At 43.8% G+C, this 72,089-nt stretch overlaps 1 protein-coding gene across 1 annotated transcript; it reads right to left on the reverse strand.

Annotated features, from left to right (window-relative positions):
- Positions 1–5,365: 5,365 nt before the first annotated feature.
- LOC134406634 (EF-hand calcium-binding domain-containing protein 3-like) lies at positions 5,366–52,772 on the reverse strand. Its single transcript, XM_063138152.1, has 7 exons — positions 52,415–52,772; positions 39,643–39,714; positions 27,274–27,391; positions 23,440–23,645; positions 21,374–21,552; positions 21,109–21,213; positions 5,366–6,068 (listed from the first exon to the last, which is right to left on the reverse strand). Exons 1-7 carry the CDS (start codon positions 52,770–52,772, stop codon positions 5,775–5,777), a joined length of 1,332 nt encoding a protein of 443 aa, XP_062994222.1. The 3' UTR covers positions 5,366–5,774.
- Between the last annotated feature and the right edge of the window lie 19,317 nt (positions 52,773–72,089).

The raw sequence follows: 72,089 nt of genomic DNA on the forward strand, positions 1-72,089 counted from the left end.
AGGCTGTAGTAAGAGGAATCTGTATTAGGGGTGTGCACGGACCCCCCGCTCCGCTTCACTTGCAGATCCTCGATTTTCAGAGCGGGCCGCTTCGCCCCGCCCCCGCTCCGCTCCACTCGGAGCTCCGGATCCGGATCGGAGCTCCATTTCCCCCCCCATAGGCTTGCATTGAAAGCTAAAAAAGTAAACAACTTTTTTTCTGTTCAAGTTAGAAACCTCACGTTTGGCACCATGACACCTCATGGGGGTATACACATGCACACCAAGTTTCAAGGGAATCCCATCATCCCCTGATTTTTTGGGAATTTTTGAAAATCGGGCACCCCATTCACACCCCTTTCGATAGCTCCGTCAATTTGCACGTTAGAAACCTCAAACTCACCACCATGATAGCTTATCCACGTGTCCACATGGACGAGAAAGTTTCAAGGCAATCCCATCATCCCCTGATTTTTGGAGAATTTTTGAAAATCGGGCACCCCATTCACACCCCTTTCGATAGCTCCGTCAATTTGCACGTTAGAAACCTCAAACTCGCCACCATGAAAGCTTATCCAGGGATACATATGCACACTGAGACTCAAGGCAGTCCCATCATCCCCTGATTTTTGGGGAATTTATGAAAATCCAACACCCCTTTCCATAGCTCCATCAATTTTGCACGTTAAAAAAACCCCTCAAACTCACCACCATGAAAGCTTATCCAGGGATACATACGCATGCCGAGACTCAAGGCAGTCCCATCATCCCCTGTTTTTTGGCGGGGCTTAAACCTGCAAAATTTGGAACTTCCAAAACTCCAAGTGAGCGCAGGAAGGACTTCTCCCCTGAGTCAAAGCCACACACACACAACATCCCTGCGAGGTGGGCAGGGGAGGAGGGAGGGAAGGCAGGCAGGCATGCAGCTGGCATTTCTGGGGGCATAAGGAAGCCAGTAATGCATATAAAATGGAATAAATAAACAAATAAATAAACAAAGGAGGGGTGGAATTAAAAGCAGCAGTGTTGCTGAATAAACAGCAAGAAGAACTTTAAAAAAAAAGGTTATATCTGTCTTTTACCAGCAATAGGGGGACGTGCCCGGGGGAGAGGGAAGCAGCTGCCAGTTCAGCTCAAGAAAGCCATTGCTTCACCACGAGAGCTCTAAGAAGTAAACGCTCACTTTAACTCATAATAGGCATCGCTCCACCACTAAGAAGTAAACGCTCACTTCGACTCATGATAGGCATTGCTCCACCATTTTACTCTCTTTGGAAGGCTCTGATGGCCTTCCAGTACAGGAGAGAGTGGGGGCACGTCCACGATGAGATGCCCTAGGGGAGCTCATCCCCTTGCACCACATCTTTTCAGTTGTTCCCCAAAGTTAGGGTGGGTAGCAGTGCTGTGTTTCTATCTCTTATTCTTGGCTTAGTATATGATTTCAGGTTGTGTTTGTGCATTTGGTGGGGCTACTGTGTTAAAAAACACTGGGAAAAGTCCGTTCAGATTAAGAAAGAGAAGTTTCCCAGAATCCCAAGTTACCCATTTTGCCTATGCCCTCCTCTAACTTTGGGATCATGTGATCATGACCGGGAGCTGACTCTGCCCCTCAGCCCTTTGAAAAAGGTATTTTTCCTGGTGATTTTTTAAAAAATTCTAGCGCGCAACCCGCACGACGCAGAGAGGTGAGAGTAGTCTCAAAATGACCCCCATCCACGACTCTCTGTGCACAAGAATTTTCAGAACGATAGCTTAAAAATCAACCCAGTTATCCCCGATTGTTTTCCTCAATGCAATCCTATGGGCGAAAACCACCGTTTGACCCGCGCTGTCCGTTTGTTGACCCGATTTTTAAAAAATTCTAGCACGCGACCCGCACGATGCAGAGAGGTGAGAGTAGTCTCAAAATGACCCCCATCCACGACTCTCTGTGCACAAGAATTTTCAGAACAATAGCTTAAAAATCAACCCAGTTATCCCCGATTGTTTTCCGCAATGCAATCCTATGGGTGAAATGTTTCAAGATGGTGATCGGAGCACTCCGCCTGAACTAGGAGCTCTGAAAAATGGCCACTTCTCTTCGCCTTGCTTCTAGGGGTCCGCGGTCCGCTTCTACTCCGCCTCTGGGTAAGGCGGAGCAGGCCAATCCGCTACTGCTTCTCCACTCCTAATCGGAGCGGAGCACATGCCTAATCTGTATTAGAGAAATGTGTAACTTAAAAAGACAACAGCATGCAGAGCAGGAGAAGTTAGAAATAGAAATTAGGAGTTTGGAGGAAGAATATTGGCAGGGTAAAAATAAATATAAATTAATAGAAATACAAGCTAAGAAGAAACAATTAGAAAATTTAAATTTAGAGGAGGTTCAAAAAAATTTAATGTACATGAAAAGGGAGTATTTTGAAAACAGCAATAAGAGTTCTAGATTGCTTGCCAGACTCACACAAAAGGAAAAAGCGAGAAACGGGATAGGAGCATTGAAGGATAATCAAGGGAATTATTGTCATACAATGAAGGATAAAATTAAAAAAATTCAGAAATTTTATCAGGAATTATATAAGGGTAAAGAAATTCAAAAAAAGAAGTTGGAGGACTATATAGAAAGGTATATAAAGAAGGGAATAAAAATAGTACATAAAGAGCAAATGGAGAAGGTAATAACTCAAAGAGAAGTTGAAGATGTAATTGATAATGTGAAAGTGGGTAAATCACCGGGAGCAGATGGTTTAGGATCAGAATACTATAAGGTTTTTAAGGAGTTTTTAGTTCCGAAATTATTGAAACTGTACAATGCTATATTACAAGGAGAGAAGATACCAGAATCATGGGAACACTCATTGATAATATTAATTCCAAAAACAGACAAAGATTTGACTACCCCTGATTCATATAGACCTATTTCATTAATAAATCAAGATGCTAAAAAAAATTCATCTATTTTGGCGAAATGGTTAAATAAATTTATATCAGAATATATAGGAGAAGATCAATGTGGATTTGTGGCAGGGAGACAGATGCATAGTTTAGTGGGAAGAGTTTTAAATGTAATACACGCGATAAAAAAATCTAAGATCAAGGCAGGAATTTTGGCATTGGATATTTTTAAGGCTTTTGATTGTGTGAGCTGGCAGGCATTAAAGATTATTTTAGATAAAATGGGATTTGGAAATAAATTTAAAACTATAATAGAACAGTTATATTCCCAAAATACAGCTGTAGTGGTGGTAAACGATGGACTCACTGATAAGATACGACTAGCCAGAGGTACAAGACAAGGATGTCTGCTCTCACCGGTCCTGTTTGTAATGGTTATGGAAGTATTGGCGAACGCAATAAGAGATGATGGAGAGATAGAAGGAATTGGAGATGTAAGGAAAATAAAATTGAATATGTTTGCGGATGACACCCTATTGATATTAAGAATCCAATAAGAAAAATAGATAGAATTAAACAACAATTGAGAGAATTTGAAGAAGTTACAGGATTAAGAATAAATTGGTCCAAATCAGAGATGATTTTGTTTAATTACACTAAGAAGGAAGAAAAGGAATGGGAACGTAAGGGAATAGAAATGAGAGTTAAGGAACAGATTAGATATTTGGGAATTAAAATTACAAAAAATTTAGATAATTTAGAAAAGGATAACTTAACGAGGTTAAAAAAAGAGGTATTAGAAAAATTGGAAAAATATAAAAGACTAAATTTATCCTGGTTTGGAAGAACAGCATTAATAAAAATGAAGATTTTAGCAAAGATTAATTTTGTGTTTAGGATGTTACCAATAAAAATTTCAGAAGTTGAGATAAAAAGTTGGCAAAATATTATTAACAAATATTGTAACGGAGATAAGAAAGCGAGGGTAAATAAGAATAAATGGTATTTAAGCCAAAAAAAGGGAGGATTGGGTCTCCCAAATATAAAATTATACTATGTAGCAAACAGGTTAAGACATATTGTAGAAGCAATTATAGGAGTAGGAGATTTAGATTGGATGAAGGATAAAATTACTTGTAATGTAGACATGAGTTTGGAAAATGTTTTTTTTAAGGAAGGAGGGAGAAAGGTGGGTTGAAAGTATAGATAATACTTTCTGAAAGTATAGATAATACTATACTGAAAGTATAGATAATCCTGAGGTCTCAATGGGAAATTTGGAGTAAAGTTAAAGGGAAGCTGCTTCCGAGCAACTCTCCCTTGTCACCGGTAATAATGTTAAAGAATTTCCCAGAGGAACTGAAGGGTAGATTAAGTAAAATATTAAAAGAGAAAAATAAAATGAAATTAAAGGATTGGTTAAGAGATATAAATACAAGAGAAGATATGGAAGAGCTGTTAAAGGAGAAAAAATTATCTTGGTTAGAGTATAGGCAATTAGAACAGTGGAATAAAAAGTGGATTAAAGAAAATAGAGTTTGTAGAGAAATGACGAAGTTTGAGGAGTTAATAGTTAAAAAGGAAAAATGTAAAGGAGGAAGTTTAGTCTTAAAAGGGTTAATGAGCGAAATATATAAAATATTGTTAGAAAAAGGGCTAATGGATAGTTCAGGAAAAATGGTATGGGAGACAGATTTGAAGGTACAAATAGGGCGACAGAGCTGGGAGGGACTGTGGAAACAAAGAGTGTTGAGAAGTATGTCAGTGAGAATAAAAGAGAATTACTTAAAAATTTTGTGGAGGTGGTACCTAACCCCGATTAGATTGAATAAGATAAATAATCAGCATTCAGCAAATTGTTGGAGAGGTTGTGGGGAAAAAGGAACGTATTTACATATGTGGTGGGAATGCAAATATGTACAAAGATTATGGAAGATGGTGTTTTTTGAAATTGAAGAAATAGTGGGAATGAAAATAGAACAAACACCAAAAATTGCATTACTGTCACTATTTGAAGATTTAAAATGTGGAAAAGAAATTAAAGAATTGATATCGAGTTTGCTGACTGCAGCACGATTGATGGTAGCTAGGAACTGGAAGCTTCAGGGGAAATATTCTATTGAAGAATGGTATAGAGAAGTTTGGGATATAGCTATTAATGATAAATTGACTTGTAATATTAAGTGGAGGAAAGGTATAACTAAAATAAATGAGTTTGAAGGAATTTGGAAACAGTTCCTAATATTTGTGATTTCTAAGGGAAGTGGGAAACCGCCAGCGGAAGAAAGCATGAGATTTTGGAATCAGGAATAGATCCCGAGGTGGGGGGTGCACTTATATGTTAAGAATGATTATATTGTATGATAGGATAGGTTATAGTTAATATTTACTCAATATATATGTATTCAACATTTATTCAAAATGTATGTAGTATGTTGTGTTGTTTCTTTTTTGTAAGATGTTTTAATTTGTGGTAAATAAGATTTTAAAAAAAAAGAAAAGAAAAGTCTGGGTTCTCTTTGTCATAGAAGAAAACATTAGTGGGGGTACATGTGGAAACCCCAACATTTTAAATTCAGTTTATGTATCTTGAGTGTTAGAAGGGACAATATGGGGAATAGAAAGTTGTCAAATGCAAAAGAGAATATTTTGATTCTATTCACAAAATAGTTTTTGACATTCAAAATCAATCATTTCCCCTCCCTCAATGAAGTGACACTCAAAACAGGGGAAACTCAAAGTTGACAAAGAGACTTGCCTTTTCTACTGCAATTTTACACTGTATTAGCCTGCGTACAAAGGTGAAACCTTGTACTTCCTATTGCAGAAAGTATGATCTGGATACCAGCCCAAGACTGTTCAATGAACGCCCCCATATGAAAAGGAAGATGCCATCTCATGGGCAGCAGCAACATCTGGGGTTAATTTTTACTTTGTTTCTGCCTTCCAACTGCATTGATCTGCTTATCTGCAGGAGTGGATGATCGGCAAATGCTGTGATAGAATTTGTTATCATACTCCTGGAGTTCTCGGGGTGTCAAGAGTTCCTGGCAGATATTCCATGACCAGGAGTATGTGGAGAAGGTCTGGTAGAAGCTGGGGTTCCCTGTCTCTAGTCCAATCTCTCCACCGCGCACTCTCCGCCACAGCTTCAGTGACTTATTGCGCTCCCGGACTGCAATTGCCCTCCGGTAGGAATCTGTTGCTTTCTTCACCTGAGGAGAGAGACAGAGGCAATCAAAGAGATTTTTTTGCCTGGCACCTAAATGATAGTAAAGAAGAGGCCAACTGGGCTACCTTGGAGGGGCTATTCTAGTTGTACTACAAATGCATAGGTGTGCACATGGGGTGTAACCAGGCACACCCTAATATCTTGGGGGGGTGTCCACTTTCCCATCCCCCCACTGCTTCCATCGATGATAGATATAGGTGATAGGTTGTTTCAATATAGGTGATAGGACTTCTTAGCCCAGTCCCTTGATAGCAGTTTAGCTGCAGTGTTTTGAGCTCACTGCAATTTCTGAACTGTTTTCAATGGTAATCCCACATAAAGTACATTGCAATAATTCAATCTATAAGTTTATTTATTTATTTTTATTTATTTATCTATTTGATAAATAAGATAATGGTGCTCAAGGCACCTAACAATCATAGGAAATAAAATTTTAAAATAAAAGCTTAGTTAAAACAACAATAAAACAAAGATAGTAAAAACTGTAAAAGCACAACAATAACAGAATAGAAATAGTACCTAAACCAAGGGGCGGGGAGGAGGGAGATTTCACCAGCATAGTAGCGCTGCAGGCAAAAGGATACATGAGCTGAAAGAGCGCAACAACACACAGACATGAAAGTGCCCAGCTCTGGACTCGCTAAGGAAATGGAGGGGGAAAGCTTGGATGAAAACTGGATTAAAAAAGCAGGTGTGATGGAGCTCTGAATCAGAGCAACAAGCAGACACAGATGCCACGCTGGAGCTTGTCACGTTAATTAAGAGGGAATTAGCTCAAGATTGGGCTAAAGCATTACTATCCCTAAGAGAAGATTTAACCACTTTGAACAAAACAATAGCAGAGACCTCTCAAAGTGCAAATGAAGCCCTGGAACAGAGCTTAAAAAACAAAACTTCCCTTAAAATGTTAAAATGAGCCCAGGCTCACTTCAGGCTTCAACTTGAGGACATGCAGGATTGTGATCGACGTCTTAACATGCGTTTAAGAGGACTTAAAGAAAGCTTTGGTGAGAATTGTAATGAAATTTTAATAAAAGTCTTTAGTAAGTGATGGAATTCTACTAGAAGACAGTACAAGCTGGAATGTAACTGTATGCGCTAAAATGTAACTTATGAGCTGGAATGTAAATTGATAAGCCTCTGTCTGTGAAACTGTTCTGTATGTGAACCCTGTGGGAAACATTTAAAGTGCTGTACAAGCTTTTGGCTGAGAAGTAGAAAGCTGCTAGCGCACGCATGGAAGTAACTTAGCCTCATCGGTGTAAACTAAAACCAGATTTGTTAAAATCACAGAATGATCAATGATGACAGCAGCTTGGTGGGAGTCTCTTCTCCTGGCATGACAAAGAGGCTCTGCTGCAGCATGTGTTTCTGTCTTACTGATAAGAAATAAAGGCTTATTGGGCAAGAAAGCAACCTGAGTTGTGTTTGATGTTCTGAAATTTCACAACAGATCAATTTACTTAACACTTTTATCACTTGGATAAATTCTTTACTCCCTGAAATTAACCTCCAACCTGAGGTGATAGAAAGAATACATAGAGCGATCCGTCCAAAGCCAAAGCAAGGGGAACCTCTTAGAGATATCATAATGCGCTTTAACAACTATAATATCAAAATGACCTTATGCTTAGACTTAGAGCTCTTGATAAAATTGAATATGATGAAACCCCTGTGGCAATCTACCAGAGAAGGAGGGATTCTGGACCATATACTACAGCCTTACGAAATGTAACATAGCATACAGATAGGGCTTTTCTTTCAAATTGCTCATAACTTATAATGGAGTTACCAAATCCATAGCCACCCATCTTGAGCCTAAGAAACTATGTGCTCAACTTGATATTCACTAGGAACTTGAGAAGTCAGCCCAGGAGGAAGAACAGGAATCTGGAGAAGAAGAAACAGATCAAGACACTGCTGGCTGGCAAACTAGGCAGAAAAAGAGAGGGAAAATGAAAACCAAAAAGACTTCAGGGAAAAGGAGAAATCCACAGGATGGTTCCTACTTTGCTTGAATACTATTATCTGGATTTTGGCTCAGCTATTGCAAGCATACTGCTTTTTCTTCCATTTCAATTCTCTGGGACGGGGTGTGTGTGGGATGAGCATGATTATTCATATTACTCACCTCGTCATCAGGTCTATTTGAAACTGGACTATGTTCTGGTCTCAGAGGAGTGGACATCTTTAGTCCATTCCCCTGAAATCAGGAGATTAGGAGTCTCAGATCATGCCTTAGTCCGGGCATCCCTACATTGTGAGCCTTCACAAGAGGCTTAGTTTGGAGACCAGACCCTTGATTGGCTCAAAACAAGCTAACATAAGACAAAATGAAAAAAAGAAACCCCAGAATTTCTTGCAATTAACGACACTGGAGCAATAATCTGGGAAACTTTAAAAGTTTCAAACTACTAGGGCCCTATTAATCACTGAATGGAGAAGAATTAAAAAAGAGAAAGAGAATCAACGACTATCCATGATAAAAGAGATCCATAAGCTTGAAACCAAACATAAAACCACACTGAACAAACGTGTTTATCACAAATTGCTTTGGAAATGTTCAGAATTGAATTCATTGGAGATACCTAAAATTATAAATTCATTGCAATATTTAAAACAGCATTATTTTGAATTCGGTAACAAAAATTCCAAACTTCTCGCCCACCTATTAAGAAAATGCCAAGCCAAAAAGACAAGCTGCTCCTTAAAAACTGGCAATGGCAACAAAACATTTGATAAAGATGGAACAATGCATGAATTTGCTAACTTCTAAAAACAACACACACTCCAGAATGCTCTAATAAGGATAATATAGCTCAATTTCTGAACAAAATAAACTTCCCAAAATTCCTACAAGCACATAAACAATACTTAAATGAGCCATTTACAGAGGAGGAAATACAAAATGGAATCAAACATTTAAAATTCTTGAAATCACCCAGACCAGACAGATTTACAGGGATTTTTTTTACAAAATGTTCTCTGATTAAATATCACCCATTTTACTAAAACTATTCCTGGATGTTCAGAACAATGGCCAGATACTAGTATCTTAGAAATCCACAAACGTTGTAGTAATACTTAAACCGTTCAAAGATACTGAGTCTGTGGACTCATACTGTCCTAACTTGTTAATCAGTGTTGACGCAAAACTCTTCACCAGTTTACTGGCACACAGACTTTCAATTGTTGCACCTCCTTATGTTGAGCATGATCAAACAGGATTTCTTTGACAGCACTCAATTCCTTCCCTATCTGTCATATTTTGGACACAATTTACTGGGGACATCAACACTCAGGCCTGACAGCAATAATACAAAAGCATTTGACTGCCTTAATTGGAAGTTGCAGTTTGCTACACTAGACAAATTTGATCTGGGCGGACCTATGGAATCATAGAATAGCAGAGTTGGAAGGGGCCTACAAGGCAATCGAGTCCAACCCCCTGCTCAATGCAGGAATCCACCCTACAGCATACTTGAGAGATGGTTGTCCAGCTGCCTCTTGAAGGCCTCTAGTGTGGGAGAGCCCACAACCTCCCTAGGTAACTGATTCCATTGTTGTACTGCTCTAACAGTCAGGAAGTTCTTCCTGATGTCCAGCTGGAATCTGGCTTCCTTTAACTTGAGCCCGTTATTCCGTGCCCTGCACTCTGGGAGGATCAAGAAGAGATCCTGGCCCTCCTCTGTGTGACAACCTTTTAAGTATTTGAAGAGTGCTCTCATGTCTCCCCTCCATCTTCTCTTCTCCAGGCTAAACATACCCAGTTCTTTCAGTCTCTCTTCATAGGGCTTTGTTTCCAGACCCCTGATCATCCTGGCTGCCCTCCTCTGAACACGCTCCAGCTTGTCTGCGTCCTTCTTGAATTGTGGAGCCCAGAACTGGACGCAATACTCTAGATGAGGCCTAACCAGGGCCGAATAGAGAGGAACCAGTACCTCACGTGATTTGGAAGCTATACTTCTATTAATGCAGCCCAAAATAGCATTTGCCTTTCTTGCAGCCATATCGCACTGTTGGCTCATATTCAGCTTGCGATCTACAACAATTCCAAGATCTTTCTCGTTTGTAGTATTGCTGAGCCAAGTGCCCCCCATCTTGTAACTGTGCCTTTCGTTTCTATTTCCCAAATGTAGAACTTGGCATTTATCCCTATTAAATTTCATCCTGCTGTTTCAGCCCAGCACTCCAGCCTATCAAGATCACTTTGAAGTTTGTTTCTGTCTTCCAGGGTATTAGCTATCCCACCCAATTTTGTGTCATCTGCAAATTTGATCAGCGTTCCCTGCACCTCCTCGTCCAAATCATTAATAAAAATGTTGAAGAGCACTGGGCCCAGGACTGAGCCCTGCAGTACCCCACTCGTTGCCTCTACCCAGTTTGAGAAGGTTCCATTGATAAGTACTCTTTGAGTCCGATTCTGTAGCCAATTGTGAATCCACCTAATAGTTGTTCCATCTAGCCCACTTTTAGCTAGTTTGTTAATCAGAATGTCATGTGGTACTTTGTCAAAAGCTTTGCTGAAGTCAAGATATATGACGTCCACAGCGTTCCCACGGTCCACAAGGGAGGTTACCTTATCAAAAAATGAGATCAAATTTGTCTGACAGGACTTGTTCTTGACAAATCCATGTTGGCTTCTAGTGATCACCGCATTGATTTCAAGGTGTTTACAGATTGACTTCTTTATAATCTGCTCCAGAATTTTCCCAGGGATGGATGTCAGACTGACTGGTCTGTAGTTCCCAGGTTCCTCCTTTTTGCCCTTTTTGAAGATAGGGACAATGTTAGCCCTCCTCCAGTCGTCCAGCACCTCACCTGTCTTCCATGATTTTGCAAAGATAATAGACAAAGGTTCTGAGAGTTCATCACTAGCTCCTTCATTACTCTAAGATGCAGTTCATCGGGCCCTGGAGATTTGAACTCCTTCAAGGAAATTAGGTGTTCTTTGACCATTTGTTTATCAATCTCAAACTGTAATCCTGCCCCCTCAACTTCTGCTTCACTTTTTTCCAGACCCGCTTTTGGGAGAAGACTGAGGCAAAGTAGGAATTGAGCACTTCAGCCTTTTCTTTGTCATCTGTTATCAATTTGCCATCCTCATTAAGCAGTTGAACCACCATTTCTTTCCTCTGTTTTTTACTACTCACATATCTGAAGAAAGCCTTTTTATTGCTTTTAGCATCCCTTGCTAATCTCAGCTCATTCTGAGCTTTAGCCTTCCTGACGCCATTTTGGCACTTCTGCGCCACTTGTCTGTACTCTTCTTTTGTAGCCTGGCCTTCCTTCCACTTCCTATATTCTGCACTCCTTTTCTCATTAAGCTCATTTGCCATGGGACCTTACTTATCATAGTTCTAAGTTTATTAAAATCAGCTTTGCTAAAATCCAGAGTACGTGTATGGCTACACTCAACTTTTGTCTCCTTCGTAATCAAGAATTCAAGTATGATGTGGTCACTTTCCCCCAGAGTTCCCGTAACTGCCACTTTATCCACTAAGTCATCCCTATTGGTCAATATCAAGTCAAGGATTGCCGATCCTCTAGTTCCTTCCTTGGCTTTCCTCCCCTCAGCATACTCCACTTCTGCTTCAGCTGGCTGTTGCTCTTCAATCCCGTGTGCTTCTTGTTGCTGTTGCAGTTCCACCGTTCGGTCTAAGAACTCCTCGTCTTCTCTTATTCTTTGGAGGGTGGACACTCGCCACTCAAGTCCTCTCACTTTTTCTTCCAAAAGTGCCACCAGCTTGCACTTGTTGCAGGTATATGCCATGTTGAGCTCAGGCAGAAACATGAACATTGCACACCCTTTGCAGGTCACCACCTTGAGGGGCTCCTTTCCATCCATATTGTCTATTTCTGCTTTGTTTCTTCCTTTCTGTTTATAGTGGAATTGCCTTTACTTTGTCCTATCCTCTCTGAAGGTACACAACTATATGAGTATGTCTTAAGGGAAAATAAGATTTTTTGGTTGTTGTTGTTGTTTTGGTTTTGTGGGTGGGTGGGTTTCTCTTTATGTTTTTCTTTGTTTTTTCCCCCTCATTTTTTTCTTAGAGGCCTCCCCCTTGGCCTCCCCTGCTGAACTCCCCCTGTCAAACTCCTGTTTGCTCTTCCTGTTTGCTCATCCTGTTCGCTCGCTCCCTGGGAACTGGCTTACTTTTGTAGCTTCTACTTGATCTGGGCCAGCTGCTCTTCCCTGCTTCTGCTCAGCTCCAAGTCAGGAAACAGACTGAGGTCACTGGGAGGCCAACAACAATCAACAGCAATCAGGCCACTGATTGCTGAGTACAAAGTACAATCAGCAATCAGGCCACACCCCCTTCAGGCCCTGCAGCAACTCTCCACACCAACCCTCTTCACTCAGCACTCAGGAGAACATGGCAAGCACACGGCCTCTTTGAATTGGCAGCTTCTTGGATTTCCTTGAGGCTTCTCTTGTTCCCCTTTCCTTGGTCTCCTCTTCCCCCACACTCCCCCTGTCAAACTCCTGTTTGCTCTTCCTGTTAGCTCTCTCTCTGTTCGCTCTCTCTCTGGGAACTGGCTTACTTTTGTAGCTTCTACTTGATCTGGGCCAGCTGCTCTTCCCTGCTTCTGCTCAGCTCCAAGTCAGGAAACATTCATTGGCCTTCTAATAAGGCTTTATTAGGGAGGCTCAGCTAGAGTCTTGGGCAGGATCTACACTACTGCTTTAGAGTGCTTTATAACAGTAGTGACAACTGTTGGGGCCCAGGACACACATCATATACAGTTTTCAAAAAGTTTTCAAAGTGCTTTAAAGCGCTTTAAAGCAGTAATGTAGATCCCCCCTTGGTGAATGGTATGTGCTCAACTTCCTTTGCCATTGGCTGAGGCACAAAGCAGTGTTGCCCTTTGTCTACCCTGCTTTTTGCCCTGGCCATGGAACCTCTGGCCATAGCTTTAAGAACAGATCCCGATATCCAGGGGTTGATGGCAAATAACAGCAGCCATCTTGTAAACATGTTTGCAGATGACATAGCCCTAATGTTGTATTTCCCAGACTCATCCATCCCAGTGGTCATGAAGCAATTACAAGACTATGGAGAGGTTTCAGGGTTTTTCGTGAATTATAGTAAGTCTGAGCTCATCACCTGAATGACAACTGAAATGGCAGAAGCAAACATTAAACTTTGTAGCTCACATTTCGGTTATTTGGGAGTGATCATCCCAAAAAACCTGACCAAACTGGAAAAGCTTAACTTCACACCACTTATTGCAGAAATAGTTCAGAAACTTAAATCCTGGACTAAGCTCATATTGTCTTGGCTGGGCTGTGTCATGGCAGTTAAAATGATGCTACTACCATGCCTCCTTTATTTGTTTCAGGTTATTCCCATAACTATTGCTGAATCAAAACTTAAACAATGGCAAACGTTGCTGCAGAAATTCATTCATTTAAGCAAGAAACCCCGTTTACCGCAAAATACTTTGTACAGACCTATCGCACAGGGAGGCATGGCAGTACCAATGCATGATGCTAATAGTTCAAGGCTTTGAAAAAGTAACGTGGCTAAATATGGAATACGAAGGGAACCATGCAGCCTTATGTGGCCTACCTTTCCAATACCTAAGAAACAGCCAGGATCCAACAATTTCATTGATTGATTGATTGATTGATTGCATTTATATATCACCCCATAGCTTCAGATCTCATAATATGGAAACAGTGGGCTAGCAAGCTATGCCCCCCCTCCCCGTTTCACCATTAACACCCCTACTTTTCCATCCATCCTTCTGTAATAAAGATAATTACATACTTTTGGGAGCTGGGAAACGAAGGGGTTATACTGGATCAGAGACTTTTATAAAGCCCCCAAATCACTTACTGGTCTAGAACTCCAGACACAATTAGAAGGTTTAGATTACAACTGGATTACCATTCATCAAGGTATTCATCTCAAAGAGCAACCAAATTCGTACATTAACCATTTTTGAAAATATAATCTTTACTTGTAATCCACTGAGTAAGGGGCTAAATTCCCAGATTACAAAATTATAATTTCTGCCTCATTGACACCCTTAAACTCACTCAAAGCCCAATGGGAAAAAGATCTAGATGAGGAAATTGATGAAACTCTGTGGAATAAAATTTGGGACAAAACACCCTTTAAACAACTTCTGCACGAATCTGAGAGAATGCCCTGGAGGTTATCCACTGATGGTACATGTATCCACAACTTCTCGGTAAAATTAACACAATTTCAGTATCTTGCTGGAGGAATTGTGGTAGCAACATTGGTTCTTACTTCCACATGTGGTGGGATTGCCCATTCGTCTCTGTATTCTGGGAAGAAATCTTTCATGAGGCTGAACTCATCACTAACCAAACTAGTCTACGCAATCCTAAAATTGCCCTCCTATCAATATATGATGGGGCAGCACTAGAGAGCTTCGGCTATGGGGGCAGTATATAAATGTAATAAATAAATAAATAATAGATCTTACCCCAAAGGGCCTCATAACTCACCTGATGACAGCGGCAAGACTCACCATAGCCAAATGCTGGAGATCCCTGGATGGAGATTTATTTGAAATCTGGCTGGCAAAGCTTTGGGACTTAGCTCTTATGGACAAATTAACAAATGAAACCCGAAACTGAAGAAGCAACACAACTGCCACCACTTTTTATAAAACTTGGTTTAATTTTATTTCTTACATGGTTACTAAGGAACATGGATATCAACCTCCAGCCACACATGGTGATCTTTGGAACACTACTTTTATTTAATTGGTGGAAGACCCTTCCCCCTTTTGTTACTTTAAACCTTATTTTGACCTTGCTATCCATATTATTTAGTGGTACTCTCATGGGGTGGGTGGAGAGGGAACTGTTGTTTATTTGTATTGTTTGACCTAAAATAATAAAATATAATTAAAAAAAGAAAAGAAATCCAGGACCCCTTTGTTCCACAGCCTGGGAGCAGCCACTGAGAAGGCCTTCTCTCATGTTGCCACCAAATATGCCTCTGAAGGCAGTGGTATCAAGAGAAAAGATCTTAAAACTAGGACAGCCTTGTATGAGAGAAGGTGGTCTTTGAGGTAACCAAGCTGTATAGGGCTTTTAGGTCATGGCCAGCACTTTGTGCCTAGAAACTGAATAAGCAAATGAATAATAGGAGTGTCCAAGGCATTCCTCACATATATCTCCGTAACCTTTAGAATAAACCTGTAGGATAGGCCAGTAACAAACAGCCTCCATCCATGTATATTGTGAAACTTAATAACCAGAGATTGTTTAGTTATAGGTGAGAGTTTTAAATGGAACACTGAAGCATTGACTGTTCAGCCATCACATTAAGTCAGGAATTCTGGGTTAACAGCAGCAGGACAAGCCCTCTCACCCCGAGATGGGAGAAGAGATGTTGTTGCTCCTGCTCCCACCCCAAAATCCCCCAGCTGCAGTCTCAGCAACCTTCCAGTAACCCACTCCAGGGAAATGACAGTGGGGAGCCCTCCTGGGAGGGAGTACACAATTTGCCATTCCACTGCCTGAGGCAGGGGATTCACCTCACCTTACAGAAGAGCCAGCCCTATGGCTTAATAGACCATGATGTGAAAGAATAATCAGTGCACACAGCCTGGTCATTCCTCCCTTCACATGAGTCGGTAAACAAACCAGGAAGAGTGTAAACCTCACTTACAAATCCTGGCTTGTTTGAGTGTACAACCCATAACCCTGGGTTCAGGCAAAATGCAAAGCTGAGAAGAGCTGAGGCTGCAGGGGCCTGTTCTCTGTAGTCTCTTCCCCCACCTGTTGAACATCTGCTGAACAGGTGCTACGCCGTCCTTACAAGTAAAGCTTCCAGTATGCCAGAGGCAGTGCCTCAGCGCGCGCCTCAGCGACACGCTGAGTGCGTACTTGGCACCGCACAGAGAAGCCACCTTACTGTTTGTACCTGTTTGGAGATCACCAGCCAATCAGCAACCAGCAGCAATTTGCAAAAACCGTTTTATCAATGTTTAATATGTGCCTGGGGAGCTCTGGGGGATATGGGGATGCCCGCATAACTGTGGTCACAGGTAGGGGGAGGTATGGGCTGGGGGAGGAACAGGCCAGATGAGGAGAAGAGGGGCTAGATTCCTCACAGCTATCCCCTCTTCTGGTTCTTCCCCCAACCGGATAGTTCCTGGTGGCCTTATCAGCTTACTCTTGGGTCTGGTGCTGCTGCTGCTGCTGAATGCCAGGTCAGTCCAAAACAAAATCTCCCTCATCCATGATCTGATTGTGGATGAGGGGGCTGACCTGGTATGTATCACTGAGACCTGGGTGGGTGAACTAGGGGCAGGGTACTCTCACTCAGCTCTGCCCTCGTGGGTACTCGGTGCAGCACCAGCACAGACTCGAGGGCCGGGGAGGGGGCGTTGCAGTGGTCTATAGAAATAAAATCTCCCTCTCTAGGCTTCCTGTTCATTCGAGTGCTGGTCTTGAGTGTTTGCATTTTGTGTTGGGTACCCGAGACAGATACGGGATTCTGCTGGTGTACCATCCACCCCGCTACCCTACAGTCTCCCTGCCTGAGCTGACGGAGGTTGTCTCAGACCTGGTGTTGAGGATTCCCAGGATGGTGGTTCTGGGGGATCTCAACTTCCATGCCGAGGCCGCTGTATCCAGAGCAGCTCAGGACTTCATGCCCGCCATGACAACCATGGGGCTGTCTCAACATGTCCCAACGCATGTAAAAGGACAAACGCTTGATCTGGTTTTCTTGACTGGACAGGAGGATGGTGATCTGAAAGAGGGGAATTAACATCCACTCCCTTGTCATGGTCGGATCACTTCCTACTGAGGTTTAGACTCTCGGCAGCCTTTCCCCTCTGCAAGGGTGGGGGCCTATTAATGGTCTGCTCCTGGAAGCTAATGGACTCCGATGGATTTCAAAGGGCTCTGGGGGATTTTCCTGCTGATATGGCCGGTGCTCCTGTCAAAGCCCAGGTTGCTCTGTGGAATGCAGAGATGACTTGGGCGGTTGACACGATCGCACCCAAGCACCCTCTCCCTCTGAGCAGAGCCCGGCCAGTTCCTTGGTATACACCTGAGCTGAAGGCAATGAAGCAAGAGGGGAGACGATTAGAATGCAGGTGGAGGAAAACTGGTGCTGAGTCTTACTGAACACAGGTTAGAGCTCATTATCGAGCCTATTCTGTGACAGTGAGAGTGGCAGAGAAACAGTTCTTTTCCACCAGCGTTGCATCTTCTCAGTGTCGTCCAGCAGAGCTTTTCCAGGTGGTTTGTGGCCTGTTACACTCTGGGCCAGGGCGTGAGATGGTTGAACCCTTGGTAGCACGCTGTGACGAGATTGCATGGCACTTTGAAGATAAAGTCGCTCAGATTCTTCTTGAGTTGGACACCACGCTTAATGCAGTTCCACTAATAGAGGCGTTCAGAGCGCCATCTGGGCCAGTTTTATTGGATGAGTTTAAGTTATTGAGGCCTGAGGATGTGGACAAGGTGCTTGCCCAAGTCCGGTCGACCACCTGTGTGCTTGACCCTTGCCCTTCATGGCTCATTACATCAAATAAGGAGGGGATCACCAGCTGGGTCCAGGAGGTTGTAAATGCCTCCTTGAAAGAGAGAGTGGTGCCAAGCTATGTTAAAAGAGGTGGTAATTAGACCACTCCTGAAGAAGTCTAACCTGGACTGGGAAGATGCTAAAAACTATAGGCCGATGACGAACATCCCCTTCCTGGGCAAGGTACTTGAGCGGGTGGTTGCAGGACAACTCCAGGCACTCTGGATTATCTAGATCCATTTCAATCGGGTTTCAGGCTGGATTTTGGAATGGAAACTGCCTTGGTCGCCCTGTGGGATGACCTCAGCCGGGAGAGAGATGGGGAGTGCGACCCTGTTGGCTCTCTTGGACCTCTCAGCGGCTTTCGATACCATCGACCATGGCATCCTTCTGGATAGGTTGTCTGAGCTGGGAGTTGGAGGTACTGCGTTGCAGTGGTTCTGTTCCTACTTGGATGGCCGTTTCCAGAAGGTGGTGCTGGGGGATTATTGCTCTGTGCCGTCGCACCTAAGCCATGGGGTTCCACATGACTCTATTTTATCCCCCCATGCTGTTTAACATATACTTGAAGCCGCTGGGGGAGGTTATCCGGAGATGTGGACTGAGGTGTCATCAATTTGCGGATGATACCCAGCTCTACCTTTCCTTTTCATCAAACCCAGGTGAGGCAGTGGCTGTTCTGAACCAGTGCCTGGACACGGTAATGGACTGGATGAGGGCTAACAAACTGAGACTCAATCCAGACGAGACAGAGGTACTGTTAGCGGGTGGTTCATCTGTCCGGTGAGGTGATGTTTACCCTGTCCTCGACGGGGTTGCACTCTCCCTAAAGGATCGGGTCCATAGTTTGGGGGTGCTCTTGGATCCAGAACTGTCACTTGAGGCACAGGTGAACTCAGTGGCAAAGAGCACCTTTTATCAGCTTAGGCTGATATACCAACTGCACCCTTATCTGAATGGAGATAGCCTAGCTACAGTTATCCATGCTCTGATAACCTATCGTTTGGATTACTGCAATGTGTTATACGTGGGGCTGCCTTTGAAAATGGTCCGGAAACTTCAGCTGGTACAAAACAGGGCAGCCCGTTTACTAACAGGGACTGGCCAGCAAGATCACATCACGCCAGTCCTTTTACAATTTCATTGGATGCCAGTCCAGGTCTGGGTCCCATTCAAAGTGCTGCTATTAACATTCAAAGCCCTAAAAGGTTATGTGAAGGAACGCCTCCTCCCATATGTGCCTGCCTGGACCTTAAGATCATCCATAGGAGTCCTTCTCCATGAGTGCCTGCCAAAGGAAGTGAGGCAGGTGGCTACTAGGAGGAGGGCTTTCTCTGCTGTGGCACCAGTTGTGGAACGAGCTCCCCAGAGAGGTTCACTTGGCGCCTACAGTGTGCGCCTTCCATTGCCAGCTGAAGACCTTTTTATTTTCTCAGTATTTTAATGCCTAATTTTACTTAAATTTAAACTTTGCTGTTTTAATTCCATATCTATATCAATTTCTGCTGTGTGGTTTTATTCTGGTTGTATTTTTTATATTGTGTTTTTTATTTGTGTTTTAGATTGTTTTTATGCTCTTCATGATTTCAACTTTTGGTGAACCGCCCAGAGAGCTTCGGCTATTGGGCGGTATAAAAATGTAATAAATAAAATAAAATAAAATAAAATAAAATAAAGCTATGCCTTCTTGATTTGTTCACACACTGAGGGGAATAGGGAACAGGCTGTGTACACCAGCACACTGCTCATTCACAACATGGCTTATTAAGTTCTGGCTTAATGTGATGTAGGGACATGGACATTGTTCCCCCCTCCCTTTGTTGTTTATTCATTCAGTTGCTTCCGACTCTTCGTGACTTCATGGACCAGCCCACGCCAGAGCTTTCTGTCGGCCGTCGCCACCCCTAGCTTCCCCAAGGTCAAGTCTGTCACCTCCAGAATATCATCAATCCATCTTGCCCTTGGTCGACCCCTCTTCCTTTTGCCTTCCACTTTCCCTAGCATCAGCCTCTTCTCTAGGGTATCCTGTCTTCTCATTATGTGGCCAAAGTACTTCAGTTTTGCCTTTAATACCATTCCCTCAAGTGAGCAGTCTGGCTTTATTTCTTGGAGTATGGACTGGTTTGATCTTCTTGCAGTCCAAGGCACTCTCAGAATTTTCCTCCAACACCACAGTTCAAAAGCATCTATCTTCCTTCGCTCAGCTTTCCTTATGGTCCAGCTCTCGCAGCCATAGGTTACTACAGGGAATACCATTGCTTTAACTATGCGGACCTTTGTTGTCACTGTGGTGTCTCTGCTCTTAACTATTTTATCAAGATTTGTCATTGCTCTCCTCCCAAGAAGTAAACGTCTTCTGATTTCCTGGCTGCAGTCAGCGTCTGCAGTAATCTTTGCGCCCAGAAATACAAAGTCTGTCACTGCCTCCACGTTTTCTCCCTCTATTTGCCAGTTATCAATCAAGCTGGTTGCCATAATCTTGGTTTTTTTGAGGTTTAACTGCAACCCAGCTTTTGCACTTTCTTCTTCCACCTTTGTCATAAGGCTCCTCAGCTCCTCCTCGCTTTCAGCCATCAATGTGGTGTCATCTGCCTATCTGAGATTGTTAATGTTTCTTCCTGCGATTTTAACTCCAGCCTTGGATTCGTCAAGCCCAGCACGTCGCATGATGTGTTTTGCATACAAGTTGAATAGGTAAGGTGAGAGTATACAACCCTGCCGTACTCCTTTCCCTATCTTAAACCAGTTCGTTGTTCCGTGGTCTGTTTTTACCGTTGCTACTTGTTCGTTATACAGATTCCTCAGGAGGCAGACAAGATGACTTAGTATCCCCATACCACCAAGAACATGCCACAGTTTGTTATGATCCACACAGTCAAAGGCTTTAGAATAGTCAATAAAACAGAAATAGATGTTTTTCTGGAACTCCCTGGCTTTCTCCATTATCCAGCGGATATGGCAATTTGGTCTCTAGTTCCTCTGCCTTTTCTAAACCCAGCTTGTACATCTGGCAATTCTTGCTCCATGAATTGCTGGAGTCTACCTTGCAGGATCTTGAGCATTACCTTGCTGGCATGTGAAATAAGTGCCACTGTCCGATAGTTTGAACATTCTTTAGTGTTTCCCTTTTTTGGTATGGGGATATAAGTTGATTTTTTCCAGTCTGATGGCCATTCTTGTGTTTTCCAAATTTGCTGGCATATGGCATGCATCACCTTGACAGCATCACCCCCCTCCCTAATAACTCTTAAAATCCAGTGCAGAGGGTTTCATCAGCTTGTAGAATGCCAAACCCAGAGGAAAATGTTATCTTATATTCCCACTCCCACTATACACATTTTCCGTGACTAAATTAGTTGCGCCTCAGTACCATTGAAATTAATGGGACAAGTTAGCCATGACTTAATTTAAGACCCACTTATTTCAGTGGACCTAAATGCAACTAATTTAGCCTAGATCCAACCCAGTGAGTAGTATAAGTTCCTAACTGCTTACTTCTCTTCGGATCTCATCCAGGTTGTCAAAAGTCAAATGCCTCCTCCTTTGTTTCAGCTCTGCTGTAAGAGCGAGGGAAGGTTTGAGGGCGATGGAGGATTTAGGCTGTACAAAACAAAAGGCAGAAGCAAAAGAAAAGATTAATCATCACCTGGGAAGACTAGTGATAGAAATATATGTCATGTAGAGTACATTCCAGGGTTACATCATGGGCTTGGAAACAGATGCTGGGTTGAGCCTGGCACAAATGAAATTCTGCTCTCACCTCCTGCTTTAGCCACCTCTTCTTATGGAAGAAATGGTCCTCAAAAGACGAGATGGGTTGCATCCTCCTCTGCTTATGGAAATCCTTCTTTGGTTTTCCTTTCATCATGCCATCATTGTTGGGGATCATGGGAAAGATGGGCACCTGAGCATAGGGACTGTCTGAAGGAGTGATGGTTGCTAGCAAAGGAAAGAGCAAAAGGTAACCAAATGTCAGGATTCCCCTAGCCAAGGATGGTCAATGCTGGATGGTCAGTGCTTCCAAACCTGTCAGGACTGGAGCAGTAAGGGCAAAGAAAAAGAGGAGCAGAGGTACAAATGAGCGTGAGGGAGAGGAAGAAGCCAATGTGAGGGGCAGAAAGCCAGACAAGACTGCACTGACTCACCACTACTGCCAAACTAATTTGGCTTGGGAAAATATGATGTTGGCAATGTATGAACACATCTCTGTTTGTTTTAATCTTGGCTAAAAGCTGTTGCCTAGCAGTGGGGGTGGCAAACAGCACAATGATTTTGAGCCATGGGATGGATAAACACCTTCCTCCACCCCACAGCTCTTATCCAAATTGCCCCCTTCTGTTGCTATTATATGGGAGGAGGACAATAATTTGGATTGGAGTCATGGTGGGTTTTTTTTTTGTTTAAACACTTACCCCCACATTACTTCCCCTTCTGCTGCTATTATAACAGCATAATGGGCACCTGGATGTTTCCCCTTCTGTAGCTAACAGAAGCTCTTGGAGTGGGGAAGGGGTTCACAATGGAACATGGATTAGACAGACGCAAAAGCTTCTCTACCCTGTACCCTAGCTGCAATCAAAGCTGGGACCCCCTGCGACTGATGTTAGCAGAAAGAAAGAAAAAGAAGAGACATCACATTCAGTCCGGTCCTGTGCCTCAGAGTAGGTAAGTTATTCTGCTCACTCTGCTATAAGCAGTTGAAGCCAAAGCAGCTTCAACTTACTCAGCTACAGCTGCCCAGCTCCACTCCTCGTTGCCCCCTGCAGGTAACTTAGAAATCCTAGTATGTGTTTTAGCACTGAAAGAGATTTATAATGTGAAGCATGACGTAAAAGACATTGCTAAATAAGAAGGATGGGTATTTTTTTACTGGATTGAATTCTGTAATGTGCTTTCCCACCTTCCACTCCTGACTCAGCAGAAGCAGTCACTGCCCTTGGCAACTGAAAGTGTGTATTCAGGGCAAAAGGGCTTGGGAACAAAGGAAGATGCCTTATACGGAGTCAGACGCTTGCTCCATTTAGCCCAGTATCGTTGACACTGACTGGCAGCAGCAGGCAGGAGTTTTTCCAGCCCTTCCTGGCGATGCCAAAGATTAAAACTTAGACTTTCTGCTTGCAAGGCATGTGCTCTGCCATTGAGCTATGGCCCTTTATGGCAGTGGAGCATTCATAACGATATTCCCACCATTTGAAGAGCAACTCATTCAAATGTTCAGTGCTATCTGCTATCAGGCAGAATTTACCAAATGGTTGGACCGCTGATTAGGGCAAAAAAGAAGGGGAAGAGGTGCCTGATGTAGGAATGAAGCAAAGTCAGGACTGGCTTGAGCAGGAAGGCCAACATGGCATGGGTCTTGGACAGGGGAAGGGGTGTAGGTCTCCTACCCCCTCCAAAAATGTTGCCATAACAACTTTCTCCCTACTTGCCCCTTATGCCCAAGACTGCCTCCCGGAGTACCTCCATGGCACCATGGATCTATTGTTTATGCAGCACATGGATCGTGCTTCATAATCAGTAACAACAAACATGGAACCACGCCACTTTCCAGGGAGAGGACATGCTCTAGGATCAGACTAGTGCAAATATGGACATGATGATGAAGGAGATAGCATGTGGTTTCTGTCAAAGTATTTGAATTCCCGTGAATCTCACCAAGTTAATAGTTCTTATGGTGAGTTTGAGGACTTTTTTTTCAGAGCAGCATTGCAGAGGTCAGCATAGCACCTTATGGCCGTTAGTTCCTGTTTTACAGTTCATGACCCAACCTTGCTCTTAGAGGCTGCTTTTATCAGCCGTGAACTGAGCTGCAGAGGCATTTTTCACCTTGGAGCTGTTCCACATATGACTCCAGTTCCTTATCATTCATGACGCAGATGTGCGCAGCACCAGCAAAGGCAGACATGGTGGTGGACTTGGATTTTTGCAGACTCCCTTTCTTGGGGCAGCGTTTCCCCTTGCTCTCCGCATTAATGCTATCGGAGCGCCAGGTTCTCTTGCCGGTAGACTCCAGAAACTTCTGCCGGTAGTAGCTAGCAGACAAACAAGGAAGACACACATTAAAATCTGAACATTATAGGACAAGAGAGCAAATGTGACTAAAACATGGCTTGTTTTTATTTTTTGTTTTTTTAAATATAACATCTTTCCTATAACGATTAACCAACATTATGAATAATGGGAGGAGTTGGCAGAGTAGTGGAGAGGCCATGTGAGGGAGTTTCCCTCCTCTGCTCCCCACAGCCAGCAGCTAGGAGAAGGGTGACTGGCTTCTGGCTTTTTCTGGTAATTGGTGGTGGTGAGTTCACTGCGATTTCATCTTTTTTTTAACTGAGAGGAGGCAGCACTTGCAGACATTTACGCTGCTGCAAGCTCAAGCCATCCTCCTCTACCCACCCAGCATCTCTGAAGCATGGGTCCATGGGTTTGAGCTCTCAGGTAAGAGAGAGTGTGCCCCCCACTTCCTTCCATTTTTCAAAAAGGGTTAGGGTTACGGTTCACCCGGCTCCAGGTTCCCTACCATTAGGCGAAGTGAGATGGCCGCCTCAGGCAGCAGGTGCTTGGCCACCCCCGGCTGTTCCCCTCTGTGGGAGGATAGAGAGAGCGGTGTCTTCCACATGGCCTGTCCTGGGCCAGTTCAATTAGCTCCCTGCTTTGGCTCTGGTGGAAGATGTTGTCCCATCACCAATGTTAAGAAAGATTAAGCTGCCAGTCCAGCTGGTTTCTGTATCTGGAACAAGGATCTTGTCCCTTGCTTCAGCCAGCAAAATGTCTTGAGCCAAGGACTCCTCTGCCCTTCTGAAGTAGGGTGGCCATATGACCGGATTTGCCCGGATTTTTGACGGCAAATCCGGGAAGGGGAGGGGAGATCCAGATTTTTCAAAGAGCAGCCCTAATGGGAATTAACAAAAATGCTTATAACTCCATCATTTTTTAAGATAAAGACATGAAACTTGGCACAATGGTAGCTCTTAGGAAGGGCTTTAATCAGACAAAATTTGAAATAGATCCGTTCATCCATTGATTTTTTAGGATTTTTTAAAAAATTGAGGTTTTAAAATTATTATTATTTAAATCATCATTTTTAAAGATAAATAGATGAAACTTAGCACCATGAAAGGATTTAGGTAGAGCTTTAGCCACACCAAATTTGAAACAGATCCATTCATCCATTGATTTTTTAGGAATTTTTTAAAAATTGAGGTTTTAAAATTATTATTTTTAAAATCGTCATTTTTAAAGTTAAAGAGATGAAACTTTGTACCATGATAGGATTTAGGCAGAGCTTTAGCTACACCAAATTTGAAACAGATCCGTTCATCCATTGATTTTTTAGGAATTTTTTAAAAATTGAGGTTTTAAAATTATTATTTTTAAAAATGTCATTTTTAAAGATAAAGAGATGAAACTTTGTACCATGATAGGATTTAGGTAGAGCTTTAGCCACACCAAATTTGAGACAGATCTGGGGCCAGTAGCAAACCCTGTTAACAACAACAGCAGCTTGCAATGAGTGAAGATACAGTCAGAAAAGATATTTGAGTGAAGGGGAGATGTAACACCCAGAGTATAGCAAAAGCTTCAAAGTACAGCAAAACCTACAAAAGTAGGAGTGAGTGAAGTTAATTTCAGATACATTGAATCTCTCACTTGCTCTTTATTTCAGTGATTTTAACATTAAGATGTTATGTAGAATAGATTTGTCTTAAATGTGTGCTGTAAAATCAGACATGTGACCAAGGCTATGTTCGGGTGGGCACGCCCCCTTGGTACTGGACACGCCCCCTTGGGGGTGACCATGTTGTCCTCCTTTTTGGTTTCCAAAATATAGTCACCCTATTCTGAAGCTGGCCACAAAGGGAGGATGGTGGGCGTGAACTGTGCCTCTGCACGACTCCCTCCAACCTCCTTGTCTACAATACAGCTGATTTATTCAGTCACTCACTTGTTCATTTTCTGCCATCCTCTGCCCTGTAGCTTTTCTCAAAGGATGTGAGCTTTGCCCCTCTCTTCTCTCAGGCTCCATGGCTCCATAGCTGCTTCTGATCCCACACTTTCCATCTCCCCCTCCCCACACACCAGCCATAGCGGCTTCTGCAGCTAACACATACTGTACATCTAGTGTGTTGAGATAATAAATTTTTAAAAAATGAAAACATGCAATCTAGCCATAATGGAATGTTAAAGGTATGGTAATACAACTTGTATTACTTGCATGGCAATACAACCCCAACAGGACTGTACACCCAACAGCAGCACCAAAAGCATCCACACCTACAGAGAGTATGCCGCTCGTCCATCTTTTTTCATTTTTTTATTATTTTAAAGAAAGTCAGACTTCCTGCAGTCTGAAAGGACCACTGGGAAAACACATGAAAGCAATGATTGGATTACAATGTTGCATAGATGCCCTGCAAAACTGAGTGAGCGAACCGCAGCAGTTGCACACTATAAATATCTAATGTGAAGATACACAACATTTTCGTCCATCCCTAAGCTTCGCAGGGCTGGCCTACTCCTCCCGCTGGAAAAACAAAACTGAAAGGGGACCCTGCCCATTTGCTCCAGAGCTCCAGAGAATAGGCTTGTACAAAGATAGTTTTGTGAGGCCTGGTAGGTTTTCAAATTATTGTAAGAATGAAATAGCCAGATTTAAAGCAATGTCATTTCCACCCCTTTGTCACCACTGATTCACAATAGAGAGGTAATGCTTTAAATCTTAAATTGTTGTTATTTGGCAGAAGTGGGAATCAACTGATTCCATTTGAAACCATAGTTCATTATCCATGTGCACAGGAAACTCAGACTGGGCCCCCATCTTGATGGCAGTGCTTTGGCGCCATGAGGTGCCTTGTGCTACACTTGCGGTCATTCCCGGCATCTGCACCAGAAGGAACACAAGTGCGAACTTTCCCTCTCTGCGCAGAAACAGATATATTTTTTTTTAAAAAAGTGGGAGGCGGGGAGGAACAAGGCCACCGAAGGAGGATGTGTGGAGAAGGACTCCGGGCAAACCACCTCTCCTCACTCTGGCTGCCCTTTCTCCCCTACACCTGATTTTTAAAATTTTTATTATAATAAAATTTTAAAAGGTGGAGGGAGAAACAACACTGTTCCTCTCCTCCCCCCATTTTTTTTTTACTTTTACAGAGGTGCGGGGCCGCTCCCTTCCCTGTCCAGCCCATGGCGGCCAATCAGGGGGCACCATGGGCTGTGACAAGCCTCCACTGCCAAAAAGGTCGGGGTAAGTGACCGACTTTTTTGGAGTGGAGTTTCCAGTGTTTGCCCCTGGATGGCTTCACAATGGCGGCTGTGTCATGTAGATGGTGTGCTGCTACTGCGAAGCCAACTGGGGCAAACCCTTCGTGTAGACATGCTCTGGGAAGTGGGTGGCCTATGGGTCTTAGATGCACCTGCTTCTCACAAGGATATCAGGGCTTGGATCCCAGGCGCTATTGGTATTATTTATATACATCATCAGTATGCAGGGTCCTTTACAAAGTAATGCAAGGAAGGGGCAGGTCCTTACCCCAAGAAGCCTGCAGTCTAAATTTTGACAGTGAATTAAGGGTTACTTAAGAAAAACCAACTTTTTTAGTAGTCTTTGGGTAAAGAGCATGACATGTAAATGTCTATATTTGGGATCTACTTATTTCTTACCTGACAATATTCACAGTGGTTTTCCTTGGCAGCATCGATGTCTCCACCAGCTTTGATAAGAGTTCAAAGAACAAGATCCCCCTGGCATCAACAGTCTCCATGTCACCTTTCTTGGGGGCTGACAGAAAAAAGGATGCAGATGATAATGCTGATTACCCCACCCAGCTACAAAATACCCTAGGCAGCAATTTCTCTGCTAGTGCACCGTTCCATATTTGTTTATTCCAATAAGGGCATCATCAGATGAATGTTTTATTGCACGCTCGTTCCTGGGCACTCACGGATTTTCACGGGTCCCTCTCACAACATGGTCTGTGTCCTGCGCGCCTCCTGCCCTTTCTAGCCCTCTTCATGAGTAAAAAAAATGCCCCAGTCCAACTTATCTTTTGAGATGGAACTTGCCGCTATCTCACGCTGGGTGCAGGAGAAGCAGCAGGATCAAAACGGCCCATTGAATGGGCCATGTGCAGGTTGTTTACTTCCTCTTTTGAAAGAGGGACAAACACACTGGCAGAGAAGCGATAATAGGGAAATGCGATTCCTCCCTGTGTGATGACGCTCTAAGGCAATTGAAGCTCTGCATTTGCCTTCCAGGTTTTGGCAGCTACAAACATAAATGTTCCTGTTTCTTTGTAAGGTAAATTTTTATTTGGTCTTTCAAATATAGAAAATTATGCTATTTGGGGGTTACACTGTATTTTACTGCATTCCTCAAAAATGCTACAGCAACATTTGTTCTAAAAACTCGTATTTCCACCACATGTGGAAGTAACTTCCCTTTGTGTTGCACATCCTCCAACATGTAGTTTTTATTGTACTGCCAATGCAACATAATACTACGGCTGGTGATACCATCTATGTATTGTTTTTTTTGCATAATCTCAAACTTTTACTGAAAATGACTTGGAAGACTTTTTGCTTCTTGTTTTGTTTCTTTCGCGGGTCTCTCTCATGACATCTGCCTCCTGCATGCCGCCTGCCCCTTCTAGCCTTCTTTGCATGACGAAAAAAGACCCTGATAAGTCTGTATTATTTTTAAAGATGGAAGTGTCATGATAAAGACGACCCCTGAATGGGTCATGTGCACTTTTTACTTCCTCTTTCAGCTCCCTAAGAGAAAGAGGAAGTATTGAGCAGCAAAAGTGGAGGCGGAGAAGAGATGGTAGGCAAGCGTGATTCTGCCCTGTCTGATGAATACAACCTTAGGTGTTGTATTGAATAATTTTTGTGTGTTCCATGTATGTTGAGGTGTTATTCTTGATTGCTATGTATCATTGTCATAATTTGTTTTATTTGTATGCCTCATAATACCATTTAAGATTCAGATACCCAGTCTGCCTTATTTTGTGTTCCCGTACATTGTGTTTTGTCTAATTTGTTGTTGTTAGAGGTGGTCATGGTGTATAAAGGCATTCAATATATTTACCATGTAGTGGAAGGAGTTTCTGTAATTTAAATTGGTAGTACATGAAATAAATGTGTAAAAGAATGATAATCTTTATGGCAGCAATCTCTAGCCAGGATAAATTTAGTTTTGCCTGTTTAAGACTTGTTAGGTTTGTTTTGTAATTGGGTTAAATAATTTTCATTATTTATTTCAGTATTATGTGATATATGGACACCTACGTATATCACATTTTTGTTACATAGCTCTATCACTGCTTTTATTTTTATAGCTGCTTGTGAGCTTTTTTTTTAAAGTGAGCAGAAGCCTTGCTGCATCAATTAATCAAAGAATTCAATTAATTCTTTAGGTCTCATTAATAAGAGAGCTATATCAAATTAATTTTGTGTTGAGTTCCATTAAGTGTGATATCTTTAATTTTAGTATTATTTTTAATGCTGGTTGCTAGGAGTCCCGAAAAATGCAAATAATAACAGTGGTAAAGCAGTCTTGCTTTGTGCCTCTGTGTATATTAATCAAATCTGAACCCAGTCCATTAATTCTTATAGGTGCTTGGCTGTTATTATATAATTAAGGCTGTAATCCTCCATCCACTTACCAGGGAGTAAGTTCCATTTAATTTAATAGGACTTACTTCTGAGTAGACACACAAGATTGGTCTGTAAATATTCCTAGAAATGTATTCCTAAAGTACATTTATTTTTTATATGTCACTCAAAATGGCCATTCCAATTTATCAAAAGCCTTGATAGTATCTAATGAGAATATGGTTGATAGTAATTTATTTGTTTTGCTAGAGTATGTAATATTAAGTAATCCTCTGGGAGTTCAAAATATATCTATTTTTAAGCAATCCTTTTTGACTTCTGATAAGTATTTTTGAGCCAATTTATCTCATCAATCTGTCTGGATTCCTGTAAAATTTCAGAATCTTGATAAATTAAGGTCTATATGAATCCATTTATTTTGTCGTTTTGATATTACTAGTATGCCACATGTTTACCGTGATTATTGTAAAATAGGTAGCCTACACCAGTAGAATGAAAGAATAACTGATTTATTTCTTCATACATTTCAGTTTGGTGCCCATCTTGTAACCACACCCAGAAGCACAGTCCTAAGCATGCTCAGTTCCAACTATTCTAGAAGAAACACTTTTGCTTTGTTACCATTAGGTGGCAACACATAACATATATTACACTCCTTCCCCTTTAGTTTCTACTATTAGCATATAGACAAGAAGAAAATGAAAATACAGAAAATAAATTAATATCTGGGTATATTGCACTAGTTAGTAGATACATTGGTCAAGTCCTTTGTTTTTACAAATTCAGCCTCTCCCTGGGCTTGGGAATTCTCTTTGAATTCTGCAGAGTAACTGCAAGTGTTCCTGGCTCACCCATAGGTGTCACTGGATGTTCCTCATCTGGAGACACACCTAAATCAGTGGTATGATCTGAAGCAGGACTTGTGGTCATTTCAGTCTCTCTGGTTATAGCAAGTGGTTCCATGCCTATTTGCTCTTCCACCTCAACCTGTGGATCCTCTGCTGCTCTTCTCCATAGTTCAAATGGAGTTGATTATGACGTTGCCAAATATATTATTATTATTATTATTATTATTATTATTATTTTATTATTGTTATAGTTATTTGGATCCCGCCTTTTGCCCAATGCTGGGCCTCAAGGCGGCCTTACAAAGTTTAAAACATACATGGGGGGGAACAAAACCATAAACATTTAAAATACACAACAAAATTATAAGATATTAACATAGATGGAGGGCCAGATTATTCTCCAAAGGCCTGCTGGAACAAAAATGTTTTAACCTGCTTCTGAAAGCCCATCAAGGATGGAGCCAGCCTAGCTTCACTGGGAAGAGAGTTCCAGAGCACTGGAGCAGCCACCGAGAAGGCCCTCTCCCATGTTCCCACCAAGAGCGCCTGTGAAGATGGTGTGACTGAAAGAAGGGCTTCTCCAGAAGATCTTAAAGCACGGGCAGACTCATAAGGGAGAATACGTTCTTTCAAATAACCTGTGTAAGGGAAGGGTAGGGGTTAACTGAGATCTGGGACTGAAGTGGTTTTAATTGCATTTTATGGTTTCATAGGAAGATAAGGATGCCAGGCCAGCTGTCTGGGGGAGAAGAGGCCAGAGCCAGACCGGCCATATCTGTCACTGGCCTTGAGTGATTAAGCATCCCGGTCGAAAGGTGTGAAGACACTCCAAGAATCAAAGCTGGAGGGAGGGGGGGAAAGGAGTGAAAAGAAAGTATAAAAATCCCCCTGTGAAAGCAACAGGGCGGTTGTCGGCTGGAAAGAGAATGTGGGTAACGTAAGAATTATTAGAGTTAGTTATATTGCCTGTACTGGGTTCTTATGTATGCATGCTTTTTATTGAACTTTTACCTTGCCTGTCCCATGTAATCCTACCCTTTTCCTAAATAAAAAGGTCTTAAACCTCACGTTGTGGACTGAGAGTGTCTATGCCTGGGGATCCGTGCTAAATCCAGTAAGAAACCAGCTGGGTGCTGGGCGCTCTTTCTTTACATGGTGGGCAGCGCTGGGATTCGACACGGATCAGGAAGGGCGAGACGCTGGTAGGAGAAAAGGGGATAGAGACGAGGCATAGGTACAAACCCAGTGACAGGCAATATTGAGCAACAGCCGACAATGTCTCAGAACCAGGGAGCAACTGCTCCAGGTGTGGAGTTGTTGGGGGCAAGCCCCCGAGAAGGGGCGGAAGGGGACCCCATTGCAGCCACAATTGAATGGGTGGTGGAGGGGATGCCTGGCTCCATAGAGAGAGCCTGGAGGTGACACGTCGCGCAGCTCTGGACGCCCAGTGAAGGGCAAGGAGAGGCGTGGCACGACGTCCGGCCAAGGGTCCCATACCCTCAGGGGCTGGAGGGCGGAAACGGCCCCAGTGTTGAAGTGGAGGAAGAGGGCAGAGAAGCGAAGATTCATCGAATGTATACTGAGTGTCTGGAGTTGGTGACACACCATTTGCAGCTGGCCAAGCTGAAAGAAGGAAGAGATGGGGCCGTGAGCAACTGCCAGCAGGGCCATCAGGGCCCCGATTCGACAGGTGGGATTTCCCAACGTTCCAGGAGGGAGATGATGTGGGGGCTTTTCTGGCTTTCTTTGAAGATACTTGCGATGAGTTGGGGGTTCCGGCCACCCAAAAAATGAATTTGCTATGCCCACAAGTTTCCGGGACTCTGAGGGAGTTGATGGCTACGCTCCCCCGAGAGCTGCGGCTAGATTATGAACATTTTAAGTAGGTGGTGAAGGCGCAATATGCCCTTTCGGCGGAGTACTGCCGCCAAAAGTTTAGGCAACTGACTAGAAACCTGGGGGAGACATTTGCGACGTTTACCACACGCATGTTGACAGCAATGGAAGCCTGGCTGGAGGCAGAGGGAGCCCATGACCTTAAGGCTGTCAAGGACTTGATGGCCAGGGAACAATTCTATAGGCAATTCCCCAAAAAGTACGACGCCTGGATGGGAGGAAAAAAAACCCAAACTCCGATGGCTGCTGCAGAGATGGCAGACCGGCTGCATGCTTTTGAGCGGAAGGGCATTGGAGGGAGCTGAGTGGTGGAGAAGGGGCCGGAAAGGAGTCCAGGAGGAGCGTCGGCGGAGAAGAAGGCAGTCTGGCCTGGGAAAGATCGGAAGGAGAAGGGGAGCGAGTGGGGGGGTGCTTCTATTGTAAGGAGGCCGGCCACCTGAAGAGGGAATGCCCGAAGCAGGCGGGGACAAGCGGCGCTCTGGCACCTCGGGCGTTGGTGTGGGCGGCGGCTGCCCCACCACCACCAGCATCGCCGATGTCGAATTGGAGCGACGACAGTGAGGGAGAAACCGCTGATTTGGAGTGGGAGTATATGAGTGCTGGGCCGACGGGAGCGCTGAAGGAGACCGCAGGTTCGGGGAAGCAACAGCCGACCTCGGCTGTCGCCATGCACCTGGTGACCCCCGTGCAGCTCCAGTGGAGTCAGAAGAAATTCTGTGAGTGTGTTGTAGTCAATGGGAGAAAGGTGCGGGCTCAGAGGGACTCCGGAGCAGACTTAAGCAGTATTTTTATGGGCCTTCTTAAGCCGGGACAGAGACTGCAGGGTCAAATTGTGGCAGTCACTCCTTACGGAGCGCCTCCCTTTGAGGCCCCACTAGCCCATGTAAATATTGAATACCGGGGGTGGAAAGGAGAGCTGACCATCCTTACACACACGGAAGGCCTGGCTTTTCTATTGGGGAATGATTTGTGTTTCAAAGCCACCCAACTACAAGTAGTTACTCGGGGGAAAGCCGCAAGGTGGGGGGAGAGGCCAGAGGAGGAAAAGGAGGAAGCCCCGCACAGAGGGCAAAAGGAGGCCGGAGGGGAAGAAGGAAGCCCCGTGCAGGAAAGACTGGATACCTCTGGGTTCCGCCAAGAACTACAGCAAGACCCCACCTTACAGGGGTGCCGGGATGCGGCTGGGGGGCGGCTGAAGGAAGGGGGAAGACAAGTGTGGCTGTTTTTGTATGGGAAAGGGGCTTACTGAATCGGTTGTTTGTGCCCAAAGGTGAGGGAGGGGTGGAAAGGAAACAGCTGGTGGTGCCCCAATCATTGCGTGCGAAGGTGTTAGAGGCAGCTCATGAGTTGATGGGGGGGGCACTTGGGTATTCGGCGGACCTTAGAGCTCGTAAGCCGGGATTTCTACTGGCCGGGGGTGGCAAGGGAGGTGCAGGAGTTTTGCTCCACCTGTGAAACCTGTCAGCGGGTAGGATTTCCCAGGGATCATCCTAAAGCCCCTCTCCGCCCCTCTCCTATTACTGAAACTCCGTTTGAGAAAATGTGGGTGGATATATTGGGGCCGTTTAGCCCATTGACCTGATCGGGAAAGAAGTACATCTTAACCCTAGTAGACTATGTTACCTGATTTGCGGAAGCCATGCCCCTCTCAACAATTTCAGCCCCTCAATTGGTGAAAGCTATGATGACCATCTTTACGCGCATGAGGGTCCCCCGAGTCTTAGTAAATGCTTTGGGAGGAGGATTTATGTCCCAGCTTCTGAAAGAATTGTGGAAGTTGGTGGGAGTTCAGCAGTGCACCTCCGCAGCATACCATCATGAAGGAAATGGGCTAGTGGAACGGTTTAACCAAACTCTAGGGAAAATGCTGAAAGCATATGCGGTTCAGCATGCTTCGGATTGAGATCAAGCCTTGCCCTATCTCCTGTTCGCAGCACGTGATGCGAAGAGCGATAGTTTGGGGTTCTCGGCGAATGAATTGGTGTTTGGGCGAGATCAGGGGACCTCTGAAGCTGCTGAGGGAGGGGTGGGAAGGACAGACCAGTCCCACCCGTTTTGGTAGTAGTGTATATGCAGGATTTACAGAACCTGTTGAGAGAGGTGGGGGAGGCTGCGCAGGAGAACTTAGCCCAAGCCCAACGAGTTCAAAAGGGGTGGTACGACCGAAAGGCAAGGCAGTGCGTGTTCCAGGAGGGGGACAAAGTGTTAGTGTTGAAACCTTTGAAGCCGGAAAAGTTAGCCGTGAGGTGGGAAGGCCCTCTAGTGGTGGAAAAGAAATTGAACTGAGGTGCCAGACAAGATGGAGGTACTGTTAGCGGGTGGTTCATCTGTCCGGCGAGGTGATGTTTGCCCTGTCCTGGATGGGGTTGCACTCCCCCTAAAGGATCGGGTCCGTAGTTTGGGGGTGCTCTTAGATCCAGAACTGTCACTTGAACTGCCAGGTGAACTCAGTGGCAAAGAGCACCTTTTACCAGCTTAGGCTGATATACCAGCTGCGCCCTTATCTGGACAGAGATAGCCTAGCTACAGTGATCCATGCTCTGATAACCTCTCGTTTGGATTACTGCAATGCGTTATACGTGGGGCTGCCTTTGAAAATGGTCTGGAAACTTCAACTGGTACAAAACAGGGCAGCACGCTTACTAACAGGGACTGGCCGACGAGACCATATTACGCCAGTCCTTTTCCAGCTTCATTGGCTGCCAGTCCAGGTCCGGGCCCGATTCAAAGTGCTGGTATTAACATTTAAAGCCCTAAACGGCTTGGGGCCAGGTTATCTGAAGGAACGCCTCCTCCCATATGTACCTGCCCGGACCCTAAGGTCATCTTCAGGGGTCCTTCTCCGTGAGCCCCTGCCAAAGGAAGTGAGGCAGGTGGCTACCAGGAGGAGGGCCTTCTCTGCTGTGGCACCCCGGCTGTGGAATGAGCTCCCTAAGGAGGTTCGCTTGGCACATACATTATATGCTTTTAGACGCCAGGTGAAGACCTTTTTATTCTCCCAACATTTTAACAATCTATAAATACATTTTAACATGGTGTTTTAAATTTGTAATTTTGCATTGCTGCTGTTTTTATCTGGTTGAGCTTTTATATTGTATTTTATATTATGGTTTTATACTGTTGTTTTATATTATGAATGGTTTTAATTTTTGTGAACCGCCCAGAGAGCTCCGGCTATTGGGCGGTATAGAAATGTAATAAATAAATAAATAAATAAAACAAAGTTAACTATTTGTTGAAAGATCTGAAAGCCCAATGTCGCTCAAAAGTTTACCATGTGAACATGATGAGGCCGTTCCAGGAGAGGGTGGTCCGTGTGTGTCAGGTTGAAGGGGAGGCTCACCTGGAAGTGCAGGCTGGGATTGATGTGCTAGCAAGTTACAGGGGAAGGGAAGGGCTGTCTGAGATTCAGATGCCCAAAGAACTGACCACCAGGCAGCAAGAGCAATTCAAACAATGCCTGAGGGAGTTTGAAAGTTTATTTTCAGGATTGCCGGGGCGAACTACGCTGACTAGGCATTCCATTTCCACCGGGAACCACCCACTCATCCAGTCTCCTCCCCATAGGCTGAATGGCAAGCAGCTAGAAGTAGTGAACAAGGAGATTGAAGAAATGTTAGCAATGGGAGTTATAAAAAAGAGCCAGAGCCCCTGGTCCTCCCCCCTCGTATTAGTGGCCAAGAAAGATAACAGTATTAGGTTCTGCGTGGACTATAGAAAATTGAACAGTATATCCACGGTGGCCTCCTACCCCATGCCTCGCACAGACGACTTGATAGAAACCTTGGGGAGGGCCAAATTCATCTCTACACTAGATCTAACCAAGGGATACCACTAGATGCTGCTGCTGCCTTGAAGTCAGCCTTCTCCACCCCTAGGGGGCACTATCAGTTCACGGTCCTCCCCTTTGATCTATCGAATGCATCTGGAAGCTTCCAGAAACTTATGAATAGGGTTTTAGAGGGGCTGGGGGCCTTCTCCTGCGTTTACCTGGATGACGTCGCGGTGTTTAGTGAAAATTGGGAGCAGCATTTGGAACATCTGGCCCAGGTCTTAGGACGACTGCGGGAGGCAGGGCTAACCATAAAAGCCTCCAAATATCAGTTCGGGAGAGGGGAAGTGACATATTTAGGACATCGGGTGGGGCAAGGGGCTTTAAAACCCCTGGAGGCCAAGGTAGAAGCAATTCAGCAGTGAATCGCTTCACTGCACTTCACCCCCCCAAACCAAGAAGCAAGTCCAGACCTTTTTGGGTCTGGCAGGCTACTACCGGAGGTTCATCCCCAACTTTAGTAATTGGTCGCCCCCTTGACAGATTTGTGCAGGAAGAGGCAACCTGTGAAGGTGCAGTGGACAGAAGCTTGCCAACGAGTGTTTGATGGGCTAAAGGGAAAATTGAGGCGAGCCCCTATCCTCCGGGCACCAGATTTTGACAAACCGTTTGTGGTGCAAACGGATGCTTCGGAGGTGGGGCTGGGTGCAGTTTTACTTCAGGAGGGAGGGGGGCAGCTGCAGCCTGTAGCCTTTATCAGCAAAAAGCTGATGCCGCACGAGAGAGCCCTAGCTACCATCGAAAAAGAATGTTTGGCCATCATGTGGGCAATTGGGAAATTATGCCCATACCTCTGGGGACGGCCGTTTCAGATACAAACGGATCACTCTCCGCTGTGCTGGTTGTCCCGGGTAAAAAATACTAATCAGAAGTTACTGAGATGGAGTTTGGTGTTGCAAGATTATGAGTTTGCCATCACCCATATTAAGGGCAAAGATAATGTAGTGGCTGATGGGTTGTCCCGAAGTTTTGGGAGGGAATGAAAATAAATGAGTGGTGTGAGAAACCCCTGCCCCTGCATTGGCGCAAAAAAGAAATAAAAGAAAAGGGGTCAATGTGTGAACCAGGGATTAAGGGAGAGTTGGGGAGATGGAATTTTCTAGAAATTCCATCTTAAGGGGGAGGGAAGGGTAGGGGTTAACTGGGATCTGGGACTGAAGTGGTTTTAATTGCATTTTATGGTTTCGTAGGAAGATAAGAATGCCAGGCCAGCTGTCTGGGGGAGAAGAGGCCGGAGCCAGACCGGCCATATCTGTCACTGGCCTTGAGTGATTAAGCATCCCGGTCGAAAGGTGTGAAGACACTCCAAGAATCAAAGCTGGAGGGAGGAGGGAAAAGGAGTGAAAAGAAAGTATAAAAATCCCACTGTGAAAGCAACAGGGCGGTTGTCAGCTGGAAGGAGAACGTGGGTAACGTAAGAATTGTTAGAGTTAGTTATATTGCCTGTACTGGGTTCTTATGTATGCATGCTTTTTATTGAACTTTTACCTTGCCTGTCCCATGTAATCCTACCCTTTTCCTAAATAAAAAGGTCTTAAACCTCACGTTGTGGGCTGAGAGTGTCTATGCCTGGGGATCCGTGCTAAATCCAGTAAGAAACCAGCTGGGTGCTCTTCCTTTACAACCTGGACCCAAGCCATATAGGGCTTTGTAGGTCATAACCAGCACTTTGAATTGTGCCCGGAAACAGACTGGAAGCCAGTGGAGCTGTTTTAACAGGGGAGTTGTGTGCTCCCCATACACCTGCCATCTGGCAATTCCATCATCAATGAAAGAGGCTCTGGTTGTGCTATGATACCACCTGACAGCCAACGAGGTCCAGTCCCAAAATTGAGGGCAGAAACTGGATTACCTACTGCTAGTGCCCTTGAAGATGCTTTTAAATCATAATAGATTTTGTGCTTCCTGCTTCTCACACACTTAGTAGCCTCATCAGGGTGCAGAGTGTCCAGGTCTGTTCGTAATTGCCTGCCCATTAGCAGTTCCACTGGTGATTTTCCAGTGGTGAAGTGTGGTGTGACACGGTGGTGCAAAAGGAACCTGGCCAACTTAGTCTCTAAACTACCACATGCCATTTTTTAAAAGTACAGTTCTTTTTGCTAAACCATTTGAAGCTGGGTGATGTGGTGCAATTTTTACATGCTTGATGTGATTTTTCTCCAAGAATTCTTGAAAAATTGCACCTGTAAACTGAGGCCAATTATCACTTACCAATACCTTTGGCAATCCAAAAGTAGAAAAAGAAAGGCAGAGCTTATCAATAGTAACTTCAGTAGTAATTGATGACATTATGTGCACTTCAAACCATTTAGAATATGCATTTGTTATTATTAAGAACATTTCCCCCATAAACAAACCAGCATAATCTACATGAAGTCTTGCCCAGGATCATTGTGGCCACTCCCAAGGGTGTAAGGATGCTTTTGAAGGAGCATGGCGATTAGATTGACAAACAGCACACTGCTGCACTACTGTTTCAATCTGTTGGTCTATCCCTGGCCACCACACATATCTACATGCTACCCCTTCATTCATACAATGCCAGGATGTGCTTCATGTAGCAACTTTAGCACAGTAGACTCCCTGTTGGTACCATTATCCGAGATCCCAATAACAGACTTCCACCCTGGACACTCAAGTACCTTCTACACTGAGAGTAGGGCTGTAAATCTGTGCTCCCCCCACACACACTCTATCCATTTATGACCATTTTTCACACTCTAGGCAACAGAGGATCTTGGTCAGTCTCCTGTTTAATCTTTGCTGCATCTGTTAGAGATGTGGACATCATTTCAATATGAAGAATGGTTTCAGTAGGCTGAGGTACTGACTTAGGGCAATCAGGTAATGGAAGTCTGCTAGGGGCATCAGCATTACTCATGGCGTAACCTGGTTTATATTCAAATGTGTAGTCAGAAGCAGATAATGTTAATGCCCATCTCTGGATTCTAACAGATGTCGTTGAGGGCACTGGCTTGTTCAGCAGACCCTGAAGAGGTTCATGATCTGATAGTATGACAAAATTTCTGCCATATAGATATGAATGGAATTTCTTTAATCCAAAAACCACTGCTAATCCTTCATGTTCAAGGTATGAATAATTCTTTTCTGCAGGAGTGATGCAAAACTAATGGGGTGTTCTGATCCATCAAGCATCCGTTGTGATAACACTGCTCCCCCTCCCTATGGAGAGGCATCACAAGATAAAAAGAGTTCTCTACGGCTATCATAATGAATAAGGAGAGTCGATGATTTCAACACGTTCTTTGCTGCTGTAAAACCTATTACCTGTGCTTGATGTCAATGCAATTTTACCCCTTTTTCAAAAAGTGTATGTAAAGGGGGCCAATACTGTGGCCAAATTGGGTAAGGATTTGCCATAATAGTCTGTCGCTGATTTTGGTACCAGTGCCTCAGTAATGGCACATACTTTCTCTTTCACAGGATGCACACCAGCCGCATCAATTTTGTGTCCCAGATGCACAACTTCTGGGGCTTGAAAAATACACTTTTCTTTCTTGAGGAGCATGCCTGCTGATGACAGCTTTGACAGTACTTGGTCTAGGTTGTGCAAATGTGCTGCCTCAGTTTCTCCTGTAATCTGTGGTGCTTCAGTTTGAGGGATTAAATGGAAAGGAGCAGCAGCTGAGCTTGGGGGTGTTTGGGGACGTGGTCCTTCACAGGAACAGGCAGAAGCTAGCTGAAGGCCCAGGCAGCTGATAACAATCCCCAATCACCACACTCCCCATAAAAGATTTCCCGGAATTCAGAAGCAACTATTGTTTTGGTGCAGGGCGTAGGGGCAGTTATACGGACAACAGGGTTTATCTTTCTTCTTACCTACAGCCTGGATGAAGCGCTTACTGTCTGTGATGATGTTAAGGAAATCTGTGAAATTCACCTTTCCATCTCCTGCAAGACAACCCCCACAAAAAAAAAAAAAAAAAACCACACCAAAATCAGTTGATGAGCGTGCCTGAAAGAGCTACTCCAAACAACACTTTATTCCTAATACTTCCTAGTACTGGTGGTGACTAGACAATCTTGCTATGCTTAGGAGTCCAAGATCATTCACCAGCATGCTGTAGCCTCAGTTCTGGCACAGTGCTGTGGTTTTGCCACTCCTATCCATCAAAATAAGAACAGGCTTAATGCTTCTGAAGTGTTCTGGTGTCTTTATTTCTGCAAAATGCTAATTTTGCTAATTTTTGCTAAGTAAAATGCTAATTTACTTAGCAGTGCTAAGTAAATCTTAATTTCTTCCAAAGTTACTTTCAAAATTGACTATCTTTTAAGCTGTGAAGGTTTTATTTTAACATTTCAAATTGGCTAATGAGAAGTTGGTTGCAGTAAATGACACTGATGGAGAAGAAAAACTATTGACATTTGAAAGTTCAAATTAGATGCAGGCGCTTCGAATAGTAACCTTAAATCTTGTTAAAACCTAGGACCCACCTGTTAACCTCAGTCTCCAACATTGAGTTCACTTGCCATTTTTTCCTCATGTATGTTTGTCTTTGTCCTTCCGCCTCCCTCCCAATGGTATTGCTAGTTATGTGGAGGAAATGGCACAGCAATGGACTGTTGCAAAGGCAGATTAAATTAGCCAGGTCTTAGAAATAGTTTTTTGTTTTTCCTTTTCTTCAGGGTAATTTGTAGGCATGTGCTCCGCTCCGATTAGGAGCGGAGAAGCAGTAGCGGATTGGCCTGCTCCGCCTTACCCAGAGGCGGAGTAGAAGCGGGCCGCGGACCCCTAGAAGCAAGGCGAAGAGAAGCGCCCATTTTTCGGAGCTCCTAGTTCAGGCGGAGCACTCCGGTCGCCATCTTGAAAACATTTCACCATAGGATTGCATTGCGGGAAATAATCGCGGATAACTAGGTTGTTTTTGAAGCTATCGTTCTGGAAATTCTTGTGCACAGAGAGTCGTGGATGGGGGTCATTTTGAGACTACTCTCACCTCTCTGCATCGCGCGGGTCGCGTGCTATATTTTTTAAAAAATCGGGTCAACAAACAGGGACAGCGCAGCTCAAACGGCGGTTTTCGGCTTTTCGCCCATAGGATTGCATTGCGGGAAAGAATCGGGGATAACTGGGTTGATTTTTAAGCTATCGTTCTGAAAATTCTTGTGCACAGAGAGTCGTGGATGGGGGTCATTTTGAGACTACTCTCAGCTCTCTGCGTGGTGCGGGTCACGCGCTAGAATTTTTTAAAAAATCGGCGGGAAAAATACCTTTTTCAAAGGGCTGAGGGGCAGAGTCAGCTCCCGGTCATGATCACATGATCCCAAAGTTAGAGGAGGGCATAGGCAAAACGGGTAACTTGGGATTCTGGGAAACTTCTCTTTCTTAATCTGAACGGACTTTTCCCAGTGTTTTTTAACACAGTAGCCCCACCAAATGCACAAACACAACCTGAAATCATATACTAAGCCAAGAATAAGAGAGCACTGCTACCCACCCTAACTTTGGGGAACAACTGAAAAGATGAGGTGCAAGGGGATGAGCTCCCCTAGGGCATCTCATCGTGGATGTGCCCCCACTCTCTCCTGTACTGGAAGGCCATCAGAGCCTTCCAAAGAGAGTAAAACGGTGGAGCAATGCCTATCATGAGTCGAAGTGAGCGTTTACTTCTTAGTGGTGGAGCAATGCCTATTATGAGTTGAAGTGAGCGTTTACTTCTCAGAGCTGTTGGTGAAGCAATGGCTTTCTTGAGCTGAACTGGCAGCTGCTTCCCTCTCCCCCGGGCACGTCCCCCTATTACTGGTAAAAGACAGATATAGCCTTTTTTAAAAAGTTCTTCTTGTTGTTTATTCAGCAACACTGCTGCTTTTAATTCCACCCCTCCTTCGTTTATTTATTTATTTATTTATTTATTCCATTTTATATGCATTACAGGCTTATCCTTGGCTCACTTCCTTATGCCCCCAGAAATGTCTGCTGCCTGCCTGCCTGCCTTCCCTCTCTCCTCCCCTGCCCGCCTTGCAGGGATGTTGTGTGTGTCTGGCTTTGACTCAGGGGAGAAGTCCTTCCTGTGCTCAAGTTCCAAATCCATTTTTCAAGTGTGGAAGAAGATTCATATAGGTTGATCTCTACTCCCCAATTCATGGCATGTTGGGATTTCCTTTGAAATGGCCCCATTGAGAGGTCTGCAGGTTTAAGCCCCGCCAAAAAACAGGGGATGATGGGACTGCCTTGAGTCTCAGCGTGCGGCGTATGTATCCCTGGATAAGCTGTCATGATGGTGAGTTTGAGGTTTTTTTTTAACGTGCAAATTGACGGAGCTATTGGAAAGGGGTGTGAATGGGTGTTGGATTTTCATAAATTCCCCAAAAATCAGGGGATGATGGGACTGCCTTGAGTCTTGGCGTGCGTATGTATCCCTGGATAAGCTGTCATGGTGGTGAGTTTGAGGTTTCTAACGTGCAAATTGACGGAGCTATCGAAAGGGGTGTGAATGGGGTGCCCGATTTTCAAAAATTCCCCAAAAATCAGGGGATGATGGGATTGCCTTGAAACTTGGCATCCATGTGGACACATGGATAAGCTATCATGGTGGTGAGTTTGAGGTTTCTAACGTGTAAATTGACGGAGCTATGGAAAGGGGTCTGAATGGGGTGCCTGATTTTCAAAAATTCCCCAAAAATCAGGGGATGATGGGATTGCCTTGAAACTTGGCGTGCGTGTGTATACCCCCATGAGGTGTCATGGTGCCAAATGTGAGGTTTCTAACTTGAACAGAAAAAAAGTTGTTTACTTTTTTAGCTTTCAATGCAACCCTATGGGGGGGGAACGGAGCTCCGATCCGGATCCGGAGCTCCGAGCGGAGCGGAGCGGAAATGGGCGGAGCGGGGGTGGGGCGAAGCGGCCCGCTCCGAAAATCACGGATCTGCAAGTGAAGCGGAGCGGGGGGGTCCGTGCACACCCCTAGTAATTTGTCGACGTACACAAGGATAGAAATAGACTATCCCATCCTGATTGGGGTGGCTTAGGTCTCGAGTGGCATGAGTCAAGAACTTGGGTGCAATTCTCTCAGACAAGCCAGAGAAATCATATTGCTTTCCTCAAGCAAAAGTGTGGTCACAGCCAGGTGGTGTACTCTGCCGTACCTAGTTTATGTAGGGTCAGTGTGTTTATGTAGGGTCACTGTGTTCCCCAGCACAGTGCCCTCCAGATGCTGAGGACTTAAACTTCCCTTTGGGGAAGGCTGATGTAGGCTACTCTGATGATCTCAGTTGCTTGTCAAGTGATCCTGCAGCTAAAGTCTAGACAATTGTTTTGAAAGCCTTTATGCTTAAACATGTAATTTAACTTAAATTTAAACCTTGTTTTAATTCTGTATTTTAACCTATATCAACTTTTTGCTGTGTGGTTTTATCCTGGTTGTGCTTTTTATATTGTATTTTGTATTTGGGTTTTTAGATTGTTGGTTGTTTTTTATGCTCTTCATGGTTTTAATTTTTGTGAACCGCCCAGAGAGCTTCGGCTATTGGGCGGTATAAAAATGTAATAAATAAATAAATAAATAGTCCATCCCATTTAGTATCCTGCTTCCAACAATAGCCTGTCAGCAGCTTCTGGGAAGCCCACAGGCAAGCCATGAAGGCAACATTCTACTACAACATGTCTACTAGGAGGAGGGCTTTCTCTGTTGTGGCACCCCGCCTGTGGAACAAGCTTCTCAGAAAGGTCCGCCTGGCACCTACACTGTATTCTTTTCATCGCCAGCTGAAGACCTTTTTATTTTCTCAGTATTTTAACACCTAATTTAACTTAAATTTAAATTTTGCTGTTTTAATTCTGTATTTTAATCCTAAATCAATTTCTGCTGTGTGGTTTTATCCTGGTTGTGCTTTTTATATTGTATTTTGTATTTGGGTTTTTAAATTGTTGGTTGTTTTATTATGTTCCTCATGGTTTTAATTTTTGTGAACCCCACAGAGAGCTTCGGCTATTGGGTGGTATACAAATTTAATAAATAAAATAAAATAAAATAAATAACATCTCTTCTATGTTATGTTGGATAATAGGAACAACTCTGCATGCTTCCAGACACAAGGGGGAGATAGATAACATCTGCAGCTTGATTAGTTCCTATTTCCTGCTCTCTCCTCCTTCTTCCCCCTTCCTCTGCAACAAGCACTCTGGATTTTAGGAAAGCTGATTTTAATAAACTCAGAACCATGATAAGTAAGGGCAAGTGAGCCTAATGAGAAAATGAGTGCAGGATGGGTGGGAGTATTTTAAAAAGGAAATTTTAAAGGCACAATTACAAACAATTCCAGCAAGGAGAAAAGATAGAAGACAACAGAATAAACCAATGTGGCTCCACAAAAAGCTTAGAGATGACCTGAAAACAAAAAAAGGATACATATAGGAAGTGGAAGGAAGGCCAGGCTACAAAAGAAGAGTACAGACAGGTGGAACAGAAGTGTCAAAATGGCGTCAGGAAGGCTGGACTCAATCCTGCTGGACTCTTCCCCCCACCACAGGGCAAACTGCCATCTTGGCCCTGTGGGGAAGAAGAAGGACCGAGGGGACAGGAGCAGGCAGAAGTAACATCGGGGCCTGCTCCTGCTGGACTCTTCCCCCCCCCCACAGGGCAAACTGCCATCTTGGCCCTGTGGGGAAGAAGAAGGACCGAGGGGACAGGAGCAGGCAGAAGTAAAATCGGGGCCTGCTCCTGCTGGACTCTCTCTCTCTCTCTCTCTCTCTCTCTCTCTCTCTCCTCCCTCCCTCCTTGACTCCTTTTCCTTGTGTGTCATGTCTTTATTAGACTGTAAGCCTGAGGGCAGGGACTGTCTTTTTTGCTAAATGTAAGCCGCTCGGAGAGCCTTTTTTGGCTGAGGAGCGGGGTATAAGTATGATAAATAAATAAATAAATAAATAAAGGCTAAAGCTGTGAATGAGCTGGGATTAGCAAGGGATGCTAAAAGCAATAAAAAGGCTTTCTTCAGATACGTGAGTAGTAAAAGACAAAGGAAAGAAATGGTGGTTCAACTGCTTAATGAGGATGGCAAATTGATAACAGATGACAAAGAAAAGGCTGAAGTGCTCAATTCCTACTTTGCCTCAGTCTTCTCCCAAAAGCAGGTCTATGACCCCCCTGGAAAAAGTGAAGCAGAAGTTGAGGGGGCAGGATTGCAGTTTGAGATTGATAAACAAATGGTCAAGGAACACCTAATTTCTTTGAATAAGTTCAAATCTCCAGGGCCCGATGAACTGAATCCTAGAGTAATGAAGGAGCTAGCAGAAGAACTCTCAGAACTGCTGTCTATTATCTTTGCAAAATCATGGAAGACAGGTGAGGTGCCAGGCGACTGGAAGAGGGCTAACATTGTCCCTATCTTCAAAAAGGGCAAAAAGGAGGAACTTGGGAACTACAGACCAGTCAGTCTGACATCCATCCCTGGGAAAATTCTGGAGCAGATTATAATGAAGTCAATCTGAAAGCACCTTGAAAACAATGCAGTGATTACTAGAAGCCAACATGGATTTGTAAAGAACAAGTCCTGTCAGACTAATTTGATCTCATTTTTTGATCAGGTAACCTCCCTTGTGGACTGTGGGAATGCTGTGGATGTCATATAGCTTGACTTCAGCAAAGCTTTTGACAAAGTGCCCCATGATTTCTGATTAACAAGCTAGTTAAAAGTGGGCTAGATGGAACAACTATTAGGTGGATTCACAGTTGGCTACAGAATCGGACTCAAAGAATGCTTATTAACGGAACCTTCTCAAGCGGGAGGGGGAGGTAATGAGTGGGGTACCGCAGGGCTCAGTCCTGGGCCCAGTACTCTTCAACATTTTTATTAATGGTTTGGATGAGGAGGTACAGGGAACGCTTATCAGATTTGCAGATGACACAAAATTGAGTGGGATAGAGACTCTGGAGAGCCGCCGCCCTGCCTTCTTCCGCCGAGCTCTCCGACCCGGGTGGCTCTTTCGTCGGCAGTAGGAGGCCGGCGGGGAGGTGGGTGGCGGCGGCGGCGGCAGCAGGGACTCCCCAGCGAAGCTGCCGAGCCCGGGAACTTTTTGCCCCGTCCCCGCGAGGGGCGGTGCGGGGCCGCTGCCGCCTCCTCCTCCTCCGCCTATTCTGGCCAGGTAGGCAGGATCTACACAAACAGTTTCGGGGCGCCCTGGAGGCGCACGCAAGCTCCTTCAGGACGCTGTGTAGATCCTCTCCTTGATAGGCTGGAGTGCTGGGCTGAAAACAACAGTGAAATTTAAGAGGGATAAATGCCAAGTTCTACATCTAGGAAATAGTAATCAAATGCATAGTTACAAGATGGGGAATACTTGGCTCAGCAATACTAAAAATGAGAAGGATCTTGAAATTGTTGTAGATCACAAGCTGAATATGAGCCAACAGTGTAATATGGCTGCAAAAAAGGCAAATGCTATTTTGGGCTGCATTAATAGAAGTATAGCTTCCAAATCACGTGAGGTACTGGTTCCTCTCTATTCGGCCCTGGTTAGGCCTCATCTAGAGTATTGCATCCAGTTCTGGGCTCCACAATTCAAGAAGGACGCAGACAAGCTGGAGCGTGTTCAGAGGAGGACAACCAGGATGATCAGGGGTCTGGAAACAAAGCCCTATGAAGAGAGACTGAAAGAACTGGGCATGTTTATCCTGGAGAAGAGAAGATTGAGGGGAGACATGATAGCACTCTTCAAATATTTAAAAGGTTGTCACGCAGAGGAGGGCCAGGATCTCTTCTCGATCCTCCCAGAGTGCAGGACACAGAATAACGGGCTCCAAGTTACAGGAAGCCAGATTCTGGCTGGACATCAGGAAAAACTTCCTGACTGTTAGAGCAGTACGACAATGGAACCAGTTACCTAGGGAGGTTGTGGTCTCTCCCACATTAGAGGCATTCAAGAGGCAGCTGGACAACCATCTGTCAAGTATGCTTTAGGGTGGATTCCTGCATTGAGCAGGGGGTTGGACTCAATGGCCTTGTAGGTCCCTTCCAACTCTACTATTCTATGATTCTTTGAAGCACCATGTATTTCTTTCTAGACAGGAAGCAAATAACCTTGAGCTTTTTCGGACCGGGGGTGGGGGGAATCATGTTTCCTCCTGCTTCTTTCCCACAATAGGGACGAGCAGCTTCCTCTTCTTCGCATGAAAGAGGATGAAAGAAAGAGGAAGCAAATGGCAACTACATGGCCCATTCAGTGGGTGTTTTTGTAGTGCAGCTTCTCCTGCATACAGCAGGAAAAGGTGCCAATTATTGTCAGAGCCAAGAAGAAACAGATTTTCCAGGTGGTATTTTGTAGCAGAAGAAGCAGGAGGCGTACAGGAGGATCGCTGCATCATCAAAATGACCTGCAAAGTTCTGTGAGTGGCCAATCACGAGTGTGCGATGAAATGCTCATCTAAAGATGCTCCATATCTCATGCCTTTGCTTCTTACTTACACACAGTTAATAAGTGAGCTTTAGGGGGTGCTTATAGGGTTAGATAGCCTTCTCCAATGCTGTGTATAAAAGCATGAATAAAGTAAGTTGATTTGAATTTCTTTTAAACTGATTCTAGCCTGTGTTTATTGCCCCCAATACTAAATGCTGTGTTGCCACAGCAACTCTGCTGTAAGTCGCACCAAATTTTCCAACATTTTTCTTTTGTTCCCAGCATCTGGCATATTGAGGTGTACTATTAAATTTATGATTCACCCTGTAGCAGAAGCTCTCCTGATGATAACCATAATAAAAACAAAAAACAATAAAACCAATGGTAAAACACAGTAAGAGTCTAAAAGCAGCAACAATAATATAAAACAGTTTTTAAAAGAGAGTTAAATATTGAAGCAGCTTTAGACATATGATTAAAAAATAAAACAAGCAGCAGTTAATTTTTTTAAATGCCTGGAAGAATGGAAAAGTCCTAACTTGTGGCTGAAAAGTCAAAAGCAGGCACCAGGCAGAGGGTATTCCACAAATTGGGGGGCCACCAAATGTGACTTTTCCTGTAATAACTCAAACATTTTCTTCTAATGTTTAAATTATTGCCAAAAACAATATCCTTTTTTTCAAATATGGCAAAATGTTTTATGCAAAGGATGCCTTGTTGCAGCTCAGGATAGAGCCAAAATAGGGTGGTCTTCTTCGTCTTCTTCTTCTTCTTCTTCTTCTTCTTTGCCTTTTCCCTCCAAGGAACCCAAGGTGGCGTACACAATCCTCCTCCTCTTCATTTTATCCTCACAACAACAGCCCAGTGAGGTAGGTTGGGCTGATATCCTGTGATTGGCCCAAAGTCACCCAGTGGGTTTCCATGGCCAAGTGGGGACTAGAACCCGGATCTCCTGACTCCCAGTCCAACACTTTTTCCTTTTTGCAGTGGTCAGGAAAAAGCACTTGGCATATCGTTAGAGGTACTCCGTCCATAACTTCACAGCACCAGGTCTTCACAGCACCAGGTTGGTGTGCCTCCCTCATCAACCCCGCACTTTTCCTCTCCCAGGGCAGTGTCAGGTAATCCTGATGCTGAGGAAGGAGCACAGGGTTTCTGGGCAGCCATCTGGATCCTGGAGATGCCCCTGCCCTCTTCTTGGTGGAAGGCTCCATCCCCAGGTTGGCCCTGGACTGGCCATGTTACACAGCAGAAGCACAGTGTTGACATCCCTCCCTTTGAAAAAATCGGGGTAAACAGCCCCTTGGTATTGAAAACAGGCCCTGACTAAATCCTGGTGATGTCTTGGCACAAATTAGATTATGGGGAGGCATAGGCGTGCGCAGCACATTTCATTAGGTGGTTTGGCTAGGGAATTTTTTTTAAGGTAAACATTGATTAAATATACAGTAATAAAGGACTTTTTTTATTCATCAAACAAACGAAATAAACGAAAACTGAAGTGAATTGTATTTTTTTAGTTAAATAATCTGTACTGCACTGTCGTAATTATTTGATTGGGACTGAAGTAGAGGAGCACTAATTTTACTGTACTTATTCTCAGCCGACAGAAAGCTCTGGTGTGGGCTGGTCCATGAAGTCACGAAGAGTCGGAAGCGACTGAACGAATAAACAACAATTGTCTTTAAATATGGTTAAATATCCCACAGTTATCTTGCTATTCTATTTCTACAATTCTTTTTCTCTTGTCTTTTTTTCATCCTCTCTTCGTTTTCAGGCTGCATCCTATGCACATTTACCTCAGAGTAAGTTTGATTGATCTCAGTGGGGCTTACTTCTGAGTAGACGTACATAGGATTTGCTGCAGCTCTGCATACCATGTTTACCCAAAGAACGGCTTGAAAAAAGGGGGGTTGGACACCCTAAAATAAGCAAGGGCAGATAGGAATTGTTTTAGCAAGCATTCAAATTTGCAGATGACACTCTCTGCTGAATGAACCCTCCTTAGCCAGGAGGTCCTGGGGGGCATTGCAGTTCTCCCCACTTTCTTTTCTCTTGCTGGAGGCCAGACTGGGGTGGGCGGTGGGGCAGCAATGAGGAGAGAAGGCACGTAAACATACAGCTTCTTTCTCTCTCTCTCTCTCTCTCTCTCTTTCTCCCAAACATTACAGTACCTGCAGGGCTGATGACGAGAGGAGGGCAGCAGCTCCAAAGGGGGGAGCTCCGGGAAATCCGCAGCTCCGGGAAATCTTACTCCTTACAGAAACAGTCCCCTCCTCGGCTCCTCCGCGTGCTGCTTCCTGGCCCCAGCGTGGTGGTTGCTGCTCCCACCTTGTCCAGCAACTGTCGCGAGAGGTCAGGCAGAGCAGTTGGGAGCAGGGAGCGGCTGAGTGAGTGAAACAGCGAGCGAGCTGGGGGTGGGGCAGCGGCTGCACGGGTGAAAAAAGCCTTCCAGAGGAGGAGCGGGGTGGGGAGCAGCTGAATTTGTCGCTCTTTCCTACAGCTAGCACTGGCCCTGCTACTGCTACTGCAACATGGCAGCAGTGGCGGATTAGGGTGTTCAACTGAACCCTTTGAACCTGTTGTCCGCACGCCAATGTGGGGAGGAGAAGATAATGACAGCTTCCACATAGCAGGGAGGAAGTAGAGGAGAGTTGCAAAACCAAAAACAAACCATTGGTTTTTATGAAGAATTGCTGGGGATGGAAAAATGAGGAGGGACTGTTAACCCCAGGGAGAGATTTCGGCCATAGCTAGACCTAAGGTTTATCCCTGGATCATCCAGGGGTCAAACCTGTTCATTTAGGTGACACACAGAGGATCCAGTGCTCAGGCAGGGGTGAACTCCAATCCCAGGATAAACCATAGGTCTAGCTGTGGCCTTCATCTCTCTGATGAATGTAATGTGCCAAGGGTTGAAGATGGCTTCTCTGCCAAAGGGTGGCTACATGCCAGATTTGCATTCCTTAATGGTGGACATCATGTGCTAGCAGACAAAGGGAAAAATTTTCAACCAATGCAGCATCGAATGTAACCTATGACTCATTGAGATTGTGCACCTTAACTTGAAAATTGAATGTAACTTAACTTGCTAATCCAGAACTGACCAATAGAAAGGTTAGAAAGAGACTAACACCCACTTGTAGTCAGGGCCTATATATACTGTGAGATTCCCTTGTTCTAGGTGCCTCCATTTTGTAGAAGCGGAGAGCACCCTCATACTGCAGTATTGGAAGTAAATGGATTAAGAGCATTCTCCAGCCTCATGTGTTTGATTGGCTACTAACACGCCATGGTAGTGAACCTTTAACTCATGATTTTGAGGGACAACAGAACTGTGTGGGGAAAAAACATGATTTATATGACCCAGTTGTAGTTTTCTTGCAACTTGTATGGTCAGTGCTTAATCTCTAAAAGGGGAATGCTGAAGCTATAGAGCGTCATCAGACGAGTGTTTTATAGCACGCTTGTTACTGGGCATTCACGGAATTTTGCAGGTCCTTTTCATGTTGACATCTGCCTTCTCCATGCCTCCCACTCTTTCTGCTTGTTTTCCCATTAAAAAAAAGATCATAGGAAATTTCTCCTACAGTGAAATCTGCCACCATTTCCTGCTGTGTGCGGGAAAAGCAGTGTTATAAAAAAAACCCACTGAATGAGCCACATGGTCTTTGTTTACTTCTTCTTTCTTCAGCTTGTGAAGAAAGAGGAAGCTACTCATCCCTATTGTGGGATAGTAGCACAAAGCAAACCGACAGGAGGAAATGCAACCCACCCACCCCATCGGAAGAAGCTCTTTCAGCTCCATCCAATGAGCGTTTTACTGCACACTCATTACTGGGCACTCACGGATTACTCACATGACATTGTCTGCCTCTCGCGCTTCTTCCGCCCCTTCTGACCTTTGTTGTACTGCAAAACCCCCAGAGAAAGTCCAGTTGCTGCTCTCTCCTACCGGACTGAATGGGGCTAATTAGTTCCTGTTTTCAGGAAGTGACATCGGAGCAGTGACAGAGAGGCAACAGGAGCCAGTCGTTTGACCTAGATATGATGGGGCTTTTAATCGCTGCAGCATATCACTATTAAGTGTGTTGAAAGTGGGAGGTTATAATTGCTCAATGGTGAAAGAAAATAATTCTGCATATGCACAGAGGCACTCTTTTATGTCACTGTTATTTTTTGCTAACTTGGGGAAGCATGTGTATGAGTAAACACACACATATGGTATTATATTATATATTAGTACATGAAAATTTGTGTCGCTGGCCTGTACCCAAATCTTTTAAGTACCTAGCAATGCTCTAGTGCTGTGGATTACCTCATTTCAAGTTGTAAAAGCCACTTGAAAGGAAGCAGCCACCAGTGTTGTGCCCAGAATAATCCATTCCCTTCTCTTAGAGGAGTATTTTGCCAAAAGAAGGGAATTGATCGGATTTCACAGCAAAGGGGATTTTTTTCTAGGGGTGAACTACTCTTTTAGAGAAAACTTCTCACCCCTCAAAATGGCACCTTTCACTGCAAATAATGAAACTCTGATGTAGTCTTTTGGAATCATCTTGCAAATTTTAGAATAAAGCATTGAATTTGATGTGTTAGTACTTAACATTATAATTATTATTATTGTCATTATTATTATTAATAGAGCTATCAATGCACATGGCCCTTCACAGTTTCATAAGGAAAAACACACACAAAGAAATCCCTGTCTCAAAAGAACTTACAGTTTTGACAGGGGTGACAGAGAATGGAAAGGAAGATATATTTGATTGTTTTTAGAAAACGCAAGCTGAGTTTCATGTTTGTGCAAAATTTCAGTTCAGTTCACACTGATGATTTGGATTTGTCCCCACTTCATATGAGGTGTGTGTGCGTGTGTCAGAGAGAGAGAGAGAGAGAAAGCTCCATCCAACGAGCGTTTTATTACCCGCTTGTTACTGGGCACACATGGAGTTTGCTCAGATCCCTCACATGACGTTGTCTGCCTCCAGCACCCCTTCCACCCCTTCTGGCCTTTCTTGCACAACAACAACAAAAAACCCTCATTAAGTCCAATGTTTTTTTAAACTCGGAATCGCTGCTCTCTCCTGCTGTGTGGAGGAGAAGCAGTGCCATTAGAACAGCGGACTCAATGGGCCCTGTGCTTGTTGTGTACTTCCTCTTTTGAAAAGAGGGAGTAACTGAGGAATGAAAACATGGGCGGAGAAGCGAAGGTAGGGAGCGTATTTCCTCCCATGTGATGGAGCTTAGAGAAATACTCACCATCTATGTCGGCATACACCAGCTCATCAATTGCTTCTTCCTCGGTTAAGCTGATTCCCAAATTATGGGCTGTGGTCCTTAGGGCTAAAAGATCAATGTTGCCATCGAAGTCCTTGCTGAAGGTGTCATAAGCAGTGTGGAATGCTGTAAAGTGATATGGAGTGGGAGGAGAGACACAAGAGAGAACCAAATATTGATTTATTTTGAGGGATGGGATGGGCCAGCGAGCCAAATGACCACTGGAATGTCTCCACGCCTCCTCCAGCTTCTGGGGAGAAAGCAGCAAATGGCGGGCTCCAGCCGGTGAAGAAAAACGGAGGGCCGGGGCAGGCTGATAGGGGTGGGGAGCAGTGCTCATGAGGCGCCACAGTAGATATTGGACCGGCACATGGCGGGGGCTCCTCCTCCTTTGCAAATCCCACACTTGCTCCCTGCAGTGGGGACAACTCTGCAGGAGTGCAAATGTGGGGGTTTGGTAGGGTGACCATATTTTGGAAACCAAAAAGGAGGACAACATGGTCACCCCCAAGGGGTTGTGTCCAGTACCAAGGGGGCGTGCCCACCCGAACATAGCCTTGGTCACATGTCTGATTTTACAGCACACATTTAAGACAAATCTGTTCTACATAACATCTTAATGTTAAAATCACTGAAACAAAGAACAAGTGAGAGATTCAATGTATCTGAAATTAACTTCACTCACTCCTACTTTTGTAGGTTTTGCTGTACTTTGAAGCTTTTGCTATACTATGTGTGTTACATTCTCCCCTTCCCTCAAATATCTTTTCTGACTGTATCTTCACTCATTGCAAGCTGCTGTTGTTGTTAATAGGGTTTGCTATTGGCCCCAGATCTGTTTCAAATTTGGTATGGCTAAAGCTCTACCTAAACGCTATCATGGTGCCAACTTTCAGCTCTTTATCTTTAAAAATGACAGTTTAAAAAATAATAATTTTAAAACCTCATTTTTAAAAAAATTTCTAAAAAATCAATGGATGAACGGATCTGTTTCAAATTGGGTGTGGCTAAAGATCTGCCTAAATCCTATCATGGTACTAAGTTTCATCTCTTTAACTTTAAAAATGATGATTTTAAAAATAATAATTTTAAACCCTCAATTTTAAAAAAAAATCTAAAAAATCAATGGATGAACGGATATGTTTCAAATTTGGTATGACTAAAGCCCTTCCTAAGAGCTACCATTGTGCCATGTTTCATGTCTTTATCTTAAAAAATGACGGAGTTATAAGCATTTTTGTTAATTCCCATTAGAGCTGCTCTTTAAAAAAAAATCCGGATTTCCCTTCCCCCCCTCCCGGATTTGCCATCAAAAACCCGGACAAATCTGAGCAAATCCGGTCATATGGTCACCCTAGGGTTTGGGGACTAGCAGCACTAATGCGGTGTTGTATAGGTCTCAGCCCCAACCCTGCACTGCAATGGCTTCCCTTTTCTCCTTCAAGATTCCTTGCAGAGGAAGAGTTTTAATTCAACCAGTTCAGGATTATAATATAGCCCAGAGCCAGGGCCAGAAGAATCTAGAATGGTTTACAGATTCATCATAGCAGGCTGTGTCCAGGACTCTAAGATACAGGGCTCTGAGAAGATATGGTTTCCAAGCATGATATTGTTTGCAAGCAGGATACTTACCTTCCAACTGTGGCTTACTGAGGTTCTCCACTGTTTTGAATCTGACCATCCCAGAGGGAGACACAGGAGAGAAAAGTCTGTCCGAAGAAAAAAGAACATGACACAATATTGATTTACTGACATGCACTGACTTCCCATTTGATCTGTTTACTCACAGGTAGAGTTTTAGTAATGTGAGGAAGGCTTACCTATGTGGAGTATGGATCTAGATTTATACCCCTGTATCATATAACCACATTATGTTTGATCTGTGAGCTCCTGCCTTGGCTGGCCTAAGTTTGTAAGCTAGAAAACTTACAGGATACTGGAAGTGCATCAAGTAAATGGGGTGTATTGTCATTTTCATCGAAGTTAACCTCTCTGGCTAGGAATACTGTTTTTCTAAACAAAGGTTATGGCTGCATTTGGATGGCAGGATAGTCCATGATGGGTTAATAAGCCACTCAGAGTAGCTTAATTTTTAAATAGCCCACAATCTCCCACCACACAAGTGGGCTAATAAGCTAGTGTAAGTAGTTTTTTAAGATGTGTGTAATTTGATTCACCCGGTCTTCATCCCCTGTCCTACTGCTGGCCTCCCACCTGAGCAGTAGCGCTGTTTTGCCTCTGAAGCACTGGATGTTTGCAGGTTCGGGAGGCACCCAACACACCATCAAACTCCTGCATGATAATTCATTATAGAATCATAGAATAGTAGTTAGAAGGGCCATTGAGTCCAATCCCCTGCTCAATGCTAGAATCCACCTTAAAGCAAACCTGACAGATGGTTGTCCAGCTGCCTCTTGAATGCCTCTAGTGTGGGAGAGCCCATAACTTTCCTAGGTAATTGATTCCATTGTCGTACTGCTCTAACAGTCAGGAAGTTTTTCCTAATGTCCAGCCGGAATCTGGCTTCCTGTAACTTGAGCCTGTTATTCCGTGTCCTGCACTCTGGGAGGATTGAGAAGAGATCCTGGCCCTCCTCTGTGTGACAACCTTTTAAGTATTTGAAGAGTGCTATCATGTCTCCCCTCAATCTTCTCTTCTCCAGGCTAAACATGCCCAGTTCTTTCAGTCTCTCTTCATAGGGCTTTGTTTCCAGACCCCTTATCATCCTCGTTACCCTCTTCTGAACACCCTCCAGCTTGTCTGCATCCTTCTTGAAGTGTGGTGCACAGAACTGGACACAATACTCAAGATGAGGCCTAACGAAGGCCAAATAGTGGGGAACCAGTACCTCACGCGATTTGGAAGCTATACTGCTATTAATGCATCCCAAAATAACATTTACTTTTTTTGCAGCCACATCACACTGTTGGCTCATATTCAGCTTGTTATCTACAATTCCAAGATCCTTCTCATTTGTAGTATTGCTGAGCCAAGTATTCCCCATCACGTAACTGTTCATTTTCATTTTCCTAGATGTAGAACTTGGCATTTATCCCTCTTAAATTTCATTCTGTTGTTTTCAGCCAAGCACTCCAGCCTATCAAGATCACTTTGAAGTTTGTTTCTGTCTTCCAGATCTGTCCCACCCAATGTTGTGTAATCTGCAAATTTGATGAACGTTCCCTGTACCTTCTCGCCCAAATCATTAATAAAAATGTTGAAGAGCACTGGGCCCAGGACTGAGTCCTGCGGTACCCCACTCATTACCTCCCCCCAGTTTGAGAAGGAACCGTTAATGAGCACTCTTTGAGTCGGATTCGGTAGCCAACTGTGAATCCACCTCATAGTTGTTCCATCTAGCCCACTTTTAGCTAGTTTGTTAATCAGAAACTAAATTAAACTGCAATCTTAGCCCCTCAATTTGTGCTTCCCTTATGGAGGGAAAGTCCTGAGTACCCTAAAAAGGGGAAGTCGCTAGAAAACCTTGGGGATTTGCAGGATTGGGATCAACCCACATACCTTGCCTCTTCTACTAAAGAGGCTCCCAATGCACTATGAAATCCCTGCACTAACTGTGAAAGCAGCAAAATTCTCATGTACACCAAAAAGCAAGAGATGCCTGTAACATTTGTGGGGGGGTTGCAGGATCCGGACCAAACCGCATATCCTGCTTCCTCTACGCTGCTGGCTAGGTCCCTTTAATGTGTTCCTAAACAGTAAGCCAGTGAAGAACAGAGCAACAGCTGTTTTGATTCTGTTTCCTGACTTGGAGCTGAGCAGAAGCAGGGAAGAGCAGCTGGCCCAGCTCAAGTAGAAGCTACAAAAGTAAGCCAGTTCCCAGAGAGCAAGCTAACAGAAAGAGCAAACAGGAGTTTGACAGGGGGAGTTCGGCAGGGGAGGCCAAGGCCTCTAAGAAAAAAAAAGAGGGGGGGAAACAAAGAAAAACATAAAGAGAAACCCACCCACCCACAAAACCAAAAAAAAAAAAAAACCCAAAAAATCTTATTTTCCCACAACTCATATAGTTGTGTACCTTCAGAGAGGACAGGACAAAGTAAAGGCAATTCCACTATAATCAAAAAGGAAAAAACAAAGCAGAAATAGACAATATGGATGGAAAGGAGCCCCTCGAGGTGGTGACCTGCAAAGGGTGTGCAATGTTCGTGTTTCTGCCTGAGCTCAACATGGCATATACCTGCAACAAGTGCAAGCTGGTGGCACTTTTGGAAGAAAAAGTGAGAGGACTTGAGCAGAGAGTGTCCACCCTCCAAGGAATAAGAGAAGTCGAGGAGTTCTTAGACCGAACGGTGGAACTGCAACAGCAACAAGAGTCACACGAGATTGAAGAGCAACGGCCAGCTGAAGCAGAAGTGGAGTATGCTGAAGGGAGGAAAGCCAATGAAGAGGAAACTCTCTGGAAAAGAGTGACAGTTAGAAGCAGAAGAACTAGAAGGCATTCTGCACCGGTGGAACCATTAGAGTTAAGCAACCGGTTTCAGCTTCTGGAGGATGAGTCTGAAGGACAGTTTGCAGAGGAAGAAGTACAGCAGACACCGTGCAACAATGAACAAGAGGCAGAAGGTAGGTCAACCAAGAAGAGAAGAGTAGTCATTGTGGGAGACTCCCTGCTGCGTGGGATTGAAACCCAAGTATGTCGTGAAGACCCATGGACTGGCCAGGTGTGCTGTCTCCTTGGAGCACAGATTAGAGATGTGACTGAAGGGTTACCGACTGAAGGGTTACAGAAACCCCTTTCTTCTCATCCATGTGGGAACAAATGATGTCACCAAGCAGAGCTATAAAGAAATCATTTCAAACTATGAAGCTCTGGGAAGGAAACTGAAGAACTTTGGGGCCCACATAGTTTTCTCATCCATCCTTAAATGTTGTAAACCGCCCAGAGAGCTTCGGCTGTGGGGCAGTATATAAATGTAATTAAATAAATAAATAAATAAATCCTCCCGGTTCTTGGAAGAGGATTAGAAAGGGAAAGAAAAAAACTCCGGATGAACAACTGGCTACGAAGGTGGTGCCGACATGAGAATTTTGGATTCTGGGACCACGGGCTACGCTACTTGGAACATAGACTGCTGGCAAGGGATGGGTTGCACCTCACAAGGGCTGGAAAGAATGTGTTCGGCCCCAGCATGAAGAACTTGATCAGGAGGGCTTTAAACTGAATCTTACGGGGGCGGGAGATGTAAACCTCGAGGCAACAAGGGATGAAGGCCAAGACACCACAGTACAGAGAACAGCTCCAATAGTGCCCCAAAATAGTGTCCGCAACAATGTAGAACAAAGCCAGACTATAAAACACATGGTCTTCGATGTCTATATACTAATGCCCAGAGCATGGGAAACAAACAGAACGAACTTGAACTCTTATTACATGAAGGCAAATACGACTTGATAGGTATAACTGAAACTTGGTGGGATGACTCCCATGACTGGAATATAGCAATTGAAGGATATAACTTGTTCAAAAAGAACAGAAGAAATAGAAAGGGAGGTGGAGTTGCACTATATGTTAAAAATACCTATCCCTGCACAGAAATACAGGCGGATCAGACTGGGAGCCCCATCGAGAGCATCTGGATTAAAATAAATGGGGCAAGGAATAAAAAGAACATGATAATCGGAGTCTACTACCAACCACCCAATCAAGGAGAAGACGAGGATGAAACTTTTGAGAAACAAATTGCCAGTGTTTCAAGGAAGTGTGATGTAGTAATGATGGGGGACTTCAATTACCCTGATATCTGTTGGGAGACCAATACTGCCAAAAGTGGCCCTTCCAAGAAATTCCTGACATGTGTGGGTGATAACTTTCTCCTACAGAAAGTGGAGGAAGGAACTAGAGGATCGGCAATCTTTGACTTGATATTGACCAATAGGGATGACTTAGTGGATAAAGTGGCAGTTACGGGAACTCTGGAGGAAAGTGACCACATCATACTTGAATTCTTGATTATGAAGGAGACAAAAGTTGAGTGTAGCCATACACATACTCTGGATTTTAGGAAAGCTGATTTTAATAAACTCAGAACTATGATAAGTAAGGTCCCATGGCAAATGAACCTAATGAGAAAAGGAGTGCAGGATGGGTGGGAGTATTTAAAAAAGGTAATTTTAAAGGCACAGTTACAAACAATTCCAACAAGGAGAAAAGATAGAAGACAACAGAGGAAACCAATGTGGCTCCACAAAAAGCTTAGAGATTACCTGAAAACAAAAAGGGATACATATAGGAAGTGGAAGGAAGGCCAGGCTACAAAAGAAGAGTACAGACAAGTGCCGCAGAAGTGCCGAAATGGCATCAGGAAGGCTAAAGCTCAGAATGAGCTGAGATTAGCAAGGGATGCTAAAAGCAATAAAAAGGCTTTCTTCAGATATGTGAGTAGTAAAAGACAGAGGAAAGAAATGGTGGTTCAACTGCTTAATGAGGATGGCAAATTGATAACAGATGACAAAGAAAAGGCTGAAGTGCTCAATTCCTACTTTGCCTCAGTCTTCTCCCAAAAGCGGGTCTATGACCCCCCCTGGAAAAAGTGAAGCAGAAGTTGAGGGGGCAGGATTACAGTTTGCGATTGATAAACAAATGGTCAAAGAACACCTAATTTCCTTGAAGGAGCTCAAATCTCCAGGGCCCGATGAACTGCATCCTAGAGTAATGAAGGAGCTAGCGGAAGAACTCTCAGAACCTTTGTCTATTATCTTTGCAAAATCATGGAAGACGGGTGAGGTGCCGGACGACTGGAGGAGGGCTAACGTTGTCCCTATCTTCAAAAAGGGGAAAAAAGAAGAACCTGGGAACTACAGACCAGTCAGTCTGACATCCATCCCTGGGAAAATTCTGGAGCAGATTATAAAGAAGTCAATCTGTAAACACTTTGAAACCAATGCGGTGATCACTAGAAGCCAACATGGATTTGTCAAGAACAAGTCCTGTCAGACATATTATTATTATTATTATTATTATTATTATTATTATTATTATTATTATTATTACGTAGTGGCTGCCATAAACATCATTGTCTTATTAGAAGTGGTAAAATTGGTGTTTGAGAAACCGGGGCATTCCATGGAAAAACGATTGAACATAAACATTGCTATTTGTATGTTTAATTGGGATTGTGGGGAAAAAAGACCTCAATGTTTGAACTACGATAAAAATGTTAAAGGAAGAACTTCTGAGATTTTTCCAGCAAGCTCTTGATTACGTCACCTGAATTCATGTAAGCAATTAAGTTATAGTAATTAAGTTATAGGACTGTTATTTATTTATTGTATATCCCACTGTTCTGCCAAAAATAATAGTCATGGCCCTGGGGGATAGGGGGGTGGGAGGTGGGATTTCACTGAATATACTCTAGGGATGTGTAAATTGTTCTATCATTTCAAAAGCCTTATCATTAACAGCAGAACAGCTATGTTCCTTCTTTCCAAGTGGTGCAAGTATATGGTAGAGATGCCTATGGAGCACTGTATAGCTAAGTTTGGACGCAATTAGCTGCAAACTACAAAAGTTACATCATGTCATAAGGAAAAACATGCCAAGTGCTACTCAGAGTAGACACATGGAAATGAATGGGAAACATGTACATTGATGGTGCTATATAAATAAATAAATAAATAAATAAATAAATAAATAAATAAATAAATAATAATAATAATAACCAAGCTGTGATGAATCTTTTCGGTGTAAATAATCCTACGGGTCTACTCGGAGGAGGATGGACATGGATTGCATTTCTCTCCAAACCAGCCATTTTGGGCAGTTTTATCAGTCATCATAAAAAGGCTCCTGTGCTGGCAGCTAGGACCATTTTGTAACTCCAGTGCCCTGGATGTAATGTTGTTCAGGGACTTTGTAGGAGGAAATGGCTGTCTCCCTAAAATAGGGTGACCATATTTTGGAAACCGAAAAGGAAGACAACATGGCTGCCCCAAGGGGGCATGCTCACCAACGTGCCCAGCCCCCAAGGGGCCGTGCCCACTCAAACATGGCCTTGGTCACATGTCTGATTTTACAGCATGCAATTAAGACAAACCTGTTCTACATAACATCTTAATGTTAAAATCACTGGAATAAAGAACAAGTGAGACATTCAATGTATCTGAAATTAACTTCACTCATTCCTACTTTTGTAGCTTTTGCTGTACTTTGAAGCTTTTGCTATACTCTGTGTGATACAGTCTTCCCTTCTCTCAAATATCTTTTCTGACGACAAGTCCTTCACTGGATAACCATAGTCTAACCTTTCCTAACATTTAACACTCTTTCCCCATCACCTTTCTCATATCCATAATCACACATTCAGCATACTGCTACCACTGAACAAATGAAGTAGTTGACAAGTATAGAAAAATCTAGTACAATAAACAAGCAACCAAACATTCAGAAAGAGTATAAACTACAATTACCGTGCAAACATTAGCCATGGAACAAAATGGACTAAAGGCTAGCACCTCTTAGCTTGTTTTAGACATGGCAGTCAAAAACAACGAAGAAAAACACACCTACCTCATTGACATAGCAATACCTAATGACAAAAATGTTGCAGAAAAGGAAGAGGACAAGAGAGTAAAGTATACATCACTGGCTATGGAAGTTAAAGAACTATGGCAACACGAAAAAATTACAATTATTCTGTTAGTCACACCAGTTACCAGCATCACATCATTTTTTAACAGAAAACCTACATGCACGCTAACATTCAGAAAGAACTCATTCTTGAAACTTATTCAATAGCCAGGAAATTTCTGAATCAGTAAAAGATAGCATGAGTTGGCAAAGCCTATCATGTTCATCTAGAAAAAACAACCACAAGCAAGAAAAGAGAGATTAATGATGATGATGATGTTGATGATAATGGCTACCCTCTAATTTTTTAAAAGATTTTAAAGAAGAATGAACAATTATCAGCCATTGTTACAAAATATACGTCCTGCCAATTATAGCAAACAAATTTGAGAGGAAGGTCTATGGGTCAAAATGCATTATTTAATAGGAATATCACCTCCAAATCATCCCCCCTAATTCACACACAGAAAACTACAGCCCTCCCCCTTCACACTGTAAGCATGCACATTCACACACACACACACACACCACCTTAGTCTTACCTGCTGCTTGCTTCTTCTCTTGTTGCTTGCTTCTTCTTCTTCTTCTTCTTCTTCTTCTTCTTCTTCTTCTTCTTCTTCTTCTTCTTTTCTTCTTCTTCTTTTCTTCGTCTTCTTCTCCTCCTCCTCTGGAGGAGAAGGATCTGCACTGGCAGCCCCCAGCCTCTTGTCGCACTGGTGCTTTTCTTGCCAGAGCAACGAGAGGCAATGGGTGGGGCTCCATTTTTGCTCCCTGTCCTGGGCCCCACCCCTTGCCTCTTGTTGCTCTGGCGCCGAGAAGTGCCAGTGCAACGGGAGGCAAAAGGGGGGCCTCTGTTTTCGCTCCCTGTCCTGGGCAGGCAGTGAACTGAGCCCCGCCCTTTGCCTCTCGTTGCACGGGCGCCAACAAGCACCAGTGTGATGAGAGGCAACAGGCAGGGCTCTGTTTTCACTGCCCAGCCGCCCAGGGCAGGCAGTGAAAACTGAGCTGCCTAGATCGGCGCTGGGGGCGGGAACTGGGAGACGTGTTCCTGGAAGTCCGGAACACGTCTTCCAGCTCCTCCCCCAGCGCCGATGCAGGCCTTCTCCTGAGTAATTCGCTAGATCGGTGAATTGGGGCGCAGTCTCAGTTGCCTTGGAGACCTCCATTTTTCCAGAGGTCTCTGGGGTTTCTCGGTGCATCTGGTCACCCTACCTAAAACAACCCTGTCCCATCAATGCAACGTCTGGGTCATTGTGGAATAGACAAAATGTTGGTGGAGGGAGGGGGATGGAGGAGGAGGAAGCAGCGGTTCTGCACCCTATTTGTTCCTGCCAACCAGCTGTCTCTGTCAGAGCCCCAACGTCATAGTACACCCTTCCTTGGTCAACTAGTGGAAAGGATTGCATCCAGGACCTCTTTTTTAAAACTATTGTATCCAATGCAGCATCAGCAAAAGGAAGCTTGTATAAGAGGAATCTTCTCCACTGCAAACACTGAGCCTCTTAAAAAGCCTCTCCCAAGCGATGTCAAAGACCTGGGATATAGGGTAGGGAAAATCAGGTGAATGAACCTTGCACTGCAAACCTTTATTTATTTATTTATTTAGACTTTACTGACCTGCCTGGTGTTTGGGGATAATGTTTCTCCATGACCTTGGGTAATTTCAGCATCTTTGAATCTAAAGTTTTTCTCGGATATCTTCCTGTGGAAAAAAGGAAAATATGTAAAGGAACAAGGATGGTGACACTCCCCACAGAACACCTGCTCAATCTAATAGCCTCAGCCTTACTTTTCTTCGGTCTGGGACAAGCTCCTCCACTACAAAGTCACAAGTGACTGCTACTACTTATCTTAATAGATTTGTGATTTAATAAGGTAAAAGGACAGAAGTACTATACGACAAATTTAAATTAGTGTGAAACTGTCATTCTCATGGGACTCTGGGAATTATAGTTCTTTGTCAAAGTTTCTTAGCTATGATTGTTCCTAATCATTCCTTGCCTGGAAGCTATTACTAATTTACATTGCTTGTATGAACATGCTCTCACCAGTTAACTGCAGCTGAAGCTTTGCTAGGTAACAACCTACTATATTAGCTGTATGAAGTGAACTGAGAAGGACACACAGTCACACTCAGGAGAAGAGGCTGAACCAACTTGGCAATATGGCAGTGAATGAGGGTTAAATGAGCAAGCCATGTTTGTTATCTTGCTCCATCACTTCAGCTACTTTTCTCTCCATTGTTAATCTGGTGCTAAAAGGGTTAAATCATGCTGCACAGAATGGGCTACTTCAAACTAAATATGGCTAATTTGTTCTGGCATGGTGGAATGACCTGAGTGAGGGTTTTGGGGAGACTCACAGGAAGACCTCCTAAAAGACCCGACTCATATTTGAAAGACCCCCAGATGTATATTTCAGACCTGAGCTATAGGCATGAAGACCTTGAAGTTTTGATTCTATACTAATTGATTTTATGCCATTAATTATCTAGCTAAGGCTTGCAGGACAGAAGAAGGAGAAGGAGAAGGAGAAGGAGAAGAAGTGGGGAAACACAGTTGACATTGCAAGTGGCTTCACAGAGCTTGTTCAAGGCTACAGTGTGCCAGCAGAATGTGTGAGTGAGCTGAACAGAAGAACTGAGCATGCTCAGATGCCCACTGGGAGAAGGAAAAGTACTGTTTTGGCCTCTCATGGTGTACACCTGCTGATAAGAGAATGTCCTTACTCAACTCTAGTGGGCTGGGAAAACTCATAGCCCTGAGCATGTGTGACAATTGGAAGGAGGTGTTTGAGCAGATATGACCAAATATGTTTGAAGATGAATGTGAGACAGACCAGAGAGAAATATGTCAAACAGGGCAAAAAGAAAAGGGCAAAAAGGAGGAACCTGGGAACTATAGACAAGTCAGTCTGACATCCATCCCTGGGAAAATTCTGGAGCAGATTATAAAGAAGTCAATCTGTAAACACCTTGAAATCAATGCAGTGATTACTAGAAGCCAACATGGATTTGTCAGGAACAAATCCTGTCAGACTAATTTGATCTCATTTTTTGATAGGATAACCTCCCTTGTGGACTGTGGGAATGCTGTGGACGTCATATATCTTGACTTCAGCAAAGCTTTTGACAAAGTACCACATGACATTCTGATTAACAAACTAGCTAAAAGTGGGCTAGATGGAACAACGTGTCATGCCCTGCATGGAACCGGAGTCGGGAGATGAGGGGGAGTTGGCAGAGGCTGGACCCAGTACAGTGGGGCCTGGCTCAGGAGAGGAGAATGGACTGGCAGAGGCTGTGGCAGAGCCTCAGGGAGAGGAGCCACGGCCAGCAGGAACCTCTGCCAGCTCTGAGGGCCTGATGCCAGCAAAGACTCTGGAAGAGCAGCAGGGATCTGAGGAGGAGACGGAGAAGCCCGGTTTCAGCCAGTTCCGGGCGGAGAAGGCCACCCGACGCAGGTCTAGCCGTCTCCAACAGAAACGCCAAGCAATCAGAGACCAGCTGCGGAACGCTGACTCAGCACTCTGACTGAGGATAAAAGAGCAGCCGGGAGCCCTGCCAAATTGTCAGAGATTATCTGAGCTTTCTGGCGAAAGCCTCGGTTCCTGCATCTCGTGACCTCGTGCCTTGCTCCCTGACTCCTGGTTCCTGATTCCGGCATTGACTCCTGGACCCCGTGACCACGCCTTGCTTCTCTGGACTCCTGGTTGACCACGGACTGATTTGTGACTACGCTTGCCTGTTATTGCCCCTGGACTTTTGGACTGTTGTTTGGACTTTGCTGAATGCTGGCTGCGCTGACCCTGGACTGGACTCTCGACTACCTGCTTTGCCAACTCCCTAGACTTTGGACTGGACATTGACTTCTCTGTAAGCTTGAATCCTGATCTGCAACGTCCTTTTGCCTTTACGTTCAAAGCTCCGTTTGCACTGCCTTCCCTGAACTGTTTGTATACTGCAATAAACTCATCTGTTGCTTAGTTACCCGCTGGTCTAATCTATCTTTGTCAAGCCATTTGGCAGCTTTCCCGGACACAACGATTAGGTGGTTTCACAGTTGGCTACAGAATCGGACTCAAAGAGTACTTATCAATGGAACCTTCTCAAACTGGGGAGAGGCAACGAGTGGGGTGCCGCAGGGTTCAGTCCTGGGCCCAGTGCTCTTCAACATTTTTATTAATGATTTGGACGAGGAGGTGCAGGGAACGCTGATCAAATTTGCAGATGACACAAAATTGAGTGGGATAGCTAATACCCTGGAAGGCAGAAACAAACTTCAAAGTGATCTTGATAGGCTGGAGTGCTGGGCTGAAAACAACAGGATGAAATTTAATAGGGATAAATGCCAAGTTCTACATTTAGGGAATAGAAACCAAATGCACAGTTACAAGATGGGGGGCACTTGGCTCAGCAATACTACAAACGAGAAAGATCTTGGAATTGTTGTAGATCGCAAGCTGAATATAAGCCAACAGTGTGATATGGCTGCAAGAAAGGCAAATGCTATTTTGGGCTGCATTAATAGAAGTATAGCTTCCAAATCACGTGAGGTACTGGTTCCTCTCTATTCGGCCCTGGTTAGGCCTCATTTAGAGTATTGTGTCCAGTTCTGGGCTCCACAATTCAAGAAGGATGCAGACAAGCTGGAGCGTGTTCAGAGGAGGGCAACCAGGATGATCAGGTGTGATCAGAAACAAAGCCCAATGAAGAGAGACTGAAAGAACTGGGCATGTTTAGCCTGGAGAAGAGAAGATTGAGGGGAGACATGATAGCACTCTTCAAATACTTAAAAGGTTGTCACACAGAGGAGGGCCAGGATCTCTTCTCGATCCTCCCAGAGTGCAGGACACGGAATAACAGGCTCAAGTTAAAGGAAGCCAGATTCCGGCTGGACATCAGGAAAAACTTCCTGACTGTTAGAGCAGTGTAACAGTGGAATCAGTTACCTAGGGAGGTTGTGGGCTCTCCCACACTAGAGGCCTTCAAGAGGCAGCTGGACAACCCTCTGTCAGGGATGCTTTAGGGTGGATTCCTGCATTGAGCAGGGGGTTGGACTAGATGGCCTTGTAGGCCCCTTCCAACTCTGCTATTCTATGATTCTATGATTCTATGTCAATCAAGATAACACGCCCAGATGGCAGGCTTGTAGCCATGTTTTAGTAAACTTCAAATTAACCCGTCAATGGTAATACCAGAGATGTTCCCCAAAATACATGGGTATGACATGTGAGATGTTGGGGAGAGGGAGACACCTAACTTCTGATTGGTGAATGGGTGGTCTAATCACATATTCATCACTCATTGGGGCCCCACCTTTGATGAGAACAAGTGTGTAAAAGCACAGGTAGCAAAGACTGCAAGGCTTGAATTTTTCCTTTTCTTTACTTCACCTCTGATTTTTTGGGGGGGTGGGGGATTAACAGACCCAAGGATTTGGGTAACTATGAATCTCTTTAAGCTTTTAGACTTTAGGACTTAGAATATTTTCTGAAGCTGGGACTTGGAGTTACTTTTGAAGATGGATCTTAGAATTATTTCCAAGTCTTGGGTTTTCTCTTTCACTCTAAATTCTACTTCTATTCTTTACATGGCTAGAGGAACTTAACAATGCTTTAGCAAAGCTTTATATTCAAATGATGTGCTGGAGGAAGAATAGGGAGGGTTAACTATTATGTTTTAGTTGAGTTGTGTTTTGTTTTTGTTTAAAGCTTTAAACTGCAAATAGTAAACATGCGCAGATAAGAAGAAGTCATAACAATGGTAGAAGCTCAAACCGTTATCTTATTAGCTAAATTTGTAATGCCCACTTTGGCAACTGCATTCTTTTTATTAATCTTATATTTTCAATACATCCTTTTTTCTTGTAACCAGAGAGAGAGAGAGAGAGAGAGAGAGAGAGAGATTGTATACTTATATAACCACCATGCCACTTATTCCTATTTTACAGTTATGTCTGTAGTGATGCTTGTCAGTTGGGATTAGATGTTTTCTGTTTGGATAAGCAGTGATTACCCACTGGGGTGTTCTGGACCAATTTGGTGTAGGTTCTGAGGTTAAAAAATACCAAATTTACATCCAGCCCATCTCAAATATTGGTAATGTTCTAGGCTTGGAGAAAAGCACCTAGTAACATTGTGTGGAGAAGTAGAGCAGGACAGGATTCAGGGGAGGAACATCTTTGCTCCTATTTGATGAAAAAACTGACCTCCACCTAAGGCTATCCCATGAGCTTCATAGCAGAGTGCTGAGCCTCATTTGTCCAAAACAGTCATGGAACTGGAGTAAATGGCACAATCAACTTGCTGAGATGTTGCTGAGAAGCCCATTTAGTCTGCTCACCACCACCACCACCACACACTCTGAAAGCTGCTTTACTGACAGTGCAAACATGCAGAGCCAATCATTGTGGGAAGTTCCTACATGATCTGTAAGGACAGTGACAAAGAGGCTTGGCTGCTCCTCATGGGAAGAAGCTAGAATTCCAAACACAGCAAGCAGTGAATCCATGAGCGCTATGCAGCTAAGAATCTCTTGTTTCCTCCCAGCCCTTCACTGGAACCAGAAAACATTGTGCTGGGGGACAGGACAGAAAGGACAAAGTGCATTTCCATTAGGGGAAGCTTTGTCTCACATACTTGGGTTCTGAAGAGAACTAATGATATATTTCATATTAATGTCCCATTCTAAACATATTTTTTCATGGAGTGCTGGTTGTTATACCGTAATAAACTTATTCATTCATTCATTCAAACATATTTTTCAAAAGTCCTATAAATTTTGATGGAGTTAAATTTCAAATAAGTTTAGAGTTGTAGTCTTATTTCAATTTTCTATTTATGATCATGTTATAATTTATGTGAACACAGTGCCTTTCTTTCAAGTAACTGCAGAAGTCCAAAAATGGGGTGGTGGTTATGCTACTTGTCTGGAAGGGTATTCGCATCTCTCTCAAGCCACCTATGAATCCCTTTCCCCTCCTTCCTATACCCCTCCTAGAAAAACATTATGCCTTTTAAATTTGAGGTAACCTCTAAAAGGCTTGCTCTGCTTACCAAGTATGTACCACAAGACAGCTCTACTCATTTTCTTTAGCCTGTAGGTCTGAAAACCTTTTAAATTTATTTTTTATTTATTTATTACATTTATATACCGCCCCCCAGCCGAAGCTCTCTGGGCGGTTTACAACAATTATAAATCCTCTTTGAAGTCAGGACATTGTGACCTATAATAGCCTGATGTACCCTGGACAACCAGTAACTCATGGAAATAGTGTGAGGGCTTCAAAAGGAGCAAACACATCCTGTGGAAATGAAGCCTATTGATTGACAGGAAGAAAGCAGATCTTGTAGGCAGTCTGGGTCTGTTAGACCAAGAACAGGAACCAACTAGGCTGACCAGTACAGATCAAGATCACTGGGAATGAGAGTGGTGGATGGCACAGCGAACACCCATATATACACGTAGACAGAATACAGTTGAGGAGGATAACAGCAGTGAGATAAAAGGTCCTTCAGGACCCTGGACAGGTCACTGGGAGTTGGCCACCTGCCCCAACAGTCTTATTTCCCACAGAGACCTTTTATCCCCCCTGATTATCTCCTCATAGGCTCCACCCTTGCTGAGATGTGGAGACTTTTAAAAGGTCAGTCCTTGGGTTTGAAGCCAAGCACCCCATTGCTGCTTGGTGACTTGGTGACTGTCATGGTGACTATAAGATGCACATATGAAAAATACAGTGAAATCCCAGTTAATAAGAATATGATTTCCTTGCTAAATAATCTTCTATGGAGCTGGTATGTTATGTGAAACACATATATGATTTGCTGAATAAAAAATGTGCCATTGCTATACCACAGGGGTGGGAACCTGCAATCCCCCAGATGTTGTTGGACTCCAAAATCCATCAACCCCAGACAGCATGGCCAATGGTCATCCAACATCAACTGAAGGGTCACAGGTTCTTCACCCCTGCTATACTAGACGACAGAGATGGCCCTTTCCTTCATATCCTTCTTATGGGCTCCTCAATAGCCATCTGCCTAGCTATCTGCTCCTCAGTGACCATTTGCTGGAAACAAAGAACTGGAGTTGACTGACTTAGCAAGGCAATTCTTACAGCTAAAGTATTGTGTGGAAATGTGGCTACCAAACTGTTAATCTTTGCTAAGTCTTGAAGTTCACTAGACCTTGGGCCTATCACTTTATTTCAGCTTAAAGCGTGACCTTTTAATAATTTTTATTAATAGTTTTGTGAATAAATAAATGATGAAAAATGTGTATAGGTACACACATATTAGATCTCTAGACTTTCTGATCCCTTGATTTAGGCATATTAGAAACATCATACAAATAAGAAAATAAATTTAGGAAGCAAATGTTTCTCAGGGCCGGATCTACACTACTGCTTTAAAGCGCTTTCTAACAGTTTTATAGCGCTTTAAAGCAGTTAAATCGCTTTATAACTGTTATAAAGCACTTTAAAGCAATAGTGTAGATCCTGCCCTTGCCTAAACTATATGCTATGTTGAATGAGTAGTGTATAGCTGATCCTAACACTTTCCCCGCCCCATTAGCATAACGGTGTGGCCTCACGATCCAGATCACGGCCCTGCATGCTTACATTTAGTTAAATAACAGTTAGAATCAGCTACATGCTACACATTCCACATAGCATGTAGTTTAGACCTCAGCCTGGATGAAACCTTGAACAAATGGTGCAGGGAATTCTTTTGTATTTTTTTTTTAAACAAAAGTTTAATGCAATTTTGCAAGCTTAAGTTTAATCCATTTTTGCAAGCACCTTTTTCATATAATGCATGTTAGCATTATTTTCACTAAGTTACTCATTTTTGTGTGCATTTTCCTCTCACACACACTCATTTTTCTACAGTTTTTGATTGGAGAACTCTACTGCAAAATTTGGATAAGTGCGCATTTCGAAGGATAACTGAGTTTTGGACTGGGTAGTGTAAAATTAGATAAGTTCACAATAAAATGTGAACTAAACTAATTTCTCCCACATCCATAGTCCTACCAATGGCCTCCTCTCTAGTTTCTGGATCCTTATTTCATCATTCAAAAGTTAGAACTCACTGTCATTGCTGGAGAAGGTTAAAGTGGCATTGCAAGCTTTTATGAAGTCTTTCAAATTCACCATCCCAACCTCTGCAAGAGAAAAAGTGTGGATGTGAAACCTCATTGTAGAGAATAGAAAAACAGCACAATTCAAAATGGCATCCTTCCAGATGAAGAGCAAAGTTGTCTAGTTGTCCCTCATGAAGAATTCCATTGTAGTCTTCTTCACAAACATACTGATCAAATGCATTTTAATTCACCAACATGGACTCAACAGTCCCCAGAAACAGATCACAATGATAAAAGGGAATCTTAAACAGAATATTTTAAAATTCACATTTAACCAAAGCTATGCCATTAGAACTAATTTAGAATCAGAATACAAACCATTTAAAAACAACAGAAACAAATAAAATGCCATTCACTTAGCCTAAAACTGATAAGCCACCACACCTTCTGAATTCTTGTTGATACCTTAACTTTTTTTGGTTTTTTTTTTTTTACCAATCTATAGGATGTGAGGCCAGGGCTGGCCTAGCAAGCCTCCTTGGGCAGGCCTTTTGAAAATGGAGACAGTGCTGCTTGGAGTCTGTCTGGTTACAATATTCTGCCTCTGCAGGAAATCTAAAGCAAACTTCATCTATCAGCTATCTTTCTACTTATTGTGGACAGACAGTTTACATAGGTGAAATATGAATAGTTCCATTACATGCTCACTGTTAATGACAAACCTACGCAGTATGGTGGTGGGTGATTGATGGGCATTGAGGAAGACTTGTGGCCTCTGCAGCCCCCACCCACCGTCAGATTGGTTGATGAATGTGCCACAAAAGGACCATCCAGCCCATATTGTAAAAGGCTCGATCACCATATGTGAAGGTTTTGGGAAGCAAATATAAGAACTTCCAGATAAATGGAAGATGACAATGACCTTGTTCAGATGACACACTAAGCATTTTGAGCTAAACATTATGGCTTAGCATGTCATACAAACCATGACTTAGTGTATCGTGCAAACCATTCCAAACAATGGTGGCTACATAACCATGCTATAAACAAGCTCACTGAACAGGCCCAATGCCACACACTCACCATTAAGTGTTGTCAGCTTCAGCGCATCCTCCAGCTCTTCCTGGGTTAAGTAGATCCCCATGCCACCCAGGACAGAGTCCAGGTTGCTAGCATCCACTTGTTTGTCTTTTAACAAAAGAAAACAAACTTTGGGTAAGTGTGGATTGAGTATCAATGAAATTCACCACATTAATTGTGCAGAACTAATTATGCAAAATCTTACCTCATTTGGCCCCATAACAATAGCCATTATCCCCCATTTTATAGATGAGGAACATTGAGGCTGAGCAACAGAGCACTGAAGATCACCCAGTGAACTTATGAGTAAGCAGGAATTTTGACCCAATTCTCTCAGTCCCACATCTAATCCTGCATCAACTAAGCCCCCTTGGCTTTTCCACATGGATCTTCTTAAAGGTATAAAGCCAGAAAAGGGCAATATGTGGCTTACAACTGACTTCTAAAAATATTTGACATCTATTCCATGTTATGCTACGTGGTCCACAATTTGCAAACACAATCCCAAATGAGAAAGAGAAAAAGATGCAGCCTTTGTCATGTTTTACATCAGATTAAGAGGACCAAAGACTCCCTGCAAAAATCATCAAGTACTAGTTAGCCTGCTCTCCCAGTTCACACAAATGCAAATTTAAACATGTAACAGCATATTTGCACTTCAATCTTATGCAGACTTTCTTGGAAGCAAGATCTACTTTTACTCCCAAGTATATGTGCATAGAACAGCAGTCTAGCACCAGTTTGAACTATAAATTTCCCCCTCAAAGGGTGGGGATTTCTCTGTCCTGCCTTATCAATACCCCTTTTTTGTACATGACTCCTTCCTCCTCTTTCTCCTAACTCCAATTGCATCATACTGAGATGAATGTGAGACAGACCAGAGAGAAACTGGTCACTTCATCTGT

The sequence above is a fragment of the Elgaria multicarinata genome, chromosome 11 (assembly GCF_023053635.1).
Source record: "Elgaria multicarinata webbii isolate HBS135686 ecotype San Diego chromosome 11, rElgMul1.1.pri, whole genome shotgun sequence".
NCBI lineage: Eukaryota > Metazoa > Chordata > Lepidosauria > Squamata > Anguidae > Elgaria > Elgaria multicarinata.

Excerpts from the sequence above, each read along its gene's own strand:
- LOC134406634 (XM_063138152.1), bottom strand. The coding sequence starts at position 52,772 with ATGAGCACTGCTCCCCACCCCTATCAGCCTGCCCCGGCCCTCCGTTTT. Across the intron at positions 39,715-52,414 it reads GGTGTATGCCGACATAGATG|GAGATGGAAAGGTGAATTTC; the intron begins GTGAGTATTTCT and ends GTTGTCTTGCAG. Across the intron at positions 21,214-21,373 it reads AGAGGTGGCTAAAGCAGGAG|CCTAAATCCTCCATCGCCCT; the intron begins GTGAGAGCAGAA and ends TGTTTTGTACAG.